The sequence below is a fragment of the Falco cherrug genome, chromosome 2, assembly GCF_023634085.1.
Source record: "Falco cherrug isolate bFalChe1 chromosome 2, bFalChe1.pri, whole genome shotgun sequence".
Taxonomy (NCBI): domain Eukaryota; kingdom Metazoa; phylum Chordata; class Aves; order Falconiformes; family Falconidae; genus Falco; species Falco cherrug.
The window spans coordinates 35,610,897-35,682,985 of NC_073698.1; positions in this window are offsets into that span (position 1 = coordinate 35,610,897).

Genomic DNA, 72,089 nt, shown 5'->3' on the forward strand with positions numbered 1-72,089 from the left:
CTTTCTTAAGTTGCTATAAATACATAAATCAAAGTAAAACAGTTGTTCTTGCTTTATGATGAAATATTTTTTTCAGCAAAAGCCAATTATATTTGCTGTGGCTTATCACAGCAATTATATGAAGCAGCAGGCCAGTCAGTAATGACTTTTTTGTTAGGGGAGTGCTAAGAACACTTCCAGCAGAGCTCCATTACCTGGATTACAATCACAGTTTTAAATTAGGTACCAATGCAAGTAATTTAGTTTTGTTTTTGTACTTAATTGGTCATTAACTTGTTCATGCCAATAATTTTATTTCTATGCCACTCATTAAATAATCTGTGAAACATCTATCTAGAAGCATTCCTTGCTTCAAAAGTAGCAGGAATTCCTTATAAAGCATTTCTATGTCTGTGTGCCACCTTTGTCTCCCCATGAACAAGTTTGAATGGCAAAACATTTCTTTTTCCACCGTAGTAACAGTGCAGTCATTAACATAAGTCAATAGGAGCCTGGTAATTGCTGTTCTTGATCGAGCAATATTTGTGTGTAATCCAGCATCTTGCCGCTATCAGTGACTAAAGCCACATGCTTATAAAGACGCTGGAATGAACAATTATGCAGTAACTTTCCTGAGGGGGAAATTCCTTCCTATTCCTGATGGTTACCTGTTGTTTTAAGTCCTGAAATAAATAGTTCATAACTTCTTATTATTATTATTTTTCTTCTTTTTTTAAGGAATAAATCTAATATCATGTAAATGTGAATGCTCTCATTATCCATGTAAATTTTTAATCCTTTTTAAAATTCTGATAATCTTTAAGGCCTCAGTGATATTTCTGTGGCAATGAGCTCTCTAGGTTATTATGCATGTGCAACAAAGTATATCCTTTTATCAGTTTTAAATTTTAATCCTTCCTATTTACTGTTACATAGGAACTTTATAAATCCATATTGTGCAATATTCTGCTCCAGACCTTTTCCTCAAGTGAGTGTATGCTTGAATGTAATGGCTGGAGGATGTCCTAATAGGCTCTTCCCATCTTTGACTCCTCTCCTCAATGTGTTTCTCCATAAAACTGATTTTTGGATCAGTGGATTTAGTTTGGATCTTTGTCTCAGGTAGGAAGTGCAGAGTCCTCCAAACACCTTAGGAAGAAGTTTGAAATGAATGGTCTTTCTAGAGTGAAAACTAAACAGATTTTTTAATCCATACTTAGACCAGCCTACTTATACCAGGCAGTAACGAAGAAAAAAAAAATTAAGGAAAACATTATGTGAATATGGATGTAGCCCACAATTAGTGTGGTTTTACTTTGGAGAAATATCATGAAAGCTGTTCTCTGGGAGGACAAAAGTTAAGTGTTTAAAAATGGTTGTTATGACTCCCTTGTCAAAGTATTTTAAAAAGGAAAAAAAAAATCAGAGAAAAAAAAAAATCATTAGGCAGTGATAAGACCCAGAACACAATACTTTGCATGTTTCCAGCAAGGAAAAACTCATTCAAAACTGAGCATCTATAGAGAAAAACTAATAAAGTGTTGAGGAATGAACAGTATATTGTATCTGGAAGAGATAGAAAACTTGAGTTTTGTTCAATCAAAATGTAATGGGGAAACACAACAGTTGCCTGTAAGTGTATGGATTAAAAAAATGAGGAAAATATCAACTACTCTGCAAGACATTGTTAGAATAAGAAGGAAATGGGATGGACTGTCAATTGATATAGTTGGCATGAAAATCAGAATATGTCATATGGTCATCTCATCGGTGACACCCTACAACAAATAATTATTGTTATTTTTTTATTATTTATATTATTATGCAAAAGAAATCATTCTGATTCCATTGTATTTTAAAGATATGGGAGTTGTATTTTATAAGGTGGTTTGTCCCTAAGAAAGGGGAAAGGTTAATGAGCTGGGAGGTCTTTAGAAATCTTGTTTCTTCAGAATCCAAGTGGGTGAGAAAACAGAAGGATTAAATGGCCAAGCTGACTCTGAACAAAGTCACTAGCTAAAAAACCTGTTGTCAATCAACTGAAAGGATATTCAAAGTAATAGAAGAAAGGTCAGGAATAAAGAAGCAATTGTGCTTTTAAGCAGGAAACATGTAAAATAGTTTTACAAAGTAATTTAGATGATAATTGTGTACAGGCAATTGACTCTAGTCAACGACTTCATTCCAATTCACCAACTGCACTTGGCTTACTTAATGCCTAAAGGTACTTCAGAGAAAAGTCAATCACAATAAGGGAGGACTATTGTACATGTAAGAAAGAAAAAAAAAAAAAAAAAAGAAAGCTTTCTAAATCATTGACCCAAATATTGGAAGATAGTTCAAAATTCATGTGTTGGAGTAGGGTGCAATTTCATCTGAATAACTCCAGGTGTTTGAAGAAAAACATCGAAGATTTTTTTTATAGGTTTTAGTTCTTCTTACTTGAGTTAACATTTTGCTATTTTTAACTTGTCATGCACAATATAACTTGAAAAGGGATGAATTTAAGGACAGATATTTCAGAAAGAAAAATGCATGATAAAACCCAAACAAGGTTGTCCCTGCCCTTGGAATTACCTGGAAATAAGACTTTGTATGTGATGGGGCATACATATTAATTTTGTTTAATGTGTGCTGCTTGCCACTCCAAATTAACAGTGGTACTTTTGTCCTGCCAAAAGAGGGGACTCCAAGTAAGGAGAGAGCAGATTTCTAGTAGAGAGATACTGAATTGTCTCTGAGGTACGATTCTGGGTACCAGAAACACACCAGCTATTTCAGGACAGAGATCACTATGGAACAGTTTCCCTTACCCAAATGCATAGAACATGTGAGTCTACATGCATAGCGAAATGAATGTATACCTTTAGGGTTAAAGTGAGGAGATGACCAACAGTGGCCTTGCTCCAGAACATCTGTGAAAGAGGAGGTTTGATAAGGTTCTTAATTTCTCATAGTTGTTAAGGAAACAAAATGAGGACATGGAGAAGGAGGAGGCTGAGAAGCTAAACTGCAATATGATGAGCTCTCACTATCTTTCCACTATTGTCAAGAGCTAACTGCAGATCATTAGGTTACCATTCCTTTTTTGGGTGCGGGTTCATCTCAGGTGATGCAATGCCCAATCTTTTCCTATCTTAAAATAATGTTGTTATTCGTTTTTTGGGTTTTAGTTTTCTGATTTTTGTTTGTTTTGTTGTGGTTTTTTTTAACAAGATCATCAAAGATGACCCAGACATAGCATATTCTATTTATTGAATGCAGTCACATCAGAAGAAATTAGTTGTGGCAACCACTGTCCTTATACTTGCAGTATTTGTGACTTCACTGAGAAAAGGCTGAAGAGCTATGTCAAATAACTGATGTCCATTAATATATTTTCTAATTGAAAAGCTGAATAAGAGATGCTGTTCTGGGGTTCATTTTTCATAGCCAGTAGCAGGCTTACAAGAAAAGGCACGATTTTCAAGCAACCCTCAATGTAAAGCTTAACTCTGTGGATATACTTGTATATTTTGGGAAAGATAGAGATCACCCATTGGTTTTTGAAAATTTATTTATGCTTTGTGCACTTCTGAAATACTAATATTAGTGACCAGTAATCAGAGAATAGTACCTAAGTCTGTCAGAGAAACATGTGGAAGGAGTAGATTTAAAGTAAAAAACTCAACAATGTGCAATGGCTCAAGAGAGAGGTTTACCATTCTTTGCAAGATGTGTGATCCTAGGCAAGCATTTGATACTGCTTCCTGGAATTTCTGTTCTGACAGTCAGAGCTGTATCCAGGAGGGTGACAGGACTGAAGCGTAAAGTCTTTAAAGATGTTTGTGTACATGTGAGTAGGCTGGGAAGAGGAGAAAATATTTCACCTAGGTCTCCTCAACACATTGAACATATTTGCATATGTGTAAACATGAAGAAACCGGTGATGTTTGAGTGCCTACTATTTTTAAGTCAGTGTACTGTTTCCATAAAAACCTTAAGATAATTTTGAAATGTGTGGTTTTGTTTTGGTTGGCAGTTATCACTATATTAATTATTTGGGAACACAGCATCACAGTTTCAGCTGATATGGTTCCACTGAACCCAGTAGAGCTTTTATTATTGTTTATCATTGTCAGTGCGGAATAGCTGAGGCTGTGTAAGACATGGACTAATTGCCACTTAGGGGTATGTCAGGGGACAACTGGGACCATGCAGCCAATCCATCTGTCTCAGAGCACTTGTGTAAAGATTAAACTCATGGTCCTTACAACCTCTAGTTTATATTAACAGAAATCTGTACTGGAATAAATGTTAAATATTTTTGTATGTGTGTCTAAAACCAATAATCCAGATGCAAAGTACACCTCAGGCTGGTTGCACAGTCTGTGTATAAGGTCTCAAAAGGAAGCAAATATCTTCATGTGAACAATGAAAATATTTAAGTCAATGAAAAATCAAAGACTGAGCTCTTGAAACTAAGCTATACACTTAAGAGTACTTTGGGGTCATTTGCCACACCCTAGTTTAAAGAATATAGTTTAAAATGTGTGTTATAACCTGGACTACTAAGGAAAACAGTGCCAGATTGTCTTGATGCCATTGTTTTTCCTTTTCCTTCATTTTCTATCACTATATACTATTCTAACTTATTCTTTCCAAGGTTTCATCCCAACTGGATTAATTTTCTAGATAAAATGTTTCATTCCTTACAGAAAAATTATTTGAGAATATTTATATTTAAGTTTCTTTTCTATGTATATTATATCTTCCATATAATCTATACCCATAACTAGTTTTGAAAAACTAACCTTTTTAATAATACAGTATGTCAAAGAAATGACATATGATTCAAGTTAAATATTATGAATGATACTAATGGTCTCTTAATGTTAATGTAATTTTGCTAATTTAATATGGCAATTAATTTTACACACGAAACACATGTAGGTCCTTTGAATATTTTTTTTTAAATCTTCATTTTCTAACTCTCTTGATAGTTTTGCAAATTTAGAATTAATATTGAGTAACTTCCACAGCAATGTTTTGTTATTCACATTAATACTATTTATCGTTTTATACATTAATTATATTTAAGATTATTTCTGTGGGTAAACTTACTCCACTGATGGTATTAAATTAACAAAATCATGCCTCAGCTCATTTCCTACATAAATTATATGTCATGATGTGTTATGTTTTTGAGAAACTTGACTTTGAGGGCCTGGCAAACACCTTGAGGACCCATCATCAGTGCTGTTTTCAAATTGAATGGGAAGTGATAGATAGAACCACTTTATGTGGGAATGCATCCCATCCTGACATTTAATGAGCAGCGTTTGGTTCTTCTTTAAAATGAGATGAAATAGGCTATTGTCTGTAGTTAATATTCATAGCTGTTGCTTACAACAGTAACACCTTTTAGGCCACCTAAAGAAGAAGACATATGCAACTCTGTTTTAATTGAGGTTAGAAAAAGAAATTGTTGCAAGAATTATTCAGAGAGTGCTTCTGTTTTTCTAGAACCATCTTATCCACTATATCCATAGGAATATTAGACAGTTTAAATTAGTTATCTAGACTGAGTTATATAAAAAACTTTATCCAGTCATGGTGGATAAAGTTTCTGTCTCACATTCATTGTGTATATTTTGTAGTTGTTTCGGAGCCACCAAGCTGCTTACCTGTCTTTGTGGGTGCACTTTGTCCAAAACCTGTTGTGACTTACTTCGTTTGTGCCAATCTTCTAAATCCTTTCTACATCACCCCAACAAAGCTTTTAGTACAGTTGAATTGAGACTAATAAGATTTGTATAGTGCTATACTAAGGCTCTTAAAACAGGAATGGATTTCTCTTTCCATTATAAAATACATCCTCTCACCCCCTGCTTTATAGCTCATCTTAGCGTTCTTTTTAGGTAAAAGAGAAAGACTAGGTTTATTTTGTTTGTTTTGCCAGAAATCATTGAGATTGACTTGTAAAATTGTTAGGACAAATTATACAGGAATAAGAAAATAGTTGAAGACCGTTTGCAAAGACTTTGAGAGAAAACAGTTTCAAACAGAGATAAACAGGGAAGGAAGGAAGGAAGGAAGGAAGGAAGGGAGGGAGGGAGGGGAAGGGAGAGATGGAGGCAGGGAGGAGAGAGCATTTTTTGCAATGAAAGTTTAGCTGTCAAAAGTATAGCCTGCTAAGTATAAAGAGGAATTTGTTTTCTATCCAGGGCAGCATAATGTTCACTGGAAGGCAGCTAACTTAGTTCCTGAGACATATAACTATTAGATTGCTCTGTAGCTTTAATAGGTAGCATTTTCTCATGTCCACTTTCTCTATATTCTAATGGCAATGTTGTTAAGTAAGAATTTCTGTACCTCACAGAAATATTGCCAAGATCCACTTTATAATACAAAACTTCTATGATTCATATAAGAACACCATTTTTAAAAGGTAAAATAAAAAAGTTTTGCTTGTTTAACACTCTTTGATTGAAAGAAAACAAAGCAATAGCTTTCAAGCAGGCTGGAAAATTATCTGCAGAATTTATTTTTCCCTACAATCAGAAATACTGTTGTGTTTGGTTTGGGTTTTTTGGGTTTTTTTTGTCATTGTTGTTTGCATTTGGTGTTTGTTTGTTGGTTTGGGTTTTTTTTTTGGGGGGGGGGGGCAGTATCATGGTGTTTGTTTTTTATTGTTTTGTAATGATGTTCTTTCAGTTGTTCAGGTCTATCTGGTCAAATTACTGTCCTCACTGTACTAACATCCTCTCTTATGATACACTTGGCGATGACTGCACTGCTCAGTGGAGCACCCCACCTGAAAGCTGTTGACCTGAGCAATATATTCAGACAGTATAGCAACAGTTTAGCTGCATACAGCAGGGCTTATGAGCTTGAAAATAACACTCTACTACTTGTGCACCACAGCCTAGGCAGTCCTGCAGTCAGAGGGTGCCAGCTTATTTATCCAAAGTGCAACCATCAAAAACATTGCTATAAGGTTTAAGTTGACTGTCTGAGTTTTCTACAGTTAACAGACCAAAATATTATACAGAAATAAGTTATTCATTATCCCTCACCCTATACAGGTGCCTATAACACATGGTATTAACTTTTCTTTCAAGTACATATCCTTTATCTTCGCTGACTGTAGGGGATGGACATGATTTACCTAGTTTGCTTTGAGATCTAAAGTTAGATAAGAAAATTTCAGTGATGTTATTGATCTGTCCACTATGTTGCTTCTATCTGAGAATTCATAAGATATTTTCTATTAATATAGTTATTGATTTGAATATAGTAATATTATTTATTATAAAAATTTATTCAATGTCAAAGCATTGTTTGCAACTTTATACTGTGAAGGATCTGGCTATGTTTTAGAGCCTAAAAAGCAACATTCTTAGTCATCCTTGTACCTTGAATATCTTTATAAAGAGGTTCCTTAAGTGACAGAAGGAAACTGAAGCACTGAATTCTGTTCTACCTCATTTATGATCAACAACTTTGTTGAATTTGAAATTTGTTATAGGATTCACAGTGAAAGAAGAAATAGGGAGTAGCACAAGGATGGTTAAAGTCACTCTTCTGACTCTAAAATATTCAAGCAGCCTAAGGTTATAAGTCTTTTTTTTTTTTCCTTTACATGAAAGAAAAAAAAATGCAATACTGTAACAACATAGGCTTTAACAAATATGCGCTAAAAATGAAATATCTGAATGGTGTCCTTAAGTAGTAAATGCAGCTTAAAATCTTTGCAGATTTGGGGCTGTGCCAGGTGATTTCTTTCTTTTTCAGATCACTGGACAGTTTGTTTGTAAAACAACTTAATTTGTGATCTTGCTTTTTCATGGTAATTCTTTCATTTAGCATAGAAATGGAAAATCTCATACACATGGAGGCATTACATGATTTGCCATAGTGTGGAGACTATCATTTAACTTAAAGAACTGCAGGTAATTGGCTTAAAAAACAAAAAAACCCAAAAAAATCCAACAGGGTTGACACCATTTAATCTTTAGAGCCATTAGTGGCCTATCATATATTAAGAACAACCTAAGTATGAGTTGCAACCCATGTACTCATATCACAGTCTCTAACACTGAGACATTATCTGGATTGCATGTGATCCCACTTATTCACCTTTGTACTGTATCTATAAAGGCTGAAGGAGAAGAAAAATGGAAAAAGCAAAGAAAATCTACATCTCTGGATTTAGAACAGTACTTTTTTATCAGGCCATACACAAACCATCAAGTGATCAGTATGGCTGATGAACAGAAAATCAATGAAAGACCCCATTCCCCATCAGAGTTTCATTTTAATATGAATTTACTGTTATTTTAATGAAAATGATAATTTAAAAATATCAAGGGATTTAGTGTTTATTTGTAATAAAGATTCCAGGCATATTTGTAAGGAAAAGGAGAGAGAGAGGAAGAGGTGTGATGGGACATGTTAACATGTTACAAAAATTATTTGAGAGGGAGGTGTTCATCATTTACTCAAAGGTGAGATTTTTACACTAACAAGGATATTAATCTTACCTAAGAGCGGGAAAGTGAAGATTGGCAATGAGGATTGTAAACATGTTCAAGTGACTTGAAGCTGAGGTATTGAAAAAAGCATATGTAGTACTAATCGTGTTTAGTTTTGTGTGTTTGACACAAACATATGTCAACATTTGTAAAGTAGAACTTCTTTGTTTAGATAACATAGGCCTGTGATAGATTTAAAGGCACCCTATCAAACATGCTTGAGACTTCTGCCCTGCTGTGGCAAGGATCAAAGCACAGTGGTAAACTACACCTGCGTAAGTCCCTGAGATACAAGTGAAAATAGTATGTTTGGTGATCTCCTAGCATGGACTGAGCTCTGCTGTTCTTGCCCGCTTATGTGTCTCTGCCCAGGTGCTGTTTCAGGGATTCCCTGCTTGGCAAGGTAATGAAAATATATTCACTCTTTGCATTTCATCTGTACTGTTGTTGTTGTTCCTGCATCCTGCTTGTGCTGGCTAACACATTGGGGACTGTCTCAAACCACGTCTCCTGGACTATCCCCCTTGAAGACATATTGAGGAGTGAGAAATCCTCAGAGTGACACTTTTTGATTTGTTGTTAATAAAGACACTTTACATTGGAGATACTTATCTTTAGGTAGGTTTCATTCCAGTTAACTCCGATATCTGAAATTAATGTATGTATTGCATTTAACAGAACTCACTTCATATTAGTGGAAAGAAACAGACCCTTTAGAGGTTGTCACATTCCATTTTAAGAAAGACATTTAAGGTAACATAAGTCATCTTCAAATAGTGCCTGTATTGATAGTTCAACCAAAACTGTGTATGGTAGACCTCATAATTATCTTTTAATTCTCTATAGTTAGTTGAGGTAAAACCTATGTTAGATGTTTAGCCGTCTGAATAAGCATCCCAATGTTTGCCTTACTGTTTATCTCTGTATCAATAACTACATAATTATTTTTGACGAGGCAGAACAGATGCAGAGAAATCTGTACAGAAGAAAGGATCAATGCAGAACAAAACCCCTTGAACTGTCTTCTTGCATGTTAGAACTCTCTTGTAAAAAAAAAGTGATTTTAGGTCTTCTGCAGATGGTATCTATCTGTCATCTTGACATATCTAGAGAGAAAACCTGAACTCAGAAATCTGCGTAACATAGCAAACCTGAAATATATATTTTTTTAAGTTTCCCAGAAAACTTTAAATAAGCGATTCTGCAGGTTCTAGGTGAATAGATTGTAAACTGTTCTGGGCAGAGGCTATGGAACCTTAATATGGTTAAGCTACATGAGGGATGTACTGCCAGAGACTAAATACATAATTCTTACTTGTTTCTATTTGTTCTAATTTCCTTTCTGATTTGACAGTTAATGGGGGAAAGGAGGGGAGAAACATATGATGTCACATTCAACGTAGTACTTCAAATGTGGCAAGTGACAGCAGATTGTCAGCATGTTCTCAGACTAAATTTTTGCTAACTGTTCTTGCTGTTATTTTCCCATAATATCAATGGTAATATTTTAGCCAAAAATAATAACACCAGCAAAATTAAACTTTTGAAAAACTTTTTTTTCTTTTTAAATGTTATTTCTTGCAATAATGAAAAGTGTTCCTTGGCATAAAATGTAAATGGGCACTGGGGCCAGTTTTGGCAAAGTAAACAAAACTGATCTTGGAAAGAGTAGACGACTCACTCTGAAACAGAAGGCTGGTATCAGAGGTAAATGATAATTTGCTTAGGTTTTGTTGTTGTTGTTTGGGGTTTTTTTCCCCAGAAAGTAATTCCTGCCTTATGTTTTACTTACATATTCATTCTTATCTCATAATAGAATAATAAAAGTGGATTTTTTTAAAATCAGAAAATTTTAAATATTTAATGATGTAATCAAAGCATCAATTTCAGGGGGGGAAAGCAAGCCAGTGGAACAGTAGACTTTTTAGTGTGTTTCGAATCTTCAGTTTTGTTTAGTGTTTCCAACTCACGTGATTTTTAGAAAAAAAGATTGTTCCTTCATTCAGCTGTTTTCAGCTGAAAATGAAATATTTTTCTAACACAGAAAGAAGGAAAGAGGTTTGGTTTTTTTTAATGAAGCTATATACCCTGATTTCCCTGTATCACACTTTCAAGGAATATTATTTCAAGATTTTCAGCTGTTGTCCCTATCATCTTTACTTTTTCTACGCTGAGAAACCCATAAATTGTAAGGTTTTAACAGTTTTTTATACTGAAATACATTCAGCAGATAATTAGATACTATTTGGCAAGAACTTCTACTCTGAAGCCACTATTAGGACTGCAAGCTTTCATTTGGTTTAACTACATCACTGTTAATATAAAAGGTCAGAGCAGAGCAAAACATCTCTTCTATTGCTCCACATTCCTGACACAACACTCCATTAAAAAGCTGGCATACAGGAGAATTCTGTTTTTTTTCCATTACAGAGCAGACCTGTTAAATGACAGAGATTACATCTAGCCAAAACAGAGTAGTTCCTCCCGTACATCTTGCTGTCCGTGGACTACTTTTCCTTAAAGTATAAATTAATAAAGGAAAGTAATGAAGGAGTTAAGGGTCTTAATGAGGGGTATTTTTTTCTTTCTTGCCTTTTCATTCCTATGATACAGCAGCAGCTATTGTCTAGACATTTGCTGTTTGGATTGTATTTTCAAACTTCATTAAAAATGTAAAACTCAATTTTCATAATTAGTTGTATCAAAAATATATTTAATAGACACCTGACCATCAATAGCTGTTGTGAAAAACACAATAATGGGAGGCAGTCCTAAAGGGCCAAGGGGTCCAGGAAGTCTGGACATTCTTCAAGAAGGAAGTTTTAAAGGGCAGGAGCACGCTGTCCCCATATGCTGAAAAATGAGCCAGTGGGGAAGACTGGCCTGGCTGAGCGGAGAGCTTTGGCTGGAACTCAGGGGAAAAAGGAGAGTTTACCACCTTTGGAAGAAAGGGCAGGCAACTCAGGAGGACCATAAGGATGTTGTGAGGAGATTTAAAAGGTGCAGGGAGATTTAAAAGGTGAAAGCCCAGCTAAAGCTCAGGCTGAAAGCCTGGCTAGAGTTCAGGCTGGCCACTGCTGTAAAAGATCACAAAAAATATTTTTACAAATACATTACAAACAAAAGGAGGGCCAAGGACCTGCTGCTTCACTTGCATACATACAAGTCTATGGGGCCAAATGAGATCCACCCAAGGGTACCAAGGGAGCTAACAGAAGAGCACACCAAGCCACTCTCCTTTATTTACCAACAGTCCTGGATAACTGGGGAGTCTCAGAAGACTAGAAGTTACCCAGTCTTATGTCCATGTACAAGAAGGGCAGGAAGGAGGATCTGGGGAACTACAGACCTGTCAGTCTGACCTTGGTGCCAGGAAAAGTTATGTAGCAAATTATCCAGAGTGCCGTCATGTGGCATATAAAGGACAACTGGGGAATCAGGCTCAGACAGCATGGGGTTATGAAAGGCAGGTCCTGCTTGACTAGCCTGATCTCCTTCTATGACAAGGTGACCCACTTAATGAATGAGGGAAAGGCTGTGGATGTTGTCTACCTGGACCTTAGTAAAAAGCCTTTGACATCATCTCCCACAGCATTCTCCTGGAGAAACTGGTTGCACATGGTTTTAATGGGCATACTTTTCACTGGGTAAAATCCTGGCTGTATGGCTGAGCCTAGAGTGTGATAGTGAATGGAGTTAAATCTGACTGGTCACAAGTGGTGTTCCCCAGGGCTCAGTATTGGGGCCAGTCCTGTTTAATGTCTTTATCAATGATCTGGGTGAGGCAATTAAGTGCACCCTCAGTAAGTTTGCAGATGACACCGAGGTGGGTGGGAGTGTTGATCTGCTTGAGGGTAGGAAGGCTTGACAGACGAATCTGGACAGGCTGGACCAATGGACTGAGGCCAGTTGCATGAGGTTCAACAAGGAGAAGGGTCCTGCACTTGTGTCACAACAACCCCATACAAGGCTACAGGCTTGGGGAAGAATGGCTGGAAAGCTGCCCAACAGAAAAGGACCTGGGGGTGTTCGTCCACAGCCAGCTGAACACAAACAGCAGTGTACCCAGGTGGCCAGGAAGGCTAACAGCATCTTTGCTTGTATCAGTGTGGCCAGCAGGACTAGGGAAGCAATTGTGCCTCTGCATTCTGCACTGGTGAGGCTGCATCTCAAATGCTGTGTTCAGTTTTGGGCCCGCCACTGCAAGAAAGACATTGAGGTGCTGGAGAATGCCCAGAGAAGGGCAATGAAGCTGGTGAAAGGTCTGGAGCACAAGTCTTATGATGAGCGGCTGAGGGAACTGGGGTTGTTTAGTCTGGAGAAAAGGAGGCTCAGCAGGGTTCTTACTACTCTCTACAGATACCTGAAAAGGAGGTTGTAAGCAAGTGGACATAGGTCTCTTCTCCCAGATAGCAAGTGATAAGACAAGAGGAAATGGCCTTAAGTTGTGCCAGGTATGGTTTAGATTGGATATTAGGAAAAAATTATTCACTGAAAGGGTGGTCAAGCATTGGAACAGGCTGCCCAGGGAGGTGGTGGAATCACCATCTGTGGATATATTTAAAAGACATGTAGATGCAGTGCTTAGGGACATAGTTTAGTGGTGGACTTGGCAGTTCTGGGTTAACAGTTGGACTTTATGATCTTAAAGGTCTTTTCCAGCTTAAAAGAGTCTATGATTCTGATTGTATTCTATGATAAAATGACAAAGTACTATAAAATCATAAAAGAAGCCAATGGCCACAACGAAGGCTTGAACAACTTTTCACTTCAAGAGAATAGTAATCCAGGATTTTAGTATTAATTATATTTTTCTGTCCACAAGAATGCTTCACATTTTACAGCTTAGCAGTATATATATAGAGAGCCAGCAATTCTGCAAGTTTTGTGACCTGTTAAAACCTCATGTGATGTCTCTTTCTTTTGCAGTATTTGTCTTGGAATTACTTAATGAAAAACTTACAATGATACAGCCCCAATCAGTTTATCAAATTGCATTCAGAATCAGCTCAAGATGTCCTGGAATGCAAACCCCACCACATTTATAAGGTTATATATACATGTCTGCCTCTTATCTAGCATATGCTATGATTTTCGTATGCCTGATGATATCAGAGACTTTTGCATAGCAATGGCTGATACAGCAGGGTTTAAATGAGGTACACCCTTCTGGAGCCACAGCTGGAGGCTAGTCAGGAGAACCTGTGGCACTGGAAATCTATTTTTGCATCCCAGTCTCACCCCTTGAGTGCTCTGAGCTGGGTCTTCACCTGGTGTAGATGAATATTATTCCATTTAAGCCTCTTTATTTCGGATGAGATATTGGCTGTATCTGAGAAAACTTTTGTTTCACCTACTCAGTGATATGTATACCTCTAACCTTTTTCTCAAAATTCAGGAGACATGTACATGTACATGAACTTTCTGCAACCATAATAGGAGGAAGAAACTGGGACTGTTGGTGGGTGATGACTCCCCTACAAAAAGAACTTTCTATTTCAGAATTCTTTTTGCACAAGGAGAGGGCTTGATTTCTTTTGGAAACCTCTGTAACTTCGAATGATGTGGATAGGAATACATGGTTTAAATTTTTGAGGAACTGATCATGCTCTTCTCTTACTAGATTTTGAATATACATTGAATAATATTGGACATTTATGCCTGGTTTAATTGTCTTTTGACTCTGGAGTTACTAGCTTCTGCATATTTCTAACTTTATTTTCAGGTTACCATAAAAACATCAGAGAAGATATTTGATGATTTATTTACATAAAGGTGCTTTCACTATTTGAGTAGCTAGAATTTACAGATGAACTTGAAGTACAATTTTAATAAAGAATTTTTATTGCTTTTACCTTTGCCCAATGGCTATAGCTGAATGAAATGCATGTATCATATGAAATAAAGTCCTCATTGATACTAAACTCTAAACTACCTCATGATTTGGAGAGCAAATCTCAGCGCATAGCTGCTTCATTGAAGGAAAACCAGATCTTTCTTTGGATATTTTAACAATCATATATTGAAAATATACTCCTCATACTTTAGCAATGAATGATTCTGGGGGTTATAGTGAAGATGAAAAAAAAGGAGTTTAAACATAGTCAAAGAGTTAATGTAATGCACATAGCTTACCTTGCATAAATGTTTGGAGAAAGAATACAATACTGTAATAGTAGCATCTCTTGTAAAGTGGCTTCTAAAATTATCTAGGTCTTCATTACTGATCATTTCCTTCAAGCAGATGCACTTTAAGTAGTTTTACTTTGTTAGACAAAGTTGATTACATCAGCTTAAATGTAGTCTTTAGTTAATAATGGCAAGATCCTTCTGTGCACTATTCAGAGATGCAACTAACTTGGCACTATGACATGTAAATACAACTCAATGAAGAGTCAATAAACTTTGTGATTTCTGTAGGATATACATAGATAGAAGGCAATTACATAAGGTCATTTTGAAGGGAAATATCAGTAATATGTAGGCATACTGCTAGCAGGTAGCCTTTGTCACTCTTTATATCTCTGATAACTCCTGTAATAAATAAAGAACTTACAACTCCATGGGGCCAAATCCAGCCTTGCAACTGCTACATCTCCTGTGACCGTTCTGCCCCACAGGCACATTCAAAGAACACGTAAAGCTGGTTTAAATGACTCCTTAGGCTTATGGCCACTTTTCTTCACTAGAGAAGCTGGAAATCTTTGACAATCTGGTCCACAAATTCTGTACCTCAACTTTCAGAATACCTCCTCAAATATTCTTTTTCCCTTTTCTTCTTATATTAGAAATTCATTCCACTTTCTTTTCTCTGTATTTTGTCCTTTTTAACTGAATGCACAGCAAATGCAAAATTATTATGAAATGTATGTATGAAAATTATCTCCTACAGTTATCACTGTAGACAATAAAACCCTTTGTCTTTTCTGATTTAACATTTTTATGCCAAATTACATCATATGTATAGTAACAGTAGTGCCCAATTGCACTATATGTATAGTAAATGTAGTTGTTATTGTTGCTATGCTTTCCATGATTTAACAGTATGGTACTACAACCTCCTAAATAGGACTTTCAAGAATCATTTACTGTCTGAATAAAAGGTTTTGGTCAGTTCTTGAGAGAGAGAGAGAGTAGATGAACAGTAGATGAACAGTAGATGAACTGTTGAAACCTTGTGGGGGATTGGTGCTGTGCTGGGGCAAGGTGTGCTAACTACTTATTGAAGTTAACCTGGTATGGGATGGTAAAAGCCTTGTTGCAGCCGGCTAGTTTTGAGTGCTGCAACATTTCTGTAGTTTTCTTCTTTGATAAAATCAGAGCACTACAGGTCTGTTAATGCGTGGTGCCACTTTGATTCCTCATATACTGGGGATATATACTCATAGACTGACACTCTAGCATATCAGAACACTATTTTGATTAGGGAATGAACAGGAATTTCTGAGACAGCCACACTAGTACAAAGCCATGTGAAATTCCACCCATCCTTCATTCCCCTCTGATTATCAGTGCCTAATAATATGCCAAATAATCAGATAACAAAAAATAGCATCAAGCCAAGATCTATGGGCTGGCTAGTTCTTCATCTGTTTGACATGTCACATGGTATTAAGACCATAGTGATCATATTTGCTAGGCAATGAGTAATATTATTTACAGAATCCAAAATATATGACAGTTTATATACCACATTCAGAGCTTTATCAAAGAAAGATAGCAAAATAGTTGCCAATATTCAGCAGAATAAATTACATGGCTTTAATTCTTTACTAATTACATAATGTAGTGTATTGCTTTGCCAGGGCTGATATCTTATTAGCAGACACAGATTATCCCATGTCTGTTTTAAAGTGTTAATCCAACTTTAGCTTTTTTATTCTATGATTTCTCCAGTGTTATAACACTAACAGAAAATCAGTGTTAGTGTAGTGAGTCAGTGTGATTTTCAGCCAGCATTTTCAGAATCCTTTTAGGTATGTTACACAAATTGATGGTTTTGGAAGTACTGTTAGAAGCTGCTTTTTGAATGTCCCTTAGATACTGTTAGGATATAAATTATTTCATCATTGTCACTGCTAGAGGTTTATTTTATATAAATATTTTTCTTATTTACAGAACAGTGTAGTTTATGGAAAAAAACCCCAACACAACCAACCAGCTCTTGTCCCTGACATTTCATTAATGTTATTAATACAATATATTTTTTGATTCATTTTACTTTTAAAGTAAGAAAACACAAACAGAAAGCCAGCATGCAATATAAATTTATGTACCTAAACATGTGTCTGTATACATATATCTATCTATAGATATGTTGAAAAATAGATGTAATAAGCATACATATAATCTACATACATACATATAAGTATGCACATAAAGTTAATGTATTATATACAAATATACAGATGCTCTCCTATTATCCATAAATTATGAATAGTGTCTCTCTCATATCTTATTACTCATCAATAAATTTCTGATCTTGATTTTTGTTCATTTTTATACGCCTTTATTTATTTAATATTTTTACATCAAAAACTGCTTTACCAATTTCTTATAAAACAAAATTTAAAAACTGTTTTAGCATTTAAGATATCAATTGCACATATTAAAAATCATAGCCAAAGTAGTGAAGACCCTCCAATCAAATGCCTTCAATAATTTTAAAACAATATTTGAAAATTGTTGTTTTATACTCCTATTTTAACTGAGTTGTTTTCAAAATTATTTTGGCAGCAGGTTTTCTTGATTTCACATTGTTATAAAATAAATGCATATATGCTATAAAATTTGAAAGTCTAAGTGTGACAGCTTTTGAGGTTAAGATAAAGCAATTTAGTTTTAATAAATATGTAGTGCAAGGTTTTGAAACTCATCTAGCCATGTCTAGACACAGAAAACTGTTTGGATCTCAAAAACACTGAATTCCCTAATGCAAATTGTCAGAACTCAGTCAATTTATGTAAATATTAGTCCTGTTTAGAGTACTTTTTTGATAGATTCAAATCACAAGAAGGTTTATTTTATGCATAAAGGCAAAATTTCAGCTAGTTCTTATTTAAATAAAAGGTTTCTGTGTTATTCCTTAAGTTTATGTTCAGTTCTACACCCTTTTTTAAGAAGAATGGGTTAGCACTAACATACCCTTCAAGAAGGTATTTTGCTTTGGAATATTCCTTCTTCATTTAAAGTATTCTTACTTTTTCAAACTTAGAAAATCCCATTTATACTATTATAATAGGAAAATCCTTCCTTCTTTTGCTGATAATGTCTTGGTAGGAATTAATATCCTTGCATTGCAAAAGAGAGTTACAGCTATAGCCTGACGTCCTAGACACCTAGGGCAACTTGGCAAAGTTTTTACATTCAGGAAATGATTGCAGAAGCCATAAGCTATGTCACCTCCTTCACACTAGGTAAGATCAATGATGTTGTATAATGCCAGCCAAGCATTTTCACTGACTGACAGGTGACAACACCCGAATAACAAAGAATATCTCAGCAAATACACAGTAACAAACTACGTGGCTAAACTCCAAATTACTACCTTTGTATGCAATGTGATTAGTTAGGTATGTATTGTGAATATTTTGCATCAGGATGGTGTGCCTAAGGGATAATTAAAAGATTAAATTGTGTCTCAGTTGATTTTGCTGACTGATAAGCAATTAAGCTGGTTATCAATAAATACCCTGGCCCTATTTGGCATATGATACGGTAAATAATGTGAATAAGTTTGGCGCAACATGTCAGATATTACAGATTTTACGTATGGTACTTGTTTTCTTCTTTACATAAACCCTCTTGTATAATGAAATAGAAAGTATTAATTCCCAAGCATTATTAATCCTTTCCTTTTTAAATAAGTAAAGAGGAAAAAAAAAGGGAAGGGGCAGGGGGGGGAAGAAAAAGCCTATTTCCCCCTTCCAAACCTGATGTAGCATGCTCTGTAACAATGCTAGAGGGTTACAGATGTGGCAAACAGACCCTGATTTGAAAAAATAAGATGGCAGATAATACAGTGTAAATATAATCACTGAGAAAGTGAAAGTATCTCAGTATTTCACAAAATAGCACCTAGAGAACTAATCCTAAAAGGAACATTGGTGCAGTTATTTTAATTAATACAGGAAAAGTTAGTTATCTTTGCTTCTGCTTTAACGAATGGCTCCCAAATTATAACTCAGTTTGGGTAAAGTTAGATTCACTGGCAAATATATTCTGAATTTGACTAATTGGTTTAGCTTAGTAAAAAGGAAAAAGTTCCACTGTAACTAGTTAGAGAAGTACCTAAATTGTTTCTAGGAAATAAGAAACAGATTGAGGCCTTTGTTCCAGTCTGCTTCAGAAAACAGATTTGATTTGAGGTTCCCTGTATCTTAATTGAGAAGATTTTTTCAGGTACATCCCTACTCTAAAGTAGATTCTGCATGCTTTTATTATTTTTTCTATATTGATGGGATTCTATTTCAGAGTAATTATTATTAATATATAAAATATGTTGAAAATTTCCTGTATGTGTCTACAGATGTGCTTCAGCTTCTGCTACAGTCCATTCAGATATATCTGATGGCGCTCTGAGACTCTATGGGGTATACAAGACATCTACATGAGGTTAGTAGTTCATAACTCAGGATTTATGATGACCTATGCAGTGGATAATGATCCTCCCTTTGCAATGCATTATGAAGTTGAGAAACACACTCCATTTGGGTGTCTACCATGCCTAAAATGACTTTGTGGCAATATATGGTTGCCTGAAAATAGCATTCTCATATCACTTGAAATGACCAATGCTACTTAAGGCATGTATATACTCAGAATGTGATACCAGGATTTGTAGAAAATCTGTGACTTCTGGACCAGCACTTGAAAGCAGGGCAAGAGTGATCCAGGAAAAGGGGTAGAAACTAAGGAGTGTGGTATAACACTTGCAACAGTATTATTATTCATACAGAAACTTTTGCTGCACATACATCTTTTTCCATTCTCTATAATGATTACATCTCCACTAAAAATTATTCGTGATCAAGACAAGTTCAGACAGAGCAGGTCTAACAAGCTGTAGTCCTGATGCCTTACAAACTCAATAAAGAACCTGTTACCAGACTGGCAATACCACATTACATGGCTACAGAATTATAGGTCAGAATTTTACCCATGACCTGCATGTTTCCAACTTCTTGTGCAGAGACTGAAAATTGAGTCTGGTTCACCAATATTTCTAGAGTGTTCTGACAATGCAAAATAAAAAAGAACTGATCATCTACCCCTCCATGAAGGACCTGTAGCTGCATTAAATTACCTATATCAAACCTATGAACATTGTCAAATAACGTTAATGCACATAGCTAAATGTTTCAGGTGTTAACTCCACACCAGATTTGTCATTGAAAAGGCAACCTTCTTCAAGACCACATATCTTAAAGTATATATTATTTTTCCCTGGTTTCACAAATCACAGAACTGAGGGGTTATTTAGTCTGCAGTTTTCTAGGAATGGCTGTTAAGTAGTTTTTAGAAGGTTGTTTTCCTTAGTAGTTCTAGCACACTTTACTGAGGCAGACAAGCACAATCATATTTGTGCAACATTATATGATTAAAGACACCGAATATATTACAATGAGACTCCCACTATAAAATACAGGGGAACATTACCTCATGTTCTGTTTTTTTTGTATGAAGAAATAAGAACACCTATAAACATCTTGAAATAACAAATTAAGAAGAATAGATTGCTTTTTAAAATATTCATGCAGTCCTTTCACAGGAAGACAAGTCAGTGATTTACAGAAATTAAAAGGAATTCATACTTCTAAATAAAAACGAAAAACCTATACATTAAGTCTTAAAATTCTGCAATCTAGAAAACTGCATCACTTTCAAAAGAGTTTAAGAAATAAGTAAAATAAATATGTACTATAAGAAAAAGCCAGATTTAAAATTCTGAAGGCCAGAGGTAATAGTTCTTGACTCATGGTGTTACAGGGAACTATGAGAATTTAGGCTACACTTGAATGGCCGTGTCTTTCATGTTGGAAATCCTCTAGGTTATTATACTAATACTTGAATCTGACATCCGAAAATCTGCTAAAAATATAGATAAGAAAAAAGAAAAAATTGAAATGAAATTATGGCTAGCTTCTAAATGAAAACTTCTTATAATAAGAACAGCAAAAAATATTTAGCAATTTTCGGGAATTCCAATTTCTAGTAAATTTAGCTAGCATAGTAATAAACAGAATGGCATGAAGATATTTTAAATTTTTATTTTATTTTTGTTAGTGTCAATAACAAGTTCTGTTATTTTTTTCAGAACCAGTTCATAGTGACCTCTAGTACCATAGACAGAAGAGTTGAGTGCAAAGAAAGGCACCTAAGTGCAGTGTAAGAAAGGCCAGATGGTTCAGTCCTACAATCCCTCTGAAAATAATCTCTCAAGTCTTTATATTTCAGTTCTGTCTGTGTGACCATTAAAGAAAATAAGGTCACAATAGTCTTTCTAAGTATCAGATCCTGTATCAGATGAATGGCTTCAATTTTGCCAGTTCTAGGATTAAGGGAACAATTAGAAAAGTTCTTTGGAGATCCATAAGAAGTTGACCCTGGCTGGATGAAAATGTTTTTTGCAGCTATTGTGACAAAATTAACACCTTTTTAAAGTATCAAAGTATTTTAGATTTTCTGTTAGATGTTGTTTTGGTCCTTTAGATTGATATGGATGGTTGGAATGGTCAATGGAAAAGCCCAAGGAACCACTGAAGTATTTTCTACTATAATATTATAAGCAGTTCACAAATGAATTCTAGTGTTCGGGGCTTTATGCCTGTGTTTGTACATATCCATACATTTAGTGGTCTTCACAGTTCTATTAATACTCTTCAAGTTGATGCCCAAACAGCACAGAGTAACTGCTCAGAGACAAATTTTGTCTTTAAGCAGCAAAGGTATTTATTTTGTGCAACGTTGGGGAGTTAGCCAATTCACACTGGACAAACTAGCTCCAAAGTTTTCAGTGAAAAGTTAGGCATTTTATACAGTTTTCGTGAGAGGTTACACAACATGTTTACATACATACTCATTTGATTTTGACACCTGATCATTCCATTCACAATAGGTGGGATCTAGGTGGAGTAGACCTTTCAATTTTCTTTGTTTAATGATTTCCTGACTTGATGGTCTCCTTACCTCCTTCAGGTGCTCCCCTTATCTTTTCTAATTATTCAGAGTACATTCCTTTCTCAACACAAACAGAGCATCACCCAGAGCATTGTACCAAACTCATCCTGACTAATCGTTTTATTTTAAGATATTGTTCTGTTTCAAAAATCTGAATAGCCTTTTAAATAAACAATAACAACAAAATGATGCAATGAATTTACCAATTGTTTCATAGCAGTTTTAAATGTTCTTCTATGAATTAATCAACTAGCCAGCCTACCTCAAGTCATTTACTTTTAATTTTGGTTCGGTTTTTTTTTATTTTTTTAGAATCAGGGTGATGAAATATAGAAAGTTGTGGTCATTTTTAAAATATTAGACGTTTTCTTGGCTTTAGCATAGAAAATTTCAGAAGGCTAGCTGTACCACTCAAGCATTAAAAAAATCATTTGATTTATACTTTTGTACATTCTTATATGTATTGGATGAATTATAAAAGATGCCTGAGCATCCATTTGAGGAAAGACCATTTTTGTTCCATGATAGTTTCTCTACTGTACAGATAACTTGTTACACAAATTTCCCTCCTCATGAAAGGAAAGAAGAAATTTGAATGTGATAGGGAAGCAGGAAATGTTGTTCCACAGTGCAAGAAACACTGGCTATCCTCATAAACTGTAATTCTCTCATTTTATCTGGTGACATGCATTCAAGTAAAGCAATGTGTAAAATCTAAAACATGTTTTAAAACCTTTTCTTTTAACAGCCTGCTGTGTAAGTCAGTACACCCTGGTGTTGCTGTGTATTTCAGAATTTCTTACTTGCCCTTGAATTGAGAAAATGTGTAGAAATGTTCTGTAGGTCATTCTGTCAATATCATTAAAACAGTATTAGATTAGAAAAAAGACCCGTCTGGTGTCTGACACACAGAAACCACCAGTGAAGAATCCCAGAGAACCCACTACAAGAACATAATAACTTTTTCTTAGAACTTTTAGTGGTTTATGCTCCAGAGACTTCCTAAACCAGAGGAGGTGTCCTTGGATATATCTTTCAGCAGATTATGCTGGAATAAAATTATTTAAATGAAACCCATTAGCATCTCACCATTTAATAAATAAAAGCTAAAAGAAGGTAATGTAGGTATCTTTAAATGTAAAAGAAGGTATCTGTATGGTGAGGGTAGAGTTTTTCTATCTGTATGTCTATCTAAAAGAGTGAAAGAGATAGAATTTTTGTGTTTGAAGCATTACAAAAGAACAAAAAGATAAAATCAACACCCGTTTGATTAAACCTGCTTTTATCAACACAACATAATGGACAACTACCAATCATTCAGGTTTAGTGTCCAGCACATTCACAAATAAATTTAGGTTTAAAGAATGGTGTTTCTGGGAAGTATGGAGAAAAAGATTTCTGTAAGTAGTTAGAAGTCAATAAGGCAAAAACAAGAGAGTAATTCACAGTTCTTCTCTGCACATCTCAGAGGAACAGTGTTAAAGCTCCACACAAATAACTTCACAAAAACTGAGAATTCTGTATTCATCTCATTCTTCAGTGTTAGAGAAGCTATTGAGATGAAAGACTATTATCTTGTATCATATGCATGATTTACCTATATGCTAAATTTCTGCGTTTTTTGTTGGGTTTATTAATTTTTCTAAACAATTACTTTAATACATATATTTACAATTCAAATTTTGTTTTTCATCATTTTTTCACTTTAGGGGGAATTTTATCAACATGAAAATCAATAATTCAGAACTTGCTAGAGACTGAAATAAGGATTTGATAAACAAGACAAAATAAGGTAGCTTCTGTATACAGGCAGCTTTTTCTAAGCTTCTGGCTCCCATGAATATCCCAATAATTCAAAATAATATTTTAAAAGATTAATTTTATTTGCTACTGATTTTACACCTTATGCTTTTTGTTTATGAATCTAAATCTATTTTTGAGATCTTATTTCTGTTTAGGACTGTGCATTCATCCTGACTAAGACTATTAAAAATAGAATCAAACAGCTAATTGCCAGAGATTTCAAAGTAGATGGATGATTGCAGAAGCATATGAATGTGTCATGAACTTTCCAAAAGGGCCTGTCCACTTAGCTATCAATGGAATGGATGAAAGGTGATCAGAAATAAGCCTATAGCTGGACTAATCATATGTAAGTGTGACCTCCTAAAGGAAGGATATTTGTAGTCAGTGATAAAACACAAGTGTATAGCATTGGTGGGAAGATTTATCATTATGAAAAGGCTCTTATGGAATTAGTCACTCTAAAATCTCTCTTTCCTGTACTCTTGATTCCCTTTGCCCTTGACGGTGTAACCATAGTGGACTTCAGTTGCCTAAACATAAGTGTCAGGTGCCATACCAAATATTCTGGACTTCCCAGAATACCCACAGAAGGACAGGAGAGCTTTGAGAGATACATTTCTGGAGAGGCAGCTGGAGCCAACTGAAATATGTTACATCAACTTAAAGGACTCTAGGCACTTAAGGTAATGGAATATTTGCTTTTAGAGAGTGGTTCAACTCCAGATTACAGGCAGATTTGAGTACTATTTCTAAGCTCCTACTGTAGACAGTGGATTTAAAATAAAAATTTAGGACTTGATTCAGTTGCTTTCACATGCGCATCTGTTGTCATCTGAAATGCCTAGTGGTATTCTGATTGTTCTCTAGATGTCTGGATGTTTCATGTCTCATTTCCAGCCTTCTCTGACTATCTTGGATATCGCACCAGCAGTCTAAGTTCAGTCAGTTCAGTAGAGTCTCTCATTAAAAAAAACAGTCTAAGATACCTTTAAATATGACCTTAGACTTAAACTCTGTGTTAAGGTCTATCAATACATGGATATATTTCAAAAGGTATTGACCATTAAAAGACTCCCATAGCTTCAATTAAAGCAACAGTGTTCAGTATTTTTGAAAATTGGCAAAAATTTAACACACTGCACAATGATGAGGATAAATTTTGTTGATTATTAACTTGTAAAACACTCAGACACATTTTGGTAGTGTATAAAGAGTAGCAGTTTAATTTCCTAAGGGCAAATCAGCAAAACTTGTCTTAAATACTAATCCTTGAAAGTTCTTCCTTTTCTCCATATTCTGCTAATTCTTCCTGAATGTTGCCATTTCTTTAGGAAAATCTACATGTCAGTTTGCAGGCAAATGCAGGCTTTTCTCTTTGAGCCTCAAGGCAAACAGGTTCTAGTCTAGTTCCCAGACTGGGTAAACTGCAGTTAGTTATCTATAAAATTATATAGAAAGCTATTGTGTCAGTGATAGGAGGCTCATAACATTCCTTTAGAGGTGGCAGAGACCCCAATGACTATCACTGCTTGGTCCAGTAAGGAAGTCTATTTGGCACTGTTGTTTTGATAGTTTTAGCTGAATAAAATTTCCACCCCTGCATAACTGGGTGCATTCTACACTTAGGCAATCAAAATTTTAATATATCCACTCCCAGACAGGGAAACCAAAAGAAATCTTGCTTTTTTAAATTTTTTTCTTCCACCCCGACCCCACACCCCCCATCTGCAGAATAGTTTTTCAACAGAACACTACATAGCAGTGTTTGGAAACTTTAAATATTTGGTCTTTATTTAAAAAAAAAAAAAAACCAAAACAAAAAAAACACAACCATTTTTTAACACAATTTTATTTTTTCTCTATTAACATTTTAAGAAACTTTATGCACTGATGATGTCATTATGCAAAATGAATTATTTGAAAAATGTCACAACACTTCTAGTTATTTTGTAAGGGGTTAAAAAAAGAGCAAACCAAAACTATATTCATGATTTCTTTCTCCTAAGCAGTTATTCCACAGAACAACATGGAAAAAACTTCAGATATACATTATCATTTCCATACAATTCATTGGGTTAGCAGGAAGTTTTTTCTATATTAGTATCATGTGGCTGAGTGGTAGGTCTCAGGACTTTTCCCTGTGGCATTAGCTGAATAGCTGAGAGGAATAAGCTTGCTCAAAGGAAAAGGGAAAAAAACATTAAGACTTATCCTTTGTTCTCTCAGCCTTTCACAGTGTTCTGACTGAAGACAAAGTGTGAAGAACAGAGACAATGAGCATCTGAAGGAGGAGCAATTCCAAAAAAAAAATTACAAAGAATTTTTTAGTCATATATAATTTCAATGTAACTTTGTTCTCCCCATGTTCCATCCTTTCAACTGTATCAAAAATATGAAGAGAATTCTGCCACGCCAAAGGGAAAACAAAACAAAACAAAATAAAAACCTTAAAAGCTGTCTGTAAAAATAACTGCTGTAATCCAAACTTTTGGTTAGTGCTTGTGTAAGTACATTATGCAGCTTATATCAAGCACGCACAGTTCTAGAAAAGACCCTATCAATGTTAAAGTATCCTTTTATGTCTCACACAGCTGTTAAGAGAATGCTTATGAGATGGGATACTTTCCTGGAGACAGTTGCATCCCTTAATATTTCCATTTGATTTTTTTACAAGGGGACACACCACAGATGTGAAAGATTTTGTTTATGGAATTAGTTCATACAATGAGCAAAGAGAAAGGACAGGATTTCAGCATTATCCAAATAGCCACATAGAGTAAACCATTAACAGTAGTAGAGTATGCATGTTGCAGAACAGTTTTCACCATTCTGAAATCCTACTCATACTGAAACACTAAAAAAGTATAATTCATAAACATACACAACAATACATTTCTTTATTTAGCACCTGACAAAGGCTAGCTTTATTAGGAGAGAATCCAAATGACCTCATTATACATTCTATAATTCTCTCCAAGTCCTTACTATGGTGGTGTAAATGTATATAAGAGAGGGTAAATCAACACATTTCGTGTTAGGAATCAAGTGTTAAAAAGTGGTAAGACTGTACTGTCTAAGTTAAAAATGGGTAAATTTCATTTTCTTGCTTTTATTCTCATCTAATATATGGTCTCTTTACCTTACTGTAAAGAACTAACACCATTGATTTTATAACTACCCCTAAATTGACAGAAGCATAATTCCAGTCACGAACATCTGATGCAGACACAAAGCAGATATACAACACTTCCAAGAATCAGACCAAAGACTGGCTAAATGTGTACACTCCTAGCAAAGGATGAAAATTAGAGGGTACTTTCTGAAACTCTTGCCTGCATGAGTGGGGATAAATATAGCTTTAACCTGATGAGACTTATAAAATAGAGAAACTAATATTGACTCTAATAATGTTATGCATAACAGTGGAATTAAAAAATGAACCCTTGATGCACCAAACAGAACTGTTAATTGTGCCACAGAAGAGTTCACCAACTGAGAAAATCTATTTTAACAACTAGAACTTAAAATGACTGTAAATGACAAAAGTTCTGTTCTTAATTTTGGAATTTAGTTTACAGTGAAGTATAATTAACTACTCTATTGCTCATGTCCAGAGATGGAGGAATTTAATACAGATTTGATAGGTATTTTGGAAAGACTGAGAGTGTGCTTCCCACAGCAATGAAAAGAACTGTGGACGTTTGGCTGTTGTTATTACTTCACTGGTGTTTGGATTTTATTGCACATATTTACCATGCATAATATGTTCACACAGCTATAGTTATCACTAAGTGTCATTTTATTATTTAAAATGGAAGTAAAAAAAAATAAAATTAAAGAGTCTATCCTTCTAAATTAGAAATGCATTGTTTTCTAAAAGTAAGGGATTAACCAAATTTAAAAATGACATGGAAGATGAAAGCTGGGTAAAGGACTCTAGATAGGGCCGCTTGCTGGAGGAAAATCTGTTGCTAAGCAACAAAACCCACAAAGTGTTACTTTCATAAAATGCTGATTAATTAATATACTTAGTATATAGTGAACAAAGCTATAAATTGTACTTGAAAGGTTATATTAAAGAAGCAAGTGAAACATTTCAGGTAGCAGTTTCAACATTCACTCAAAAATAGAGCCCATAATCAAACTTCCATTTCTTCCAGTGGGGAGCTAAAAGCTGGACACTGGACACTGCTGCAAATTTCAGTCTAAATGTATCTATGTTGAATATCTAATACTGTGAAGGCTTACTATCTTACTATGAAAGATAAACCTTGCTGACATGAGTTATGAGAAACGAATGGTCACAAGAATTGCTAAGAAACTAATTAGAAATATACTACCTGGTTTCTGTTTATAAATCAAATAAGAGAACGAAACAAAGGTTACATTTTTATATATGTGTTTCATATCCTGGTGCTGAACAAAGCTGAGACTGCTGGAGAATAGATTAATGACTTATATTGTAATTCAATTGACTAATTACAGAAACATCACAAAAACTTCAACCACGTAGGAGAAACTTAAATTGAGAGATCTTAAAAGATGAACAAAAAAAAAAAAAAAGGACAAGAAAGGCATTGCAGTATCAAAAGGCACACAGGATCATGCAAAAATAATCAAGGAAGCCTTATTAGAAATCCTGTACAGAAGTATGATTCTGCTGAAGTTCTGTAACATTGCAAGGGCCATAATGTCAGAAGGAAGAACACAGAAACAAACAAACAAAAAAACCCCAACCTATAACAAACATATTTGTTAGCAAGCAGAGTAATTCAAAGAACAAAATGTGGGTAGCCCGGAGTGTTATGAACATGAAAATAACTGGGCACCAAGGAACCTTTCCTTGACTGAGATATGTCTGCCTCAGGTATTTGTATCTGAAAAGAACCCAAAACAAAACAAAACAAACCCAACCCCTATGCACAAAACAATGTTCTTGCTGCAGGTAGATACAATATGAGTTTTTGAAAAGGTATCAGGCCATCAGCACTGAAAAAAACCAAAATGGGTGACTTCCACATAGGCTTTTCCTGTAGAAGACAAAAACGTCCACTTTGGATGAGAGATCTAGACCTAGCTTTTGTGATTAATCACCAAAAATGGTATTAAATATTCACTACTCCTCATTAAAAAAAAAACAAACAAACAATGTTAAAAGAAAACATGAACTACACTAGTGTTTTTTATAGTCTGTGCAATGCAAGTTTAGAAAACACTGGCAGCTCATAATCTCTTGGGGAATTTCAGAAACACAGCCAAATACTTGTTGAATGAAGGGTTTTTAGTTATGATATTTTGAGGTGAAGAATCAGATCCTGAATGGTATTGGACAGTTATTCTCTGATCTGATCTTAATGAAGGAAGCATAAAATATGCCTAAACATTTTCAGAAAGCTAATTATTAAATAATAACAATAACAATGACAGTAACAACAGCAATAATGATAATAACAATAATAATGATAATAGCCGTTGTTGTTATTATTGTTGTTGTTGTTGGTAGTAATAGTAGTAGTAGTAGTATTGGTATACCGAAGATATAATGTATCTTCACAACAACCATTGCATCTTACCATTGATTTCAGTAGGTATAGCTCAGACATGTTTTACTTCTATTGTCTTCAAAACAAAGCAGAATTAAAATGAGCTTATGACTGTATACGTCTATGAGTATTTACTATAAATTGTTACTTCATGTAATATTACAATGCTGAGTGCTGAACCTTACCAGACGGATTATTTTATTTTGTCTTTTATATTGTTAATGTAAGTGTAAAGTCTCTTCTGATAAAGGAAACAGTATTTTTAGGATTTGATTTTAGCTAAGCAATCTGAAATTCACTGGAAAATTACGGACTGCGTGTGAAATATGCTTTTGCTTAATGAGTCACTTAATAAACCAGTGTTTCTATCATTCAGTTCTTTTTCTTGATGTTAAGATGTTCTTGAGATTGCAATTTAGGGAAAAGTTCTGGACATCAGGACATGGATTTGTGAATCTCAGTGTGTGAAGCTGACAGAGTACAGTGGCTGTGGAGATAAGTGAGTTTGTGGCGAGAGGGGAAGTCATACAGTTCTGCTAGGGAAGTTCTCTTTCTACACTGAAATACCTTTATTCTTCTGTGACCAGAAAAAGAATCCACTTATACTGCAGTGGTGCACCTAGTATTTGAGTATGAGTTTGTATCATGGTGCTTTCTTACCTTTATTTGCTTCTATTACAGATTATGTTTCCTACTAGAGATTACATTATTTATTGGAGGAACCGTTCTCAGCAATTTTCTAATTTATATAATGGTCTTTAACATTTTGGAAAAGAACCAATTTCACCTTTTTGTTAAATGTATATGAATATATTCATTTAGGTGCATGGTGCTATTAGAATTAGGTACCTAGTTCTACTAAAATTTGAAGGCGAGCTGGAAGACTGACTTAAATCCTTCTGAAAATCAAATATTATATATAAAATAACTTGTTTGTCTAAATTAAAGACTTTAATGGAGACTGCCTTAACAAAACTATTTTTAGAGAGCAAACCACAACCCCTGTGGCTGCTTGAAGTTGTACTTTTCCACTCTGTAGAAACATCCTGAATAACGTGCATTGGCTTAAAAACTGACTACAGCTACAGTATCAGCTGAACTGGCTCTTTCCAACTCACTAGATCTCTGTTCATTATATGCTTGAGAGACTTGGGAGCTGCAGGGTCATGGGGGTGGGTAGTGAGGATAGCTGTGCATGGAAGGCAAATGTGAGATAAGCAAAGCTTGTATTAGCTTTCCCTCGTATCTGTGCCTGGTTGCTTTGCCCTTTTGAAATAACCTCACACTGTTTAGTTCTATAATCCTCACTCCTGATGAGTAGCACTTAATCATGAGAGAAGGTTCCTGGGTATCCATGAGACTGCTCAGAAGAACAGCACTACTCAGACTGAGTAAGGGCTACAGAACCAAACCTACAAGAACAAGTGCTGAAAGATGTGCTGTTAAATCAATTACAGCTGTAAGCAGGATAGCTCCCCTTCCAGGATTTCAGTGTGAAAGTGAAGGTCTAATAACATTCATTTTCATCATGTTGACTTGAGGAGCCAGTCACAAGTAAAGTAGGCAAGACATGACTGAAAATAAAAAGGTGGACTAATGATAAGGCTAGGAGAACACAATGGCCTGTGTATATTGCCCTGAGGCTTTTGAGGGGAAGGACGCTATTGATTTAATCAAGCGGTATACTTTCATTACAGTTTTAATAGTACTGCTTTGTAAACATCACTTATGAGATGAAAAATAAACTGTAGGTAGAGTGATGCTTCCTTTCTGGGGTATATCTCCTTACTTGTTCCATTTTTTTAATTGACGTATCTGATATTCCACAGTGTACATTAATGAACATAATACAGCAATTAAATACTTGTTAAATTATTACTTATTCTTTCTGTATTTTTAAACAATGTTGACCTCAGTTTTTATTGGTAACTTTAGTATACTGTGTTGTATTGCGTATTTATTAATATCCCATATACTAAAAAAAGTTGATAAAACACAAGGTCCATAGGGCTTGAAGCCAGGAACGTCACTAGCTCTAATAGTGAAATTTCACACGACATTGCTTACTTTTTTATACTGAAATTACTGGTTTATATGTAAATTTGCATAACAAAATATATTCAGATACTGGTCCTCATTGCACTAAGCAGTGTAAAAGTAGGTAGTAAAAAGAACCTGTTTCAAAGTTCAGAAGCAGAAGTTTTAAAGTTCTAATTCTGCTATGGAAGCAACAGAAATAGACCACAATATCAGTTCATGGTAGCAAAGTCCAGAAAAGCTAATAATGATTTTAGATAATATGTTACCAATATATGAGTTCTTGCTTTCTGAAAAAATGTGTGAGAATCTATATCTCAGCATCATGGGTTTTTTTGCAAATTTAACTTCTTTCAATAAATCAATGAGTGTTTGGTGGAGATTTTGTTATGTGAACCAAGCAGAATCTTAGAAAGGAAGACCAATATGTTAAAAAGAAATTTGTTCTGGAAAAGAAACACTTTGATATTAGAGACAAGCAGCACAGCAGGAGTTTAAACAAATGAAAACAACCTTGGTGTTTGCTATTCTTCTCTGGTGACAGCTTTGTGTAGGGCATCTAGCTGTTACAGAGCAATTTAAGAGAAGGATCTGGCAGCATGTAGCATCATGGTATCACAATAAAGGAAGAAAATAAGATCTTGTTCTTTTTTATCCATGAAATTCATACTGATAGTCTCTGTTTTCTATATTGAATGTATTTATTTGGTGCATGTGTGTGATGGTGTGGGGGGATGTTTTTGCAGCAGTATGCATTAAACCTACACTCAAGAGATGTTCCTGCCCTTCTGGAATTCTTTGTATTGGTTTGGTTTTTCCAGAGTCACTCAATAAAAAATCTGTGGTTGGAATGATTGAAAAGGAGAGGGACATTCCCCAATGAGAGAAAGTAGCTTCAGAGGCAGAAACACAATGTTCCTTCTTTTTCCCCTCAGGCAAGTAACAGTGGATGACTCAGGAGAAACGGTGAAAGTGTGGACATGATTCTTACTGGAACACTAATAACATTCTCCCATTTTGCATCACTCATTTGCTTGATGGCAATTGTTGTTTCCCCTCACTTGTTGCCAATCTCCCTCTGCACAGGGGACATAATGTAACTCCCTGCAAAAAGTAGTTCTGTTTATGAAATAGTAAGGATAATATTTCTTTTCACCTCATAATTTTTCATATGGAACCTTTCCAGGGTCTTCGCCACCAGGGACCTTTAACATAACTCGATGCAGCAGTGACTTACTTCCCTCTGTTTCTGTCTCTAGTAATGTTACAGGGATGCTACCTTGCTGCCTGACCTTTCATGTTCTCTCCTCTCCTCTCCTCTCCTCTCCTTGAATTGAAGACATACAATCCCATGTCTTCAGTGATGCTTGCTGCTATCAGTCACAATGATGCTGCTCAGGTTTGAGATAGTCCCTGAGTTTGTTATAGGAATTGATTAAATAACTGAGTCTTATAATTTCTTTTCATGCATCCTTTTATGAAGAGTTCTTATGCGTTGCTCTTTCTTTAATTTTGTTAACCTTGAAACAATTACAATCAGAAGAATAATATGGGCCAGGTCCAAAATTAATGGAAGATTTTAAAACTTCATTTCAGCAAGGCTGGGATGAAGCTTTTACATATACCTTAAAAATTAGATTTTAAAAAGGAAGGAAGAAACAAGACACATGCAACCTAAAATTCAAACACTTTTCTCAAACTAAGAATGTTTTTCATTTCCATCAGCGTTCAGGTGACTGAAATAAATAAATACATACATACATACATACATACATACACACATACATACATACATACATACATACATACATACATAAATAAATAGATAGATAGATAAATAAATAAATAAGGGGGGTGGGTGGAGGGAGGGAGGGGGGGAGAGAGAGAAAAAGACCCCAACTTACTATGTTGTGTTTGCATCCTTCAAAATAGGCAGAAGCATAAATATGGAAGTAGCATGTTCAAATTTTGTCTCTGGGGAGAAAAGAAGGTAAGACAAAGTCTTAGTGCAAACTAGATTGTTACTGTAAATGTCATGCAAAAGAAAAGTGCATATTAGGCATTGCCACAGTCTTATTCCCTGGCATCCAAGCTTTTTTTATATTAGTGGATCTTTCATTGGAATTGCTTCTGGTCTGCTGAGAACACTGATATCCTTTCTTTTACTATAGACCACCCTGGAACAAGACATAATACAGTTTTGTTTGTATCATGATTTTTCTCAAATCTCTGTATGACTAGTAGAATCAGAAGTAATTTTTTTTTTAATTTTTTTTTTTCATTGAGTACTTTACAACACACATACTAGCAAACTCTTTTTTGTTTGTTGGTTTTGGTTTTTTGGTGTGTGTGGTGTTTTTTTTTTACTTACATTCTTTTCTGAAAGCCCCAATACTTAGTGTTAGAACTGGTCAACTGGTCTATACTTTTTTTAGGTACATTTAAGTATATTTATGTGTTTAGGTCAAGATCTTACAATAATCAGGCTTAAGTTTAGACAAAATATGTAGTTTCATCAAATAACAAGACTGCTAAAAATATTTTAAATTGATCATGACCACTAGATTTGGTGTGTTTAGAGACTAGGATTTCAAGTGTTTGCTTTTCCCTCCAGGTTATAAGTGTCTCTCTGTACAAAAACAATAGTGATAAAAACAAACCCAATGATTTTATTGTTCTGTAAACTGGCTGTCAGTGTTCTACTGAAATCTCAGCAAGGAAGAGAAAACAGAAGAGTCAGAGACAAGAAAGCATGTCCACCTGCATTTGCTCTTTTTTGGTAAGATGCAGTGTTTTTATTCAGTGAAACAGGAACAGGATAAAAATGTCCATGGGAAACCATCTGACGACTGGGAACAAGAAAAAAAGCCAGTTTAAAGACTCCTACCTGTCTTTATTGCTATACTTTAGAACTTTAGACTTCAGATGGGGGGCGGGGGGGGGGGGGGGGGTGGAGCGGGGAAAGGTCAGGTCTGAAGCATAAAACCTCAAACATATGCCAGCTCACACCTTGCAAATACAGTGGTTGTGTAACTTGTAACTTTAAGTATCTTAATAATTTTATTTTTTATTGATATATTAATTAACATTATCAGATTGAAGAGTAGAAAAGCCATTATTCTAGGTTATGCTTCTATCTGTTTAAGCAATATTTCAAAATAAATAAAATAATCAAAATAGTCAGAAATAAAACCTGAGTGGCATGTTGTAAAACGTCATTAGGAACTGAATAACATGATGCTGTCATTCATCTGTGGAACAGAGTATGGGTCTTGGAAATCTATTCTTTTCTCCTTTTGTGCGTGTCCTGCTGCTATTTTTGTTAGTCAGGAAAAGATTTCCGTACCATATCGTCTTCCATTTAGAAGCCTTTCTGTTGTGGGTTATAGTCAATGAATTAGCTGGTTTGTTGTAATGCTTGGCAGAGTATCCTCAGGCTTATTTCCACAGCTAAGCAAGATTTTGCTAGACTCTGAATTCAGAGTCTTTTTCAGACAACTCAAGAGGGAAAATTGCTGATTATTTCGAAAATGCTACATTGTATTTATTGAGGTAAAAAAGCAATCTTCACTTAGGATGATGTAGATATTTTTCATAACAGAACATAGCTAAAATTTTAAAAGAAAACTGTACCTATTTTATTTTAACCCTTACAATATGGCTGCGAAAAACTATAAATAAGTTTTTATCTCTTCTGACATGGCATTAGCAATTATAAGCCAATGTTTATGTTTAAGCATTAATCGCTTCTGATGCAGCTTTCAAAGCAAATTCAATAAGACTCAGACTCCTAAAAGATTTGCAAAACAGACAGACTCCAAGTAGTATAATTGATTCCAACTCACATTTTTTTATTTTTTTCCTGAGAAGGTTCCTGAAAACTATTCTTTTTTTAGATAAAGACAATCTTATTTGTTCTAATTCATGACAGAGAAACCAGTTTTAAGCTAAACAAAAAAATCATGTCTGGTAAGCTTCATTCAAATAAATTATCACATTGTTAAGCCACATATCACATTTTGTACTTTACCTGCTCTCCCACATCCTGAGTGCTCTAACCATTGTGCTATAGCACAAAAGAAAGGCATCATCTTGTGGAACAGTAATTGGAAAATGGAAAAAAAAAATGAGATACAGTGTGCGAAAACAGAGGAACAGATGCAGTAAAAGGTCCCTTATGAAACAACAGGAAAGTCATAGCAAGAAACTTTCGTACATTAATCAAGACTCATTCCTTATGCGTTAGGTTAACACTGCTTTCTATGTAAAGGATCATTCATGAGGGACAAAATTTGTTCACACACCTTCAGAACTAAGATTGGGGAAAATTAAAGGAAACGTTTGAACAGTTTTGTTTTAATTTGGTTTTTTGTTTGTTTGTTTTGGTTTTTTTTTTCTTTTCTTTTTATTCCTCTCTTTAGACTATTTCTGCAATCACTGGTGGCCTAGTCCAGTATTTTTTTCTGGACAGCAATGAAAAGGAGGATAGTTTTTGCAGGATTATAAAATCAAAAAACATTTAAGATTTTTTAATGAAGAGTCATCTTGATTATTATATCATCTTCATCGTTCTGCTTAATGCTGCATTTGACTCAGTTTGTATTGGTTCAGAAAAGTTTTAAAATAGTCCCTTTGTGCAGGAGCAGTTGCCTATATGCAAGACAGTCTCCAACCCTTTCATTCACCAGATGTATGTGAGGCAGTAAACACATTTTCATGATTGATTGTCAGTGTTGCAGATACATCAAGGCTTTTGTGGTCTCATTGCAAGCATCTCCATGTCTGCATGTCTGATCCTAGTGAAAACCAGGGACCTTTCAAGCTAACTATTGCAGCAGCCATTGAATAGAGGGTATTAGAAGTCTAAGAAGCCAGGTGAAAACAAACAAACAGCAAGAAAATAGAATTGCACACTGAACTGCAGAAACAGAAAATGTGTGGAAGAGTGTATAGGCCATTTCCTTTCTAGTGTTTACACACCTACCACAGGATTGTTATAAAGGATCCTTTTATAAAGGATCTGCGGCTGGGGATCTCTCTAAAAGAAAGTAATCTTAGGATGTTCTCAAAGTCAGTGCAGAGAAATTGTCTTTGTTAAAGCGTAAACCATCTCCTTCTAATGCAGTTCTGTGGTTTATATGTGAAAAATATTCTGTGTCTGGAATGTCTAATTAGACCTATACAGAACGTATAAAAAGATCACAAGGCCTTATTGTTTTTGTTTCTCTAACAGGCTCAAATTCAACTGAATATAAGTTTCTTAGAAGTTTAGGTATTTTATGAAATCACTTATGGTGACTAATCATAAGATAATGGTTGAGCATGCTATCATTTATCAACAGTGAGTTTTCATTTAAGACAGGATTTTATTACTCTAATTTACTTAGCTAAAATAGTCTAATTTTGTCTTCAAGCCTTCAAAATCAATTATGTCATGTCAGGTCTAATCCTTGACCAGCTCCTCAGTTATTGAAGGTATGTGTTTTACTCACAGACAATGTGTCTAGAGAATGTGACAGTCTTCTCAATTCCATTGGTGCTGGCAGAAGAATGAGATCAAGTTTTAGGTCATCACTTAATAGTAATTTTTCTCATGTTCTTGTTACTTCCTCTTTTATTGTTTTGTTTTTGTGTTACAGAGAGTGAATGCCTTTAATGGAATTTAGGAGTTTGCTTTGTTTTATATTAATCTATGCATTACAAAGCAGGGGTTAAACAGCATTGTTGCAAGAATATTACCAAATCTCCTTTTTGTATCAAAAATAATTCTAAAGATCATAATCAATGTCAAGGTGAAAATAACATTTGCTAGGATTTTTACACATATACAACTATTTTTAATAGCTCAGAAAGAAAAAATAACTTTGAAGTTCAGTGTGTCTTCTTTCTGTTCCTTTTAGAGTATGACTTCCTAAAGCTTCAGAAGTTATCCCAAAATTCTTAATTCGTGAAATTTATTTTATTATTCTCTTTAAACAGTCTCCTCAATATGTTTTTGTTTAATTTAGTTTATTTTTTAATAATGTGCTATTTGTTTCATTGCAAAAGGCACATTTTAATACATTACTAACTTCATTTCATCATTATTATTTTTTAATTAGAGGAAAATTAAGTCTTCAGTAAAGATCACCATAAGAAGTAAGAAATGGAAAATTATATTGATCTTGCATATTAATGTTGTACAGTGGTTAATATCAGATGGCAAATGTAACTAAAATATACTTTCTAGGCAGTAAATCTTTTAGAGTCCTGCTTCCCATTTATTCAAATAAGAAAAAGTTTTCTAAGTACATTTGTGGCTCTTAACTTCAATTTTTAAATGAGAATATATTGTGTTATTATTTTATTAGTTAAAGGTGAAAGTATCACTGAATACACTGTACAGTCTATGTAGTCTGCTTTCTGTGATTCAGAGAGTTTCATGTGGTTGTAAATATTTTAAAATAAATATTTATTGTTATGTTATTTTTTAATAAGTTGCTTTTTTTATTATTATTCCTAGATTGTAACAGCATGGTGAGATATTTATTACAATGGGATAAATATTTCATTTTTAACATGTGGTTCTTAGCTCTGCAGATATAACTATGATGATGGCAATTCACTAGTCAGACAAGAAAAGTAAATTATGAAGGATAGCTTATGGAGATACAGAGGAGGTATAATGTTATAAGGCATATGATTATGGTAAGGAATGAGATTATGATACACAGTTAAGCGGGGGAAGTCCCCAGACCAGAGGAATTTCAATAAGTATTTAGCATTTCAGCACTGTATTTGAAATTAGTATTTGAATTCTTTGAGAATTATCCATTTCCTGCAATAATCCAAACATATTTTTTTTTTATGTCAGACTGTTCCAATGTTCTTTCAGTCTTAAAAACATAGTATTTCTGAACTTCCTATTGTAGACATTTTCCTAACTACTATGAGTTGCAATTCTTGTTGGCTTATGGAAAACTGAAAGCCATTTGTTGTTTCCATGCGTGGAACTGGAGAACTGAGGGTCCAGAACATTGTTGCCCTGTTTGGCTCCAGAATTGTGTTCTCTACAGTCTGCTGAAAATGATATAAAACCAAAGTTGCTTGCTGTGGGATAGATTTCCTATCTGCTACTTAAAACTGTCAAAGTTTCTTCATATATAGTTACTTCAAATTTCACTTTAATTAATATATTAATGTCAACACTTAAAGCTTTCTGCATTTGAATTTCTTGATTACCCTAGTGCTGATGACCACAGCTGATGGTGGTATGAGAATATGCACATATTTAAGAGATTGGGACTGTTCTTTACACATGGATAACTGTACTTGCATGACTGAGGCTAATGACAGTAATGTCATGAAGCCAGCCTTTCCTTTCTTTGTGATCATGGATAAATGAACAGTAAAGACTATATCTAAAGTATTCAAAATGGACAAAGTAAGCTGCCTCAAACAGCAGTTGTCAATGGGAATTATGATGTGACCTGTAAATCATGAATGTGTTGGTGGGTCCCCGTTCTCTTTTAACAGTACCAATGTAATCCTACTTCCTTGAAGTCCAGAAGAAAATAATTTTGGATTTTTTTTAATTTTTTTTAAATTACTGATAGCCTTGAAAACTTGAAAACTAAATAATAAAAGTGGTTTTTTTGGTGCAACCTGATTCAATGGAAGGTGTCCCTGCCCATGTCAGGGTGGTTGGCACTAAATGTTCTTTATAGGCATCATATGTCCCTTCCAACTCAAACCATTCCATGATTCCACGATTTTATAAATTGGGGAAAATTAATTTATTGCAAAGAAAATTAATTTACAACAAAAATAGTAGGATGGCCAGAAACAAATACAAATTTGAAACAAAATCATCATTCCCCACTCCTACCCCTTCTCCTGAAGCTCAGCTTTACTCCTTCTACCCCCAACTTGAGCAGTGCACAGGGATGGGAATGGGGGCTGTGATCAGTCCATAACAGCTCATCTCTGCAGCTCCTTTCTCCTCACATTTTCCCCCTGCTCTAGTGTGAGGTCTCCATGGGCTTCAGTTTCCTTCACAGCCTATCCACTAGCTTCAGTGTGGGGTCCTTCACAGGCTGCAGTGTGGATATCTGCCCCATTGTAATCATTCTTGGACTACAGGGGGACAACCTGCTTCACTGTTGTCTTCTCCATGGACTGCAAGAGAATCTGTGCTCCGGCATCTAGATTTCCTCCTCTCCTCCTCTTTTTTTGCAAATTATTATTATTTTGTTAAATGAAGAGATGTTATGCTGTCACTTGAGTTTCTTGCATGGTGAAAAGGTTTCTTACTTACTGTGTATGAAGACTATATAACATTTGAAAAACAACATTAGAAAATTAATCTTATTCTTATTGACTTTGTGTGTTGTGGTAGAGGTTGAGGATATATTACTGAATTACTTTTCTATCAGTAGCCAGCGGTGAAAACGAAATCAGTGCCCAGTGTGTCTATAAGTTGAGACTTCCAAATGCTTCTTTGGTAAAATATCTCTTCTTTCCACTAACGTTCTTTACATCTGAGGACAAAGAACTTATACATTTATTATGATGGTAATCAAGTAAAAATATACACAATGCACAATTTATATGCTAGGAAAAGCACCCTTATATTTTTTTTTTCTTCTGTTATCCCTCATATTACATCAGATTATTTGAGGTTTGCTCTTGTGCAGAGAAAATAGCAAGTATCACCTAAGAGGACATGAACTTTTAAGGAACAGCAAAAAGAACCTAAGAAGGTCCTAAAGAAATTGTACAGAACTCCAGCTACTTACCTGCCCTAGTTTCATTTCCATGAAGAGAGGTCATCATCTGCAGTGAAGCTATTACAGGCCTCAGATGGTTTCATTAGGGTTCTGCAAATTTCTTCTTTTTATAATTTCCTTTTATTTGAAAAGTATATTATGTTGTTAAAATATAAAATTAGGCACCAGTGGGTGTTCAGATAGCGCAGAGAAAGCACAGAAAGCTAGATGAAATATACTGGGGGAATTTCATGCCATGCTGGGACGTGTAAGGGCTAATGTTGCCTAGAAGAGCAAATAATGCACTACTACACTGCTACCTTTGATTCTGGAAAAGGAGATCAGCAAACTTGAAAAAAAAAGCAACAAACAAACAAGGGAAACTTTCCCTGGAAGTTTCTATGATATCCATCCACTCCCCTCCACCACCCATCCAGGGCAGCAAAACTGATACAGATCAAAAAAACTCGGTCTGTTTCACCAACACACTGCTAACCAACACAGTCATATTCTCAGTGAAAAAACTGTGAAAGACAGTAAGAGCTAATGTACTTGTCCAAATGCAGGCATCTAGGACTGTATGAGAAACCCCAGGATATCAGAAGAGTTGGCATAGCGCTGGTAGATGTGATATGAGACCTTTGGCACTGCTATGCCTTTCTCAGGTTGCAGTGGAAACCACCAGATATACTCTAGAGCATGCTGGATAATACATATTCATGTTCAGAAAAATGAGTAAAGCTCTGGGTTGAATGAAACTTAAGCTGCTCACAAGTTGAGTGCAAAAGCATCAAATTAGAATTCTGCAAGACTGTAGAAGTTTAGTTTAGAACGGTTATTCCCAAGGTCTATAGGAATATGAGCTCATCATAACCTAAATTTTCAAGACCAGAAATCAGTATCAAACCTGATTTCTGTGTCTTAGCCCATTGTATGCAGAAAAATACTTTTTGTCTGATTAGGCATTTTTTAGTGCAAATTTTTATTCAACCATTGCTTTTCTGCTTTTTATATTTCCCTGCCTGTTTTCTCCTTCTCTATTCCTGTTTTTGGACACAATGTAGGTACTTTTTCTTCCAGAACCAGCATAGACCCACTCACTGATCACTAGCTGAAAAGTTTTAGGGTATCAGACTTTTTTTCATTAAATAATAAGTTGAAATAGGCAAAGAAACTTGCATTATTGCAGCATGTTTTGAAGAATAAAAAGGTATCATTAGAACTGTCTAGCCTATGATAAAACTAAACAGAAAAAAAAATTAAAGCCTTTGTACTCTGTTTAAGACTACTTCTTTCTTTGGCTAATTGCTTTTCATTTATTCTGAAACTGGAATTATTCAACATTTGCCTCCTGTTGTGACTTCATTGGTATTTATACTGTGCTCTTAAAATGAATGCTTCATAAAACATTTTGGATTAGCAATGAATTATATAGACGCCATGTGTCAAATGCTGATTTTATTGGGAAGTCAGCAACATCCTGCGTACATTTATGAATATTTGCTTTAATGGTTGGTCTCTATCAAAAGCTGGTTGCTGATGATAACAGAAAACTCTTCCCCCAAAAAATCTCCAGATCAGGTCCTGCAAACTGTGGCACACACAAACCGTCTACTGTGCATTTTGAAATTGTTCTTTTTGCCTTCACATATAGAACATTTGTAAGGACCACCTATCATTGTTTTGAAAAGGTGATGCTAGTGAAAACTGTGCTTCACATATGATTTTGTCTTGTAAATAAATATAATAATTTGTATGAAAATCAGTTGTGAAAAGCATTATAGTTAGGCACCTTACAAAATCTGAAGATCTTTTTTTTTTTTCATAATCTGTTAACACTAAGAGAATAAGCATATGTAATAGACATCATGTAAGGTGTCAAGACACCTCAAAGGTGGTTGGTGTACATTACCTTGGAAAAAACAATTAAAACTTAGTTGGCTTTGTTTCCTATCTATAGGCTGAAGAAAATATGCATTTTTTGTTTAATTTGAGAGCTACTGATTATTTCCTCTGCTGCAGGCCTCTCTTTAGTGAAAGAAGCTATGAGCTTGAAAATCTTTTCTAAATTATTTAAAGGACATCTTTGGGATGAGAATAACTCAGAATTTTCACAGGATAGTAAGATCCATGAATCAAAGATGCCATAATCACAGGGGTCACTGTTAGAGATAAATGTTTCCTCATGTGACTAGATAACCATTTTATTTCTCATTTTAGTTTAATATTTTGGATAATTCAGTTATGAATAGATGACAAGGTAAAATGGAACTACAATGGTAAGAAGCTGTTTGGGGAAAATTCAGCAGTCATTGTTAGCTCACTATTGCATGCTTCTTTAATGTTCCATAGTATATTTAAATGATTCGTTTTCAATAGGAATATCATTACAGTTTTTAAATGTCACAGAGAAAACGCTCTCTATGCAGAGATTTGTATCAGAATAATTTTCAGGTTTTGGTCAGGAGAATGAAGGATTCAGGAGTACAAACTTGCATGTAAACAGATTTTAAAAAGAAGAGTTATAGAGAGTAATGAAAATGGTTGTGGTGGGTTGACCCTGGCTGGATGCCAGGTGCCCACCAAAGCGGCTCTACCGCTGCCCTCCTCAGCTGGGCAGGGAGAGAAAATGTAAGGAAAGGCCGGTGGGTCGAGCTAAGGGCAGGGAGAGATCCCTCGGCAGTGACCCTCACGGGCAGGGCAGGCTCCGCTTGGGGACATTAGTTTAATTTATTACCAATCAAGTCAGAGTAGGGTAATGAGAAATGAAACCAAACCTTAAAACAAACCTTCCTCCCACCCCTCCCTTCTTCCCAGGCTCAACTTCACTTCCTATCTTCAGGGCTGGGGTCAGTCCCTCACAGGCTGCCTCTGCCGCTCCTTCCCCTCAGGGGCGGCTCCTCACACCCCTCCCCTGCCCCAGCCGCGTCCCCCCACGGGTGCCGTCCTTCAGGCACAGCCGGCTCCAGCCTGGGTCCCCCCGGGGTCCCCAGCCCCGCCAGCAAACCTGCCCCAGCCCGGGCTCCTCTCCCCGCGGGGCCACAGGCCCTGCCAGGAGCTGCTCCAGCGTGGGCTGCCCACGGGTCACAGCCTCCCTCGGGCACCCACCTGCTCCGGCGTGGGGCCTCCAGGGGCTGCCGGTGGGGATCTGCTCCTCCGTGGGCCTCCCCGGGCTGAGGGGGACAGCCTGCCTCAGCGTGGGCTTCACCGCGGGCTGGGGGGAACCTCTGCTCCGGGCCTGGAGCCCCTGCCCCTCCTGCGCTGCCATGGCGGCTGCGGGGATGGGCCTCTCCTCTGACTCATCTGCAATTGCACAGCTTTTATTTCCCCTTCTTAAATATGTTATCCCAGGGGCGTCACCACTGTTGTTGATGGGCTTAGCCTTGGCCAGTGGTGGGTCCATCGTGGAGCCGGCTGGCACTGGCTCTGTTGGACATGGGGGAAGTTGCTAGAAGCTGGGAAGAAGTTGCTTACAGAAGCTGCCCCTGTAGCCCTGCCGATACAAAACCTTGCCATGCAAACCCAGTATGATGATGATGAAGTAACTAGAATTAAAAAACAAACCTAACACAATTTCAAAACAAAAACATAAGGATCTTTAATCTGTCAATTGACTCTCACCCCTAAATTAATCTACTGCATGTTTATCTGTAAATAGTTTGTAACTGCTCCTGGTTTATAAGCTGTACACATATACATCTCATTTTTGGAAGGAACTTCAACTACTAGAAGTTTTATGAGTGAAGTTTTGAAGTTATATGGGCTAGGGTGAAAAAGAAAACAACAAACCCAACAGACTGTAGAAGGTGGGGCTTATGAGTCCCAGCCTGGTGTTTTAAACTTGTAAGAACTCTTCTTGTATTTGATCAAAAGTCCCTGTGACATGAATACTTGAGAAAAATGTTTGAAGCATTCTGTGAGACTCCTTTTTCCTAAAATTTGCTTTTGTATTATAAGTTCCTGCAAGTATCTTCATACTTAAATGCTTGACAGCATAAAAAGATTTGATGATTTTCTGGTTTTCAACCCTGATATAAACCATGCATTCATTTTACAAATCTGATTTTTCTTCCTGTTTCAACTCATAGCTTTCATTTAAATAAAAGTACAAAGCCATAGAAAATTCTAATATTTATTATGTTTGCTTGTTTAAATAAAATAAAAATTGCTTTCAAAGCTAGACTGTGACTATGAGCAATCTTTTGGAGGGAAGAAAAAAAAAAAAAAGAAAAGAAAAGAAATGAAAAAAGGCAAAATAGATGACATTTGGTTTCCACTCCAGATCATTCCAAAGCAGTCCTATGGAGAAAATATACAACTCAGCAATACCCAGACAGCCCTGGAAGCAAAGATACTTCTGAAAAAAATGTTGCTAACATTGATATGTCTTGTTTTCAACAAAGCATCATGTTCTGAAGAAGCAAAAAAGATGTCAGGCACTTTCAAACTGCATCCAGCTAGCAAATGAAAAAGGTACCAAACAATATGATTGTACATGACGGAGATGCCCACAAGACAAAATCTCCATTTAATTTTTGTCTTCCTTGTAAGAAGTGGGAGGACAACAAAACCAAATGCCTTTTTCCTGTGTTTAAAAAGAATGTGCCACATTACAATCTTTTTTCTTTCTTTCAGTAGCACAGATGACATAAGAAGATGGTCAAGTCACTGGGCAACAAGGAGAACAGATTAAATCACCTCAGTCCCAGGACCAACCAGGTTTTCTCATAGGCACACTGACACCTTGATTCTTTTTTCTTTCTTTGCTAATATGACACCGCATACCTTGCTTGGTACCCAAAAATGACAGTAGATATACTGTCATATCCTCCAATGGCAGCATGTACAAATCACAATGTTACTTCACCTTGTGAGATCAGCTTAGAAAACAGTTTATCAGTCTGTACTGTCGCTTCCTGCAGCACCTGATGTCTCCTTGGAGGTCTGCTACTTGAGTGTTGACCAGACCCAAAGTAGTCTATTTGCACTTGAGCATCTCTTTGCTCAGTAAAAATTAAATGCACAAAACCCTCATGCAATGTTTTCAAGTAAACTATGGAAGTTTTGCTGTTATTGTCCTTTCCTGTTAAATTTATACTTTTGCCTCTATATATATTTGGAAGAAAAAGTAATAAAGAAGTGGATATGAGGAGTTAAAAAATGTATGGTCTTTTTTCAATTTGTTTCAAAGGCAAAGTTTTTATGTAGCTTACTTTAATTATATGATTGCAATTTAATTATATAATAATTATTGCTGAAATTACTGTTTTGTATGTTTCATTAAAGCTGCATACATTAATTGCACCAAACTTCTGTTGATGAGCTTAACTAATATAAGCAGCTGTTTACAGCAGAACAGCCTGGTTAACCTCCTATTGTAACATTCCCCTTGCAAGGTGACTATCTCCAGAAAGCAGGTAGCAACAGAGTATAATACTGGCAATTTTCAGTTCCTCATTTATTCTGTTTGTAATTTTACACTATATACACATACATACATATATATATATAAAAGCACATGCACACACACACGTACATACATATACACATTTTAAACTTATTTCTCAGTCTGTGGAATTATAATAAAAATGAAATTGGCTCAATAGTTTACATCTATATTTTAAATAGAGACAACAATTGCAACATTTGTTTGAATTAGGAAAGGTAAACAAAATACTTTTACATATCAAGTATTCTAATAGGGAAAATTTCAAGGGGACCTAACTTTGCTTAAGTGCTTCTATTTCCAGTGAAGTAAATTACTAGAAACTGTACTTTCTAACCCACAGCTAAAATGCAGCACAGTGTTTTGCTAATCAGTTATGTACCATTCGCACTCATCTATGAAAAAAAATAAATATAAAGTATATGCTTGACAAGACTAAAGTATTCTAAGTCCAGCTAGGGGATAGGTACTTTAATAGATGGGCATTATCAGTAATAAAAATATCAGTGTTGCATATTACCAGAGTCAAACTTCTGAATCATGGAGCATTTCTGTCCTAAAAGCATTAAATTTAGGATGTTTTTTTAAATGAATGCTAAATATAAGTAAACAATTTAGACTGTTAACCTTTATAATCTTGATATATGCCCCATCCATGCTTTAGTTTGGTGACGCAGCACATTTTAATAAATGTATTTTCTTTGTACTTCAGAAATTGTTGTTGATCTAATCTGATGACAATTCAGAATGTCCAGCCCCTATTTGTCATGGTATACATTTGCCTATCATTTTAACTCTGACTGAGAATTTAAATAAGCAAAGATTTTTTAATTATTATTTTTTAAACTATTATTATAATGCTTTAGAGTAACTGTCATGATTTTTTCTCTGTATTGATGGAAATGCAAATGGAAAATGTGTCACAGTACCTACTCTGTTTGTTCGTGAGCTGTTATTCAGGATGATCAGGTAGGTATTCCTGATCACAGTATCTGCTAATTGCAGAATTTTGTGTCTGAACTATATCAGTCCGTTTTGAGCAGAACTTGGAGATGCTTGTTTTGTCTATGACACCTAGAGGATTCTGGCAATATCTGGAAGGGAAATCACACCTTTATGCTATTCTGTTATCAGGAATCCTATTGACCATGAGACAAACTCATAGCCAATATCCAAACCCATTTCTCTGGCTCCTCAAAACTGTGAACCACAGAACTCCCTCTGTTTCTTCTCCTTCCTCTCAGAGTTTTCCCTGGCCACATGTGTGTCCTTCCCTAGGCACTGCAGTCTCTGTCCCTTCCTGCAGATGAAAAGTAGGCTGAGGTGTTATTAACCTACAAAACTTGGGGTGAACACAGGAAGATTTCTGCAGCAGAACAGCTTTGAAGAATTTCAGGCAACTGAAAAATCTGTTACACGTGTATTTCTCTGTGTGTTGGCGAGAGTGGAGGCAAAGCATGGGAGAGAAGTTGAGAGGCTGTTTACGTGTATATAAGAGGGAGAAATCATAAACAGTCAAAAGAGAAACTAAAAGAGGGATTTAAAATTTCACTCATGCAGGCTGACACTGGCATAAATTACTCTACTGAGCAGAGATTTAAGCCCATTATATAGAACAGACTGAATGTGGGAGGAGAACTGCCAAATACACTAGTGTGAATTCACCATGCTGAAAACCCCCATATGTTTGTTTAAGTGTGTTTGTACATATACCATATATTTATATGTATTAAACAAGCAACATGAAATTAACACGATGGATTTTAGAGTTAGCAAAACTGACAGAAAAAAAACACCAAACTATAAAACTGAAGCACTGCAATAGCAAGGTGTGGACTATGTGACCTAAAAGATTACTTTCCGTTTTTCATTCCTTCTGTGATAAACCTGTAGCTCATTCAAACAGATATTAGATGGTCCAGCAGATTGTATCTCAAATTCAATATTCTCTACCCTTTCTTAAAACAAACAAACCCCAACCAAATAAATAAATAAACCTGCACATTTTTCAGCTTTAGCATGGCTAATCCTGAAACTATATGTCCACTTACAAATACTTACATTACTTTAGCAAAATATTTTCTTTACTGTACATTTCAGTGGCCTGTATTGAAAATCTGGAAGATGACTATTTATGCTGTGGTATAGCACTTTTTTATTATTGGATATCTGGAATGAAAAAAATAAGTTGTTTTCCTTGTATTTTGAGAAGGTGATTAGCTTAGAAATAATACAGAATCAAGTTTCCCTAGAATAATGTATTTTTTAAATAGCACCATGGTGGAATTATAGGAATGAAAAGGCTTGGAAAGAATTGCTCCAGTTTCTGTTAAATTTCAATTGTAATTAATTAAGGGCTAGGGGTGGTATTTATCTCATTTCCCTTTAGTTCAGCTAAAAAAATAAACAAACTTAATGTATTCATCCAGGCTTACTCAATTGGCAATGAAGATTAAGAGTTACCTCCATTCCAGTACCTCTGTTTTGAATGTGATGTCTAAGTCAAATAGGACAAATTGCTTTCTACTGCTTTCTAGAGGTACCCATGTGTCTTTGTTGACTAGCTTTGTCAACAAGCAAGGTGAGAAGCATAAATTACATGCCTAGTTTTTAAGTGATATCGAATGACTACATAATGTTTAGGTATCCATAACACAAGATTAATTTTCTATGCCATATAATTTTGTGGCTCAGTTTGAATCCAGACTCATATCTCCATTTCATGCTAAGGATGCAGTGTGCAGGGTCTGCTTTGTAGGGAACCATCCAGTGTCCTCTGAGATGAACATTAAGTTCCATTTCTAGAGGTTCCAGGAACTGCTCCTTCTAGATGGCATCAATGGGGTTAAACACCTTCCAACCTGTGCAGACTCTTAAACACCTCACTGTTTTGTGGATTCCCAGGACAGTCTTCTACCTACTCCTTTGGCATCATGTCCTAAACAAATCACTTCTGCTTCAACAGTGATGTGATATGAATAATTTTTAGCATTTTCAGCAAATATAGTAATTATTATGTATTAGATTTACGTGGCAACACAGGGAATACAGAGAAGATTTGGACCTATTGTTTATTTCCATTTAGTTCATTGACTAGTTGATTTAATACATGGTAAAGCCATTAAGAACAATGGATTTAACATAGAAGTACATGAATGAGGTTAGGTTCTGAGTGTAACTTGCTGAAGTTGTTGGTATAACAATGATTTTAATGTTTGACTCTCCCCAGGAGAAGAGGGAATTAGGAATTAAACTTCTATCTAAAAATAAAGCCACAAAATAAACCACTAGAAACTTCATAATTTGGTTACATAACAAACCCCAGGAAGCGGGCAGGTAATCTACAAATGTCTGGAAGAAACATTTGAGAACATCTTGACTAATAGCGTACCTGAGCTGTTAATGTGGTGTAAAAAACTGGCCACACCATTCAGCAAGCCACCATGAGTATATAGCCTCTGGACTACATCTCATGGTGGCTTCTTAGACTGTATTTCTAGCTTCACTGGCTTAATATGTGGTCTTGGGAAGGAACTCAGAGTTCAAAACTCATTTCAGACACAGTTTTTATCTTCAGATTTATTCTTGCTGTTAAGAAAGGTTATACACATCTGTAATTATCTTAATTTTACACAGGTAGTTAACTGTTATTAATTCTGAATAATCATTTCTTAATTTAAACAGAATGCATTTAATATAGATCTAGACAATGTAAATGTTTAGTCCATAGCTACTTGCATCAGGCTCTTTTTATAGTCAATGGAAAGAGTGAGACACTTGCAGCAAGTGAATTATGTTTTCCCAATGTAGACATCTGAAATAAATCAGATTAACCTAGCTGAAACTGTTTCCATAAATTGGCAATATTTGTGGGTTTGTTAGATGTGACAAAGTTTGTATGAAGCCTTGTTTTCATGAGGTCTCATCTTGCATCCAGATGTGACTCTGATATCTGTTGAAAGCCAGAATTTTGACTCCTTTCTGAATGAAAGTGCAAACCCTTTTAAAGATAAACTCCTCACTAAAAAATGAATTTCCATCACACAGTATGCATCAAACAAGTATAAATGACAAGCGTCTTTCTTTTCCCTTGGCCATACTTACATATTGCACACTACCAACACACACCTGTCTGATTCTAGAGTGCCTTGGAAACCAAACTAGTGTTGGGCAGGGGTGAAATATTTCCGCAGCTGGGTCTCAGAATAGAGCTGTATATTTTAGGCAGGTTTATTATTCTGAGTCAAAATATAGCATATATATAGTCATAATTTTGTGTGTGCTTTCTTCCTCCTGTCCCATATATCTGTTGTTGCGATGAGCTTATGTATTTCAATATTTTACCTGAAGTCTGCTTTGAGTATTTTCAGAGGCTAAGTGAAAACATGGATAAATTTAGTTTTTTGATATCCCTCCAATAACTTGTATAATTTACTCAGCAGACAGCGAGGCATATCAACGTTATCATGTATTGCAGTTATCAAGTAAAAGTCAGAAAAGGAATTTTTATCTTTATTACCTTGAAGAAGCAGACATTTTTGTCAGAAATTACTTTTGCTAAAGCTCCTGCCTTTTCTTATGATGAGTACTTCAATACTCCAAATCAGGGGTCCTCAAACTTTTTAACCAGGGGGCCGGCGCGCAGATGCAGTGGCAGGCAGTCATCTGCGGCTGCTTGGTTCCCACCCCCACCCCACCCCCCCCAGCCCCCAGCGGTGAGGGGACAGGGGTGTTCTGTAAATACCGGGGGCTGGATTGAGGACCCTGGGGGGCCGTATCCAGCCTGCAGGCCGTAGTTTGAGGACCCCTGCTCCAAATAATCATACTGAAAAGGTTTCACTTAAATACTACTTTGTGTATAAGCAATTTGTTACTATCTTGCATCACAAAGACCTGTGAAAGTTCACCAAAAGAAGATGCAGGGTAGCAATACAAAGGAACAGACCAGATCACGGAGTTGATTGCAGACTGATGACTCCCTAATGCCCTCTGTTAAAAATGAACAAAGAAATTGCTTTCCTTTATTATCTATCATGACTAACATGGCTCAGCTCACTGTGCAGCAGCTTCAGTCAAACTACTTGTATAAAATAGCTGTGAAGATACTGAACTATGAATGCAGCAGGTCAGCAACCAGAGAGTATTCTGCCAGTTGCTAATCCATGCTCAAGACCATGTTATTGTTCACAAATACCGTTTCCTTGCTTCCCTTTCTCACTCACTCAAAGACACCTCCATGGATGTCTCCTTGTTCTGCAATGACAAAATCAATTGTCTGGGTGGAGACCTATCTGAAAAGGTAAGACAACCATTTAAGTGGAAAACATGAGCTTGAGGCCACAAGTGACCCCAAGGTTTTGTGCCTGTATCTATTGTGTTGCCAGCAATAAGAAAACCAGTTATAAGGAAGTTCCTCTTCATTCCATGTCTAACCTACTTCCCTTGACAAGAACATATACTTTTTTTAAAAAGCCTTTTTTTTACCTGTAGGTGATGAAATCACACAGTCTTATCTGTATTTCTTGCTTATAGACCACCGCTGTTCTTCAGTAACAGCTGAATCTTGTGGTCAGTTGCAAAATGTGAAAAAAAACAGGTTTCAAAGTAGGAAAACATGATGAACAAGTTTACTGAAAACATGCACAGTACGGAGACAGATTAGTACCTGTGTTGCAGTAAGGTTGCAATCTGGCTTCAACCATATTAGATGCCTATGAATCCTGCAGAGGAGAGACACTGGAAATGAATAGATAAAACATTGTATAGCAACCAAGATATTTACTTGTTTCCCACTCACATAGTAAATAGTTGTTCTTGGATTTAGGGTGACACTTTCCATTTACATGTAATAGCCCTTGAATAGATACTGGATTTGGTTGCTCTTCCTCCATTGGAAAACTCCTGTCCTTGCAAGCTAACTGATATGCTCTCAGCTGCTCTGTTTATTTTGAATTCCATTTCACTGCCCTTACCGCAATGGCTATTTAGGATTGTTATTGTGATTCATATTACATTACGAGTATCATAGCCAATTAATTCTCTGTGGCAGTATCCCTTCTTTACAAATAAATTTAAAGTAAGCCATATGGTTATCTGATAATGAGTAAATTTTCTAGGTCAAGTATAGATTGCATTTTGGTGTGGATATTTCTGAATTGAATAAAATGACTTTCAACTGTTATTTCATTTTAATGAAGTCACAATTATTTTTTTTCGTTCCTTTCAGTCTCTGTCCTGGCCAAGACAGACACAGTATAAATCCAACTGTAACAGAAGTACATATATCAGTTAGCCATAATGTACAGTTTTTACATGTCATCAGAAAGTTACAGTAAGCATTCACTTTCCTGAGCTTCCCTGTATTATCTAGTTATCTTTGGAGATAGAAGATAGAAATAATTTATAAAAGGAACAAATTATGTTTCTTTGGTTTAGTGCAAATAATTGGCTAACAAATGGTGAAGAACTCATAAGATGTTGGAGATCTGTGTACAAATATTCAGTAAAGACGTAAAAACTTCAATGGTGAATTTTATGCAAAAAATATTTTACAAATGCATATGTTAATTTAATGTGAAAGGCACATAGACTAATGAAGATCTGTTGGCCCTGGATAATTATGACTAAGTACAAATAGTTAAGCTGTTCTAAACATTTACTTCACATATTTCTGCATAACCCCAAACCCCAAGATTATCTTTAGTACCTTAGAAAACATTTAAGACCAATAACAATGTGTCACAGCAAGAGAGCAGGAGAGATCCAGGGCATGTCCCTCAATAGCAGGGGATTTTTTAGATTAACATGTCTATGTGATTGTGAGAAATGGGTCAAAGCCTACAGAATAGGAAAAACTGGAAAGTTTTCAACTGCTTTTATAGATTTCCTTTGGGGAAAACTCCTGACTCTTAGACATTAATTCAAATAAACCTTGAACATGCACAATTATTACAATAACTAAGAGTTATGAAAACTTGTATTCTGTGAGAAACAAGTCTAAAGGAGAAGAAATTTGGCAGTTTAATCAAGAAATTTTGTTAAAAGCATAATCACAACTATGCAAATACTGGAAGGATAGAACGTGTAGAAAAATAAACAGCTTTTGTAAAGTATTGACTGCTCAGTTATTTCAGTTGCATGAAAAGAGTATACAGAACACAGAAAAAGAAGTCAAATTATTAAGGACAAATGTGTGTGGAATAAAAGTTGTAAAAGACCAAGATGTAAAATAAGACACAATTGGCAAGAGCCATAAAGAGCAACTAGAAGATATTCAGTAAGCATGTTAGCATCAAGGTGAAGATAAAGGGAAAATCTGACCAGGGAAAGGAAGAACTGATGGTGACACCAAGAATGCTAAAATGTTTAATGTTCTTTTTAGCTTCAGGTTTTGCTAAAAAAATTGTCTGAGATCAGGCAGCTGAAACATAATCAACAAGACAGGGGTAAAGATTCAGTCTGGAGGAAGGAAAAATACATTGAAGAGCTCTAATGTAAATTAGAAGTTTTACATTGGATAGTCCAGTTGAATTTTACTAAGAAAACTGTAAAGACTTGATGAAACCTTATAGTGTTCAGGAATGATTATGAAGTTTTGGAAAGCTGGAAAAAGGTAAATCACAGTTCTCATCTTCAAAAAGGTGGAAAAGTAGGAATGGAGAATTACACTTGAGTTAGGCTTAGTTCCTTTTGTAAAAAGCTGGAACAAACAATCAAACAATTTATAAGCACTTGGAGATAACATAAGAGTAGAGTAACTGCCAGCACAGATTTCTTGGGAACAAAGCTTGTCAGAATAATGTAATTTCCTTTCTGTGATAGGATAACAGCTTTACAGGTAAAGAAGAAATGTATATGCTCTGTGTTAAACATTTTGAATTTACAAAATCTTTTGAAGCTGTTTTACATGACATTTATAATCAAAAGATAAGATTAATATGATTAGTATTAGAGATGCGCAAAATGATCAGATATGCCCAGAAAGTCATTAACAGTGATTTGCTCTCAAATTGGAAGGTAGTATTAGACAAGTTCTACAGATGTCTTTCATGTCTTCCATGATTCTGCTTTTTCATGAATGGTTTAAATGTTAAAAACCAGAATAGACTAATTTAATTTCACATATGATCCATTTAGGGAAGTCATTAGAAAACAGACAAACAGATAAGCTGGTAAAATTCAATAAAGAAAGGTTTGAAGTTCTTCACTTAGGGAGGAACAATGAATGAACTGTGCAAATATGGTTTAGAAAAATCACAAACCCAAGAAAACAGACAAATGCTCTGAAAAAGTATCTGGTCAGCATACTCGCTCCCATGTTGAACCAGAACTCAGTATGTCATGCTGTTCTACTATCCTGTACTGTAGTATATGTAAGGAGTATATATACTGTAAGTATATATAAGGAGTGTAGAAATGGAAGTGCTGTGCATAAGGTATGTAAATAAATCTTCCTGCACTGCTTGGCTCTAATAAGGCTCCAGGTAAGAGTACTGGTCCAGTCCAGAGCACTGACGTAAGATGAAGGTAAATCAGATGGAGAGAGAGCCTGAAGTCCCGTGTAGTATAATAAGAATGGACTTTAAAGGTATAAGATTTCATGTATGTTGTTTTGTTCTGTCATACACAGAAAATAAACAAAAATAAAAGAGAAACAAACAAAACCAATAAGAAAAAAAGATAAAAACTTTTTTAGGAGGCATAGTCATGAACCACACCTTAATTTTCTTTCATTGCAGAAACATATTCCCACCGCCAGCAAAATATACTGATAGACAATTAAATCTAACATTTGTACATACAAATCTTAGTTTGCAATTAAATGAGGAAAAATCATCATTACTTACTTATGATAAACATTGTGTTCAGAAAATGTCATTTATAAATTTATGTTGGTATCTGATCTTTTTTCTTGAGGGATATTTTGCCTAGAAGTCTGACACTTGGCAAGTGTCAGTTTGCATTTCATGCAGAGTTCCTATTGAGCAAGAATGAATGAATCAGAGGATATTGTTTGGAAAAGTGAACACAACTCATCTAAATTTTCCAGATGTATATCTGTTGGTGCAGTACACAATCATTTCATATAATACACTGTTCTTATTTTTCCACCTTATTTCTAGTTGGAATGTCACTCTGTCTTCAACCTTTAGCTCACTCTTTCAAAGCAAATTCTCTACAGACACAAAAAAATCTTTACTAATGTTTTACCTTCACATCTAATCTTGACAATACAACAGAAGCTGAGAAATTTTGGGAATTTTGTAAGAATGTCTTTATTGTGAGCTTGATCTATTTGTGCAAGTCTGTCTTTTCTTGGAGGCCAAAAACCTGCCACCGATCAACATACCATAGGCAGGATGGCACCCACAGCATCTGAGAAGAGGTGTAGGGTGTACTAGTGCCATGTTAAGTTATGGCTCTCTCAACTCTGCCGTTGGTGGAGCCAAGGAGTGGTGCAACTCCTACCCACATTCAAAAGTCATTTGCATGATTGACTGTTGCTGTCAGATGACCTGGACATTAAATGTCCCTGATAGTCCATCAAAGCCATGGCATTGCTTAGACCCTGTGTTTGCTATCAGTGATCAGGTGAATCATTGTATGGGTGCCTTGTTGCTCATTTTTCTTACTGTTTCAGTAAAGTTTGGTTTATAACATATTTTCAGACTCCATTACTGTTCAGACCACAAAGGCACGGATGTTCTCTGAATAATGTGGTGGTTTGCTTCATGCTGATTAGCAACAGTGCTGTTGAAAGGAGATTAGGGAGCCCCATCATTAGGAAAAAAGATACTGATTATTAGTCTTGAATAAGAATACTTATCCTAAAATGTAAGATTGTTTCATGCATTAGTATTCATAGCTGGTGTTATAATTAATTCTATTTGTCCTGTGTATTATTGTCTGGCTCTACATATGAAAAGAGTTCAAGTTCAAAGAGAGGCCTATCCTTCATCACAAGGTATAAATAATAGCCACTAAAGTATCTGTGTTTTCAGCAGGAAAATAGGGCAAATGAAGCATGAGCTTTGGCAAAAAAAAGACACAATCATGACACTCAGATCAAGACACAAAAGATGACTATGTTTGTGATTTCACGAACACCATCATTCTAATGAGTAAAATACTGATAGTTTTTAGTGCCTTATTCCAGAAGCATTTTTGAGAATGTTGTCATACTAATTATGGTCACACTCAAAATGCCCTTGGATTAGTTTATGATATGGGAAAATAAATTATTATGCTTTTTGAAAAATTGCTTTTATGGAAAGATCAGCAATATAATATGCTAGAAATGGCACAAACATACTCCAAAATGAGAGAAAACTTGTTAGAAATGGCACAAACATACTCCAAAACAAGAGAAAACTTGTTTGTCTGGTGTCATGCAAGCCAAAGCAGTGATAGATCTGATGGGACTTTTTCTGAACAGAAAATAGGTGACACTGGTTAGGAAAATGTCTGTTTCAAGTCAGGGGACTTTTAAATCACTCAGATGTTTTTTACAGAGCTAATGTATCTGGGGAAAAAACCAAAACCAAAAGTAAGAAATTTGGAGAATGCTTTTTAAAAAGACAGAGTTAAGTGACAGAAACTAAACAGAAAACTGAAAATGACTGTGCAGAGGAATACAACCAAAAGTTTATACAGGCAAGTTAGGCTGCAGATATGCTTCTACAGCTGAAATTCCTTGTGGAATAACTGAAACATATACTACACCACTGTGGCACAAGGTATTAATGGAGAAGTAGCTTTTATATGTGCTTTGTTTTTCCACAGTGGTGTTCTTCAGCAAACATCTAGAAGAATTTCATAGGATTTCAGGGTGAGGTTCATGTGCCTAAGCAAGCTGTTAAAATGACAAACATGGTGGTGATACATAGCCAAAGCAATAGATTTAGTAACTTGGGGGAAAAATAAAAAGCCCACAGGAAGACTATGAATCCAGAATGTGAGCAGAATGAGTCAAATGGTTACTCATCAACCCTTTACTAGATCCTAGCTGAAGACATTCAGTTGTGTCTGAACCATTTCATTTGATTTAAAGTCTCTTCTCAAAAAGCTGAAGCAAGAGATTAATTTGAAAACTGCCTTTCAGTGGCAGAAACGCTTGGAAAGAAACATTGGTCTCTCTCCTCTCCAGGTCAGATCCTTGATCAGCCTTGAAGCCATGCTAGCTATGTTTGCAGAAATTAATTTCACTGTATACCCCTTGAGGATCCACTAAAAAATGTGCCAGCAGATAAAATTAATGTAACGATATCTTCAAAATCAGATTTTTGTGCTTCTTTTGGTTTCAAAGATTGTAAGTTTATGGCATGGAATGCAGTCCAGATCTGTTTTAAGCAGTTCATGTTCCAATTGAATTTCCTGGAGACACAAAATGTGATTTTTATTTGCGTGGATATCAGAATAAAGGTAAATACCTCTACATAGATTATCTCAAGTTTTTGCTTCAGCCATAAAGAATTATTTTTCATTAAATGCATTACTGCTTTATAGATATTTCTTTTTAAAAAAAAATAAATAAGTGTAATCAGATGATCGTATAAAAAATTGTGTTTGTCAGATTATTTTCTTAGAGGATTTTTTTGGGACATTTGTATGAAGCAAGACTATAAAACCATAAGCATTAGACTTCCAGTATGAGACATTTTTAAGGAAAAGGCCAATGCTTTTCTCAGTTTTGTTCATGTAGAAAAATAATTGTCACTTTTATCCTTTGAACTCACTTCTTGCTTGTAGTTCATAACCTTCTCTTGCGGACCTGTCTGAACTGTATTTCATCTAGGAATATAATTGAGGGAGAGCAAGATCCTTTTGTGTATGCTTCATCTCACTGAGAGTCAGGTGTGAAGTGGAGTCAGAAGCTTTTGCTGTGAAGATGATTCTCTTGGGACAATCTGAGAGAGATTCCCAAACTGATCAAGACCAGAGAAAGAAAATTGTGCTAAAACAGAAGGGAAGGCTTATATGACACTGGTGGTTTGAAACCAGATGATGGTCTGCCAGGGAGGCAGAGCTTAAAGTGCAGACAGCTTCTGAGAACATTTTTATTCTCTATCTTCTTCCAGTTCATGCTCAGTTATACTTTGTGATTTATTTAATCAAGAAATGTAATAACGTACTGTCATATTGAAAGGTTTTTATGAAAGCATTTCACCAGATCCCCATATGACCATTCAGGTGTATCATTCAAGGGAAATGAATCAATGACTAATAGACCTCTACATTTGTTCTGATGGTTTTTGTTTATTATTACTATTATTTCTAGCCATTTCCCCCATTTTTCCTTTTGTGAAAAGACTGAGGGAATATTTTATTTTCTTTTTATTTTTTTCTCCCCCCCATTTTGGACAGGAGATGTTAGACAGAAATTAGCTCAATCTATCTGAATTGTGCTTGTCTGAACATATCTGTGTATTTCTGCATGTTTCTGCGTGCCTGTGCGTATGCAACAGGCTTGCAAAGATACAGAAATGATCATTCCCCTTTCTATTTTAAATTAAATGAAAATTATTGTTAGAGACCAAGGAATCTGTTACATTGATGTCACACACCAGGCAGACAATAGTTTCTTTCTTTATGACCCCAGCATGATCACACCTGCAAGAGTAAGTTCAGTTCTGAACCTCAATATCACACATAGTGAAACAAATCAGAGGGAGTTCAGGCAAGTGCAGCAGAAATGATTAAGTGTTCAAAAGGAATTATATGTATATAAAAAAATAAAGAAATAATCACAACACAGCCAAGCAGTAGCTAATACGATAATGGAGTACAATGTCTGAAGGAAATAAATCTCAACAAGAATTTTAAAAATTGTGTCAGCTAAGGAAGGTAGAAGAGAGAAGAGGAGATTTTGAAAGGAGAAGCTAAGGTTAAATCAACAAATATGGTATTACAGATAGATTTCTTAGAATTTTGAAAAAAAAAAAAGTTAGAAAAATGCAACAATAAAATTGTTAGGAGGGAAGGTTCCCTGTAGGTCATCTTATCCGGGTTCCTGATAAAAACAGGATTAAATTTTAATATCCTATGTAGCTAGATGCCTGTCTTGTTCAGTAGCAGGCTCACATTCTGCTTTATTTCCCTTTTATTTCACTACTTATCTGTAGAATTGCTTCTTGCTCCCTTTCATGTCCTGTCATTTTCAACATCAGCTGAACTTTGGTTTCCATAATTCTCTTCCTAGAGATTTGGCATTGTTCCTGTATCACTTCTGAGTGGAGAGTCCCCAACTCCACTCTGTGTGCTTTCTTTCTGTGCTTGAGCTAATCCAGAATTTCTGCATTGACTCAGCTGGCCTTCTGCCACACCTTCTTGTTCATATTGGGATTTAACTTCTTGTGTTTTAAAGAGTTTTTCCATGAAGAAAAGTGGATCTCACCAGACCCTTTGGTGTTCAGGTCATCCTGGAAGGGGATCCTGCCTATCAGTCCCCTGATAAAGCTGAATTCCATTCTTATCTTGACTGCTGGCTGAAGCCTGTTTTCTATTCTGCCACACAACAACCATATAGATGAATAAAAGTAATCTCATTGACAATAAAAGAAATGAAAGCAGATGCATCCTTAACCCTTGTAACTGTTCCACAGGTTCTTTTTCACAAAAACTTTGTATCTATCAATCTGAATGGTCATATCAGGAAATAAAATTTATAGTTAGAAAATTATAATAAAAGGTAGTGACCTTGAATCTTTTCTTTGGCTATTGATTCACAAATTAAATCTTAGGTAATAGATGACACTTTACTCAGTAATATTCAATGAAATACCAATAATAATTTAAATTATAAGTAACAATTTTTACAAAGTGCAAGTGTCATTATCAACATTCAGTGGATAGTATTAACTATTTTAATATTATTATAAAATATTAACTATGGTATTACAACATTTTGAATAATGTATTCACATTTAGTTAGCTACATAATAGAATCTCAGAAAAACAAGACTAAGAAGGCATTGAGAGGTCATCTAGTCCTTTTCCTGCCCTAAGGCAGAATCAGCTTTCTCTATGATTCTGCATAGACATTTCCCCACTTCTCTTAAAGAGTGCTATGACAGAGACTATCCTAGCAATCCATGACTGTAATTCACTACCTTACCTTTACATGTTTCCCCAGTGTCTGTTCTGAATGTCTTGTGTTGCTTTTGACCCTCATTATATCTTGTCTGATACATCATGACTATGGAGGACCGTTTATTTCTTTCTCTGTGGATATGGATAAGCAGTTTGATTTACATTCATGTCCATGTAATTTGGCTATACTTCTCATATTTTTTTAAGAAAATGTCATATGAAAGAGCAACAAATATGTTACAAAAGTGAAACTATATGACACATAACTCCCTTTCTGTTTGCCATTTTGTAGAAAGACTAGATTGTTTAGGTTGGCTTGACCCTACTTGTTCTTCACAGAGCTCCATTCCGTGTGCTGTGGACTTCATTCTTCTCTCCTGTGTACTTGCAAATAGGTAGTTTTATTACTTACTGCTGAAATTTTAGAAAGTTGAAGTTATGGTAACTTATCTATAGTTCTCCACTATTGTTACCTTACTACCCCCATCCCCCTTTTTTCTTTTTTTTTTTTTAAGATGAGCATTAAGCTTCCTATTAGCCCTCATTCATCAGAATGATTGTTGCAACCAGTTTGCTTATACTGAGTCAATAGAAGTTATTAATTCAATTTATGATTAACTGTACATATACTATCAATTGCGTATTATCTCTGCATGTCAGACTAATTATTTACTGATCATATTTTAGTCATATAACTAAATCATCCACCAAAATGAGAGAATCTCTCTGGTGATCATTTTAGTTAGAAATGAGAAAGTGCTGCCCTGTCAATAAATTATCATCACCAACAAATTCTGATTGTGCTCCTATGAGTTATGTTGAAAATGAGATGCAGTAGAAAATATACTCATAAGTATTAAAAAAAAAATCAAACCCAAACCAAAAAATCCAATTTGGCATAATATTACAATAAATAATATTACCAATAGAAATCCACTGTAGTACGTCATAATTTTACACAGCACTATAATTTTGTGGACTCAGATAGTGTTCAGTTTGTACCACATTAATCCTGAAAACCTGGTTAATAAAATATAGTTATTCTGTTATGCCTGTGCTCAGGTGGAGTGTTCCTTTCAATACCTAGGGGAAAGGTTTTGACATCTTGTGAGCCACCATTGGTTACAACTCTTGGATTCATCCTGTTCTGTTTTAGGAACTTATCTGAGGAGTCTGGGTTAGGACTGTAGGTTTTCTAGGAGCTGATCCAGAAAAGCACATCTCTTCCCATTGGATACAACGTGACTGCTATTGTCTGATGCAGTAAATAGCTAAAATTAGATTGGATGTATCTAGTCCTTAAGGACATTCTTGAGTGTAATATTTTAAGAGAATGGATAGATTTTATGTAATGTATATAGTCTGTGTGAGGAAGAAGGGAAAGATGTATTTTTGGAAGAAATGAGCTGGAAGGAAAGAGAAAAGTTAGAATTGAGACTACAGACTACAGAGACTACACAGGTAGAGATACTATACATAGATATAGATATAGATATGCTATAGACAGCATATGGTGATACCAGTTTGACTGCAACTACAATAATGTAAGTGAGTTCAGCTGTGGACATTATTACAAAACTGAAAGAAAGAAAATTTTGAGAAAAAAATAGATATCAAAAGAACAACAAACAATTCAATGAAGAAGTAACTTCATTATCTGGCAATAATAAAAAACTTTGTCATCTTTTATCATATAATACCTACTGGAACAAAACATTCTACACAGTGTTAAAATTTCCTCCTCTTCAGTTTCTGAGATACATGGTGTGCTAAACTTGGGATGAATTTTTGGCAAATGCCACAATCTTTCAAAGCCATTGTTACAAAAGTTTGAAGACATGGCCATAATCTCTGAAAAAGTTTATTTTTTACTTATATTGAAAGACTAATTTTAGTTCTCCAATAAGTATTTGCTACCTGAGAGGAAACTTTATTGGCATATACAAATTACCTTATACATTGAAAAAAAACCTACAAACTTTGTTTTAGTTCTTGTGTCAACCAGTTGTGCATAGTCACATATAACATTCATAAGTAAAGACATCAGCATTTGCTGTTCTCATATTCATTGTAAGTCTGCTTCTATATATAAAAACAGGCCTGTGTATGAACTCTTTGAAATGTTTAAAATAATTTTGCTTTATGCACAGGAAATAAACTGAGTGATGGAATGAAAGCTGTCTAGACATGCACATTTCAGACAATCCTTCTATGAAAAGATCAGAGGATATTGGAGTGGATAATATCCCACTTGCAACCTTCCACCCCCCGCCCCCCAAGAATCTGCAGCTTCCCTGGAGGTCAGTTTGGCCACTTTTAGATGCACTAAATTAATTTGAACTCTAATAACCAGTGAAGAAATTAAATAGTACTGAACAATAGAAAGACTCTGTGGTGTTTACAAATACATTTACAGGAGGTCATTCCTCCTGTGAACCCATTGTACATGCCAATTTGTTGCACTCTTCATCACAGTAGAAAAAGTATGGGTAACAGTGAACTGCAAACCTTACTTGGAAAACACATAACTTACAAGCATCAAAAGACAACTAGGGTCATCTCTAAAGTAGATTTCATAGTTGGCAATGAGTATTTTGCTGCTTTCATTAAATGGACTTTAAAAGGATTTTAATTGCATTTCTTTTTTTGGCTAACAACCTGATTCTGATAATATTATGTCTACAGCTATTCAGCTCTAAAAAGCATTATTTAGGCTGAGCAAAAATATGCCTACCAATGCTGTTCAGTTATAAAGAGCATTATTTAGGCCAAGCAAGAAATGCCTACCAAAGCTATTGACATCTAGACTAAGTGGTCTTTCTGAAACTGTAGCAGACTTCTTCCAAACATTTGATTACTAAAATTTGTTCTCTTCTGTTTACACTTGCCTTGTTTCCTCCATAATATTACATGTGTATGACTATTATCTCCTCAGAGTTTGCAAATCATATGCTACAGAAGAGACACAATATGGGAAAAAAGCCTAAGTCAGGTCAGGTGGAAAATGTAGGCCAGTGTGAATACAGTTTGGGCATATCACGCACATGCTTCTGCCAGTACTGAATGATTTACGTATTGTTCAAGCCTAGGAGAAGGTAATACCCTGTTCTGAGTAATGAAATCCAACATTAACTAAATATGTTGGAAATGGCTGATCTCATAGTCACTAATGTAGTATGCAAACTTTCAGAGATTGTTCCAGGGGACAGGCCTAAGTTTCATTTCTCTGAAAACAGGTATAGCAAATATGGGAAATCAAACTTTATGCAGGTAGTGGTTTTCTATGTTCTTTTTCCTTGCTAATAAAAACCAGATAAATATCTTGATAGAATACCATGGGTCAATGGTATCACTAATTCTTTTGGAAGTTCCCAAGGGTGTGTTTTAAGTTGATTTAAGAAAATAGATGAGGAAGAACTGTTTGCTATATAAGCATGTGAAAAGATAAGAATAGCTGTTCTCTGCTCGGTTTTCATGTGGCTTTATTATGCTGAGTCTTGATACTTTGTGTTATCATACATACAATATATAAATCAAGGGCCAAACCAAAGCCAGTGGTAATACCATATTGATGAGAGATTTGGTTCATACAGAAAATCTTTTCCAATGTTTATCTACAATGAGATGGCATGCTAAGATCGTCTGATTTTTTCCTTTTCCTCTGTGTTTTATTTTGATTAGTGTGATTATACCAGAGAAGTAAATAGCTGAAACAGTTCATATGAATCTTTATTTGTTGAGAATTTAAAAACTCTAGGACATAATGCTCAAGAAAATGAAAGCAAATGAAATTATAAATTTCTAAGGAAAATTCAAAAAATGCCTTAAAATGTTTTGTATCATTCTGTTTTAGTTTTGTTTGGTGGGTGGGTTTTGGTGGTTTGTGTTTTTTGGGTTTTTTTGAGGGTGGGGGGGGTTAACATTTTTATCTACTACTAGAGAAAAACTCTTTAGAATGCTTTAAGGACTCCTCATAAATCTGACGGTGTATCCTTGAAAGCATAAGAACATGAATAAAAATTATGTTTTATCTGCTAGATTTAAAAACCACACAAAAATAACCTGTATTTTAAAGAGGAAGGCCTAAGAACCTATTTTAATCACTTTTACATGATACATAAATATTAATAAAATACTACTGGTTTAGAAATTTTGCTTGTAATGTTTGGTAGCTGAATGTTTATTCACAAAGAATTGTGTTTTCACTCACTGCCATTATTAACCTAATTCACTCAGGAAAATTATGAAGATTTGAGTTAATCCTTAATGGTACATAAGAAAGGAATCTATTCCTTTTCACAGAACTTCAATTAATTTCTTTATTCTTTCTTGGAAAAAAATGTGTAAGTAACTGGCATTTAAAAGACATTTTACCCTAAATTCCTCTGTTTATTTGCCTTTCTCTAAGGACTTGACTCAGAGTTACCATAAGAAACTTGTTAACTGATAGTAAGGAATAATTTTCCTGATTAAATAATCTTAAGTTTAGCTTATGATTAATCAGCTTTTTAGACACATTGAAGTGCATTGGTGAAGATGAATCTATAGCAAAATCCTCTCCAAGATATGAATATTGTCTTCTAACAGGATCTAGAGTATATAGTTTGGCACCATTTTTATACTGATTTTGTTTTTATTCTGAGTTATGTGTATATGTCTGGACTGACCTAAAGAAGTGGCTCTCTGCCATCCACCTGTTGCCAGTTTTCTGTCTCTGGCTTTTCTGACAGTATTTAAAATATGCTTTATCCAGAGGAAAATCCTTGCTCGGTACATATAGCAGTTAATTTCACCTCACTGGAATGATAAAAACAAAGTCAGAACTCTTTGTGCTTAGTTCTTTTTTGAAAGAAAATCAATAATAAGTCAAAGACACCTATATAAGCCATTACAGCATAGATTTGAAGTAATTTGGTATTTTTCAAATCATATAATAATAAATATTTTTAAAAAATGATAGAAAAGTGTATTTGATCTGGCTGAGATGGAGTTAATTTCCCCATAGCAACGTCAATACTGCTATGCTTTGCATTGGTAGCTAGAAAGATGTTGGTTAACACACCAGTGTTTTGGCTACTGCTGAGCAGTGCTCGCACAGCATCAAGTCTGTCTATCCATTTCCCTCTCACCAGTAGGCTCGGGATGGGAAAGAACTTGGGAGGGGACACAGCCAGGACAGCTGACCCAAAATGATCAAAGCAATATTGCATACCATATGACATCTGCTCAGCAATCAAAGCTAAGAGAGAGGAGGAGAAGGTGGCAGGGCTTTTGTCTTCCAGAGCAACTGTCTGAAGCCTTACTTCCCAGGAAGTGGCTGGACATTGCCTGTTGATGGGAAGTAGAGAAGAAATATTTTTTTTTTTCCTTTGCTTCGGCATGTGACCTTTGCTCTTGCTTCATTAAAGGCCTTTATCTTGACTCACGAGGATTGGTTTTTTTTCATATTTTTCTTGCTGCCCTGTCCTGCTGAGCAGGGGGTAATAGAGTGGCTTGGTGGGAACTTGGCATCCAGCCAATGTCAACCCACAAAAAGTTAAAACATTTTATAGGTATATCAAAGTTGTTTTTAGAATATGGCTCATCATATATAGGTTGAAAATGTAAAAAAAAAAAAAAGCAAAAAAGCCATCAAACACTGCAAGAGCTGTTTTGACAGCTGAGGCTTGAGAAGACATATAACAAATTTCTGCACTTGGCTTTTATTATTAATATTGGAGCATTTTACATTGAACTCCTTTTTAATTATTCCAAGCAAGTCAGAAGAAAGTATTGATTAGCTTCACTTGATGACATGCCCATAAAGTCATCAACAAATATCGGTGTCTAATTCTGAAGTACATGCAGATGTCTAAGATAATGGATTATAGTGGAGGGGCATTGATAGATAAGATATTTTAATGTGTTTATTTAGATGTTAGATGCTTTCTGGGAGGTTAATAAACTATTTTTTTCCTATCACATTTTGTTGCAAGCTTAAATGCTTAGGCAGTATTAGTAAAATATTGTTCCCAATTTATCTGGGGAACTTAGGGAGGTAAAGGTTGCACCAAGCTTGGTAAATGAGTTTTCTTGGAGCTCTGTATGTGGATATCTCATAAACTTCACATAGCTCTGCTCCTAGAACTCTGAAATAGCTTAACTCTGCACAATTATTTACTCTCTCAGTACCCACAGAAACATGGTGTTTTGTGATAATACTAAGCAAAAAAGCAAAACCACAGCCTCCAAACATCTCCCTTTAAATAGTGTTTCCCCAAAATTTGGATGTGAATTTTCTCACCTATAGTTTACTCTCAAATTCACCTTGTCTTTAATCAAATTTCAAGCCAGATACAATGACATTTTTACCCCTCCTGCTTGCTATAGTTTGTCAGGAAGGTTAAAGAACTGTCATTACAGGAGAACTAAGTTTGGTATTTGTTAGTACTGTAAGTTGGAAATAGCAATGCTAATGCTCAGCCCAGGATATTTTCAGCAAAGTTTCAGTGGCTCACAGCTATCATTTGTACTTCTGTAAGGATTATGGGGAAATGATAAAAAGGTATTTTTGAGCCTCCTGACAAGCAAGCTAGTAGAAAACAAAAGCAGCAAGCCCACTATCTTTACCAAGGGCCTCCTTAGGAGCACATCATAAAAATAATTTGGTCTGACTGACTTAACAGGGAATTCACACCAAATCTCCATGCTCAACAACATCTATGATGGTCCCTTTGGACTCATGTTCGTTCTTCTGGAAGAATATAGTATGTTGCATAGTCCAATCACAGAGCCACTGTTTCTTGTTCATGTCGGTGATGATCTGACTGACAGTTGGTGACATACTGCGCATCCATGGGGACAGGAGAATGCTCATACAGGAGTTACTGATAACTCTTCCTATGAGTGCTTCTATAAATAAGAGGCAAATATAACAAGATTATATTGATTAGACTAATGATAGAGCTGACAATGACTTGTAATCTCCTTTAAGAGGTCATTCAGAGGAGTAGTCTGCAGTTTATTTAAAATTATTCAGCAATCTAGAATTAGCAGGTACCTTTTCTCTTTTTGTCTCTCTTTTTTTTTTTTTTTTTTTCTCATTACAGCATATGCACAAATCTGTGTGGTGGAGCTGATGACTGATGATGATAGCAATGATAATGGCTGCTTTATTTTTTCTCAGTCTTATGTGCTGAAGGCATACAGCATGCACTAAGACTTCATTAGGAATTTCTGAGATTAATGATTCCCTTTTTTCACCTGAAAATACCTTTCATCTGCATTTCTGATTCCACCTCAATTCTAGAGAGAACTTTAAATAAAAAAGGAAAATTTTATAGCTGATCTTATTTTTTAAATTAAACTTTGTAACTGACATTTGAGAAAGAAGGAAAGACTCTTCTGTGTGTTACACATCCCTCTATTAATCTACATACCATTATTGATTAATTAAAAAAAATCTAACAAAAGAGTAATTATGTTCTGTATATTACTGCAGGGTCTACAAGATGGTTTTCATAGTGGGACAATATAAAATGAAGCAGTCTCCCAGAAAATAAACAAAAATTACATATTGAATATGCCTTAAATCACTGACACTGTGTTCCACACAGCACTAAGTATTCTGAAATCCGAACCCTCAGACTTAGGCTCAGAGATGTAGCTCTTGTCTCTTACAAACCTTATTTATGAACAATGAGGCTGCAAAGGTATTGATTTTTAAAACATTCATTAGATTCAATAGTCAGCCAGGAGTGGTTGAATGGTCATTGGTCACTGTTACACAGATTCTCTGCTTATACATATGATAGCACGGTATTCATTTTCCATTTCAATGATTAACCATAGACAATAAAGATTAGAAAATATAAGAATTCTGGGTATGTACTGAGTAATCATGTACCACAGTTAAAGCATAGTATGTTGAGCTGACCTTGAAATGAAAAACAGCAGAGGAGGGATGGAGTTATTCTCTTTTCACACAAAAAGGAGAATGAACTTCAGGTCATTCCTGCTTTCTTGGCCACTGGCTGTTATCCTGGAGGTGTTGTGCTTGAGAGATTTTATCAACAATACTTTGTGATTACTACTGGGCAATCCAGAGAACCACATTAACATTGGCCTCAGAGGAATTTTTCCACATGTCAACCCCGCCAGAGGCTAAAGAGCTGTAAGAGAAGTTATGGAGGAAAGCTAATTAAAAAGGGGAGAAGAGGATGGAACTGAGTATAAAGTTAAAGAAAAAAAATCTTATTTTCAAAGATGTAATAGTATATGTCCTTGTGTGCATTTCTAGCTCCTTTGATGCCCTATGACTTTCTCACATTTAGAGTTACATTGCATATTCAATCAGACAGCAAGCTTTGAGAAATATGCCATCATTTTTATTTTTTTTTCAAGAATGAAATCCTATAGTACAATATTTTCATGAAGGTCATTAGTGTAAGTTAAAAAATTGGAGACATATTATATATGCAATTATTAAGGATGCCCAGCTGTCATAAAACATAGAATTTGAAACATTTATGACTAGAATCTGTCACATTTAGATATGAGGTGAAGAAAATTAAGGGTGTTATCTGAAAGTTTGTGTCTTCATGGAAGATCTTTCACTTATCTTTTTTCCCCAATACTTAGACTGTGAAAAAAAAAAAGTTGTTCTTTTCACTACAGATTACGGCAGCTTTCCAGTACTTTCTGGTAGATTCTTTTACCACAGAGGACCAGCTAGTAGTCTACAGCCCTTCCAACATAGATCATGTTTTCTGATATGCATACCTACTTTGATTCTCTTGGATGCAATTATCTTAGACATCTGCAGTTTAGGAAGCCAGAGATGAACTAGTCATCCAAGTCTTTCTTTATAATCAAGAACAAAAACGGCAGTCTTAGGACACAATGCATTTGACTTATTCTATGTTTATGTTATGTTGAGATGATTTCTTTCCTATTCATTAGTTAATCTGGGTCAGACTCTTTAGAAGAACACATTGATGACTTCAGTGCTGAAGACGTCTAAATTTGATCAAGTGTATTTGATTACTTGACAAAGAATTCTCCCTGAGAACTGGAGAATTTCTACACATTATTTTCTTAGAGGGTAAACTGGTGAGCAGAACTGTATGAACTTTTCTTTCCTTTTTAGGTAGGTAGACCTTCACAAGCTCATATCCTCTACCTTTGCTCTTTCTTTTAAAGTATTTTCTTTCCTCTGTATGCTGCTCAAATTGGAAGTAATTTCTAAAGCTCTGTGTAGTTTGAAACCTGTTACTTATGAAAAGGGCTTAGTACAGCTGTTAAGACACTGCTGTGATACACTGAACATCATCTTTGTAGGCTGAGCAAAATGGACTCTGTGTGGATCCCCATTGCCTTTAGAATTTGTTCTTCTGTTAGCTGTTGGAGAAAACTTACCTGTCTTCAGGGTGAAACAATTATTTCTTTTTTTTTTCCTTTTTTTTTTTTTTAATGAGTACTGTTTCTTGATCTGCTAGATTTTGTTCACGTAACTACTATTGAGTTTTCTAATGATGCCTCGAAACAACATTTCTAGTAGGAGCATGTCTTACTTATTCTTACTAGTGAGAGTGGCACATGTAGTTTATACATTTTTAAATTTTTTAAACCAAAATGTTTACTGTTGTGGAAATCTGTACTGTAAATGTGAATAAAATTATTTTTTCAAAATTCTTAAAATTCTCTTATTCATGTGCTGTCTGCTGTGATAAAACTCAGGGTGGTAGGTGCTTAATAAAATGACTGACAAGCTGTATAATGCAAGTTGCTAGTAGCAGCACTAGTTCTGTGGCACACATTTCGGTTCAGCCTAAGCTCTGTACCTATGAAGAAGAATAAATATGAGATATTTAAAATGCCGGTTCACTGTGAGTGAACAGACATACTGCTGTACATTTTTTATTTCTAATTCTTTTCTTTTCCCAAAAGGGTTTTTTTTTTCAGTTTCTGCATATTATATATTCTGTTACCTGTTAGCTTGAGTACCCAGTGCTAAGATATTATTAATTTCCTAAAGTTTAAATTGTGGTAGCATTTGCCTTCCTTTCTCAGCTGGTTGTAGAGTTGCATTTAAATGAGATATTTGTGGTCTATACATTTAATATTATAAATTAATCCTTCTGCTACTATAACTATATTTGTACGTAAATTCTTTAGAAGACAGAAAAGCTGTTCAGAACATGAACACACCTCTTTTGTCTATTGATTATCTTTTTCCCAATTAAAGATAAAATTATAAACTTTGCATCATAATTCTTTCCTTTCAAACTTAAGTAAAACTCAAAGATTCTTTAAGAGTTATACCAGTGGACTGGGAAGTGACATGTTTCTTAAGAGAAAACAAAGTTCTGTGTAGGTGTCTGTGTGTGAATAACAGGATGAAAACACCTTTCGCTATGCACTAGTAGGCCACTTGGATACAGACAGATCAAGCTCTGAAAATATATAACAAAGCATATTTTTTTCTGTTTTTCATTTCTGTTATCATTTTTAAAAGCAGTTTATTTTATCTAATAAGGATTGTTCTCCCACTAAAACCCTATGATGACCTCCACAAGTTTGTGAAAAGCCTGTATTGAGATTCAAATATTTCTGCAAATGAGCCTCAACCACATTATTCTCATAGAAGACCACATCAGAACTAATAGAATTGGTCTCATACAAATGCCATATGACTCTTCTATGTTAGGTAAAGCTGGAGGTGTATTAGGATTCTTTTATATTTATGAAGTACTGGCATCTCAGTGGTGAAACTCGGTCTGATAATTTCTTTTTTTCCCCCCTGCTGTCTTTCCATGGTTGACTTTCCTATTACCTAATCAGAAGAGCTAAGTGGAAGAAGAAATTTATATCCTTCTAAACAAAAATGGTAGCTACCTCTGTATGCCTTCAGAAAATTTCCTTCGAATAATTCACATTTGCCTCTCCCATCAAAAGAAGTGCAGTAGGGTAAGTCTCCCCTATGTATTCTCATAAAAAGTACACTGAGATTGCACTGGGTAGGGGAATTATAAAACTGCATTGTACCCATTTGTTGATGGATCTGTATATACTTTTCAAAAGCAGACAATTTAATAGCACATTTGTAATCTGTATGAGTCTATTTAGACATGGAAAATTGAGCTTTGTTTTTTCTCTTAAGAAAAACATGGTTCTAAAATTGACTTTTCTAGTAATGTGGAATTTTCAAATCTATTAAAACAGCCACTTTACGAAATAAGCCATTCTATTTACTGTCCATAACCTTCTTCAGAATGCCTACAATGAATTTCTCAGTATGGCAAACACTCAGATGCATTTGTAAAGCCCAGAACAAGTGATATCATCATGTAGCTCATGCCAATCAAATATTATTTAAAGTAGAATAAATCAGAACAAAATTACATGTCAGGTATTCAAAGGTTATGAGCAACAGAACTGCAGTACAAAATCATCTGCAGAAGGAGAAAATCACTACTGCAATCACGCTGCAATTATCCAGTTCTAGACTTCTTTATATGAAAAGTGGTATTGTAACAGTTTAATGAAACAGTGATAATAATTGAAAGTTAGTATTTTAGTCTTCTTCAGACTTGACTTTTCTAGGATGTTGTTGAGAGGCCAAAGGAACAAAATTAAGAAGTGACTAAAAGCTACCTTATGTTACCATATCAGAAAACTTCTGTTGTGGTGTCTAAACCCATATAATTCAGTCAGAATAAAATCATCAATGTGCAAAGTATAGTAGTTTATTTATTTATGACATTTTGAGGGTTATTAGAAGTGCTTAAACATAGGCAACTGACATGGGAGTTTCCAATCAAAATCAGAATATTTCAATAAGGTTTCTGGTCTGAATCATGCTCTGGAAGAGTTTTGCCCTCCTCCCCACTGCCTCTTTCTCCCTTTCTCTTTGTCCTTCTTTGTTTTGTTTTTTTTCGGTTTTTTTCTTTCTTTCTCTGCCTTGCTTCCACTCTCTCCCTGGGTAATATAGAGCACCAAGGAGCCTTTCAAATGACTCTTACTGTAAGATACAGTTAATATTCCCCTTTTCGTGCAAAATTAGAAAATATATATTTAGACTACTAGCATTAACTACCAGCACAAGATACTGCACAAGGCACAAATTTATGCAAATAAAAAAGGTAAGTACCTCTGATTATCATGACATAATAAAGGAAAATTTAGCTCACTCTTAAGCAGAAAGTACCTTCTTGATGAATTATGAGTCTGTTTGGTTATGTGGAGAGTTGGACCAAAACCAAAAAAAATGCTGATGGTTCATTTTTATCCTAAATCCCTGAAGTTAAAGATAGGGCAAAATTCATTACTTTAAGATATTCTAATTTGTACAAATTCTCAAGTGTATAAACTAATATCCATGAAGAAGCATCTGTAAATTAGTTCATCAGAAGTCTAGAGACCTATTATGTGGGAAATCACAAAATGATTTTTGAAGTCTTAAAAGCCCTTAAATGTACTGTAAATTTATTGTAAACACTGTCTAGTTGATCTTCCAGTTTTTGGCAGGCAAAATTCTCCTTGATGCCAAAGGGAGTTTTGCCATTATCAGAATTTCAAAGACAAAATCTTCTATAAACACTCCAGTAGTCTAAAACATTACATTTTATTATCTCCCTGAGAACCATACTCCTTATAAACTTCATAATAGTGAATAATTTTCTTCTTGACTTGTGGCTCTGAGAAAAGTAATGCAGATCCAAGACCATATCTATGCCTTACTTAGATTTATAAGTAAGCAACTGGGGGC